The 72,089-nt window shown below is 36.2% G+C and overlaps 1 long non-coding RNA gene and 1 other non-coding gene across 2 annotated transcripts; one reads left to right on the forward strand and one right to left on the reverse strand.

The window, feature by feature from the left end:
• The first annotated feature begins 36,503 nt into the window (after nt 1–36,503).
• On the forward strand, nt 36,504–54,500 carry LOC143666172 (uncharacterized). Its single transcript, XR_013167442.1, has 3 exons — nt 36,504–36,646; nt 39,473–39,589; nt 54,419–54,500. It is a non-coding gene; the product is annotated as an uncharacterized LOC143666172 (long non-coding RNA).
• LOC143666399 (U6 spliceosomal RNA) lies at nt 52,926–53,032 on the reverse strand. The gene has a single exon (XR_013167600.1). It is a non-coding gene; the product is annotated as a U6 spliceosomal RNA (small nuclear RNA).
• Nucleotides 54,501–72,089: the final 17,589 nt, after the last annotated feature.

Raw genomic sequence — 72,089 nt, forward strand, 5'->3', positions numbered from 1 at the left:
GACTTCAGCCTGAACCCTCAGTCCCTTCTCTGTCATAAGGGGTGATTCTATCTTTAGAAGGAACAGTTGAACTAGCTTTAGCTCAATCCTGTTAGAATGAGTATAAAGCTCTGCTACTCATCTTCCTTGACACTTGCACCATCTCATGATTACAATGCTGCCTTGTCCTGGCTAACCAAATGACCTCATACTTTGTCTTCGTATGTGCATGAGCGCAGTCTTCATGCAACTGGAGCCTTGTCTAGTGCATGTTATACTCTTTTTTTATTCTTGACCGTATAGGCTGGGGATCTACTATTATTGGGTAGATTTTTCCAAATATCAGTAATCCATTTGCTTCACTTGAGGGTACTCTTTTATCCTGGATTCTGTATGCCAACTGCCCTTTGAAGACTGTTTTTTGCTTCCAGTTTTCAAGATACACAACCCAATCCCTCTCTTCTAGTGCTTACCTTTGCTATATTTAATGTACATCTAATTTTAGATCTGGCTCTGTAGAGAACTGGACCATGCATACTTGTGTCTACAAAGATGAGACAGAATGGGAGTCAAATCAAATTATGCACACCAAATATTCCCTTTTTTACTTGGATGGGCTATGACACCGGGAACTGGACCTGGGTCTCTGGCATGGCAGGTGAGAACTCTTCCACTGAGCCACCGTTGCACTACCCCAAATATTCCATTTTATATGTTGATGAATTGATTCAGCAAACATTTATTGTGTTTCTATTATGAAACAGGCACTGCTAGACAATATTTGGCACTAATTTCAATCCATCAGCCCCTTGTCATGGTTTGCCTGCCTGTCTTCCATCCTCCTCTCTTCCCTTCTTTCCAATAAAAATCTGTCTTGCCTCACTTCCATTGAGACAGTTTTTACAATGCAGTCTCTTTAATCAAGTCAGTATTTCTCTATCTTCACTATTTTCTTCCTTTAGAGTATAAAGAAACCCCTTATTTGAGATCTGATTAATAGACTCATCATAATGTTAACAAATATGACAGCCATTTTTCTCCTAAATTTATAAGTTAGCTTCTTGTTTTGAGTTTGAAGTACTTATCTAACATCTTGCTTTCTTATATTTGAATTATAACAAATTACCAGTACTTGGCAAAATATTAAGAGTTTGTAGATCTATCAGCTGCTATTAATCTTGCGTTTTCTTTGATTTCACCTAATCTTAATGGTTTCCATCAAAAAGCTCTGGCTAAGCAGCTGCAATCACTGCCTTTGAAGTACATCTTCAATTCTTCAAGATCTTCCCTCCCAAAAGCTCCTTAGGCTTCCTCGCACTCACTCTTCTTCTTTTTGTTCTGTCCTCTCCTTGCCAATGACTAAGTAGACAGACCTACAGACATGATTTCTTTCTTCAGCTCTTTTTTCTCGCCCCTCCTTCAGACGTTTCTTCCACTAGCGTGCTCCACTCCTTCATTTTTAGTCTGTAATTCGGCCCCTTGAAGGTCCTGATTACAAATGATGGCTGAGACTCACCAGACCCTTGGCAGACGCAGGGCGAACACATTTCGGGTTGGGTTTCTCTGAAATCCCGCAGGCCTGTTGCTCCAGCTGTTTCTTCTGCTCTCCCTGTCCCACAGCTCCCGCCTGCCTGGGGCCTCCGTGATCTCTTCCCACACACTGCCTCCTGGGCCTCGGAACTGCTGTGGGAGTCACTGCAGTGGCTCTGCAGCCCTTCAGTGTCATCCTCCTCAGAGGCGAAAGCTCTCCTGCCTCCATCCTTGGATATTCACAGGTGAAAATCCACTTGATTATGCAGGCATCTGATGTACAGATGACTGTTCTTCCAAGAGCTCTGTTTACAAAGATGAGGAAACTGGGGCATGGATAGATTAAGAGGCTTTGAAAAAGTCACAAGGCAGTAAAGTGATAGAAGTGAAAGTTGGGAGTAGGTCTCTTGACTTCTGGGTTAAAAAAAAAGTTTGAAACTAATTGGGGATTTAGGAAAATTCTTCCATTTAGCCACATTTTCTAGTTTATTCTCAAGCAAAACACTCAAGTTTCAACATGCCAATCTACTGTTACTAAACTGGGTTTACAATCTTCTTCGAGAAGGGGATTGCAATTTTAAATGAAAAGATTTCGATTTTCTTTTGAGTAGCCGATGCAAAAGTTCAGATTGTTAAGATCTTGGAATTTGTATCTTTATATATTTCCCTACTTGGATATGGACTTTGAGAAACCTCAAAGTTTAGTTTCACAGTCCTTGTGATTGCATGTTGCTTAAAAAGGGAGGTTCTCATCCCTCTTCATTGTTTCTTTTAACCTAAGAAAAGCGAATCCATACCATCAACTGCAAAATTATTTCAGTCATTATAAATGTATTACTAATTTAAAATATCCTTTACAAGCATATCTCTGAGCAGCTTCTGCGACTTTCTTTTAACCAGATTTTCAGTTCTGGTAAAGATATATTTGCATGGATCCTCTAAAATATGAAAGTTCAGAAAATAGTCCTGCTGTTTTAGAAATGAAAATCTTAGTTCTGAAGAACATTATTTACCCTGAACAACCCTCTTTGACATCTCCACTCAAAGTCAAACATCAATCTGAATACTAAGAGGTTGAATCCAAATGAAAATAGAACTTATGGTCCCTGAAAGAACCGAATGGCTTAAATTCGGTCTGTTTACTTAAATAAATTCTGATTATTATAATTAATAATATGTCAAAATTTTATAAAATAAGTTTTACACAAATATATATTTATTTTAGGTATTTTATATGGTATCATATATAAAACAACTAGCAGTGACATATGAGCTACATGCCAAATGAATAATACCTATGGAAAATAACATAGATTTTAGTCCTGGGCACCATGACTATCACAGATGTCCCTGATGACATTAGTTCTAGCCCATGAAGAATTTAAAACTTAACTTGGGAAATAAGATGAAAATAATAGAAAAAGGGATGTATAAATATAAAATATCACTGTTTTAATAGCTTTTCTACTATCTGACAATGCTCTTAAAGGGAGACATTTTAAAATTTTTAAATTCATATATTCATGCTGTCAAATATTTATGACTACTCTAGTTAAATGCTGTTTGTGGAGGCTCTATTAATGACACATGCCTCACCTTGTAGAAGAGGTGGGATTTTTTTCAGTATAGTTCTATTTAGTAACCGAGAAATGGTATTGGAATTTAGAAAAGCCATATAAAGTAGACCTATATGATGGACAGATTAACGAATCTTCAAAGAATGACTTCACTGGAATGAGTAAGTCCTATGTCATTTTTAATGAATTCATAATGCAAAATTTACTCTTAAAAATTGAAGAATATGTCATGTTTCTTTTCCAAAGCAGAAATCCCTAAAAGATTAAGGTCCTTTAGTTTAGTACAACTTTTTTTCCAAGTACAAATACTCTTGTGTTTTGTCTATTTACATGTGAGAGATTCTCTACAGTCTTTTAATGTGAAAAACCTTTTCTCTGAAGTTTTTCACAAAACTTTACAGCTTCTGCTCTGAAGCTTTTATTGCACTACAATTCACTTAGTTATCTGTTACTCTTGCAAAACATCACTGAGAAATAAATGATGTAATTTAATGACCTTTAGAATAGTAGACATACATGAAGGATAAATTGCTTAGATATGAGGAGAGAGGAATAATAAAAGGGAGGTATAAAGAGGAGTAGTGCTAATTCAGGATGACACACAAAGAGGAATACATTCAATGAACAGTTGTACCAGTCCATATGTCATTTTTTCAGAATCGAGAGAAATTTTCTGTAAGGCAGCTTTCTCTAACTGCTCATGTTATTATAATTTTTACTATATTTTTATATCCACTCTACTCTCTAGATAAAATGTTGATAAAAACAAAGCAGTTTGTCTTTCATTTTATAAATATGATATTTTGGGTGGGAGAACAACAATATGGAATACTGGATATGTGATCCAGCAGTCCCATTGCAAGGTATATATTCAAGACAACTGGGAGCAGGGGGCTAAAGCAAATATTTGCACAGCAACGTTCATGGCAGCATTATTCACAGTTGTCAAAAGATGGAAGCAACCCGGTGTTTATCACCTGATGAATGGATAAACAAATGTTGTATATTCATATGATGGATTATTATTCAGCTGTAAAAAGGAATGAAGTCCTCATGCATGTGACAATGAGGATGAACTTGGAGAACATTGTGCTGAGTGAAATAAGCCAGACACAAAAGGAAAAATACTGTATGATCTCACTGATATGAGCTCATTATAATAAGCAAACTCACAGAGTAAGAATCTGAAATATAGATTACCAGGAGATACATTGGGTTTACAGAATGGGGCATTGTGCTCAACTTGTACAGAATTTCTATTTAGGCTGATAATAAGTTTGAAAACAGATGGTGTTGATGGTGGCACATTACTGTGAGTGCAATCGACATCACTGAAACATATAGATGAATGTGGTTAAAGGGGAAGATTTAGTAACCTAGTACAGATTACTAGAATAAGAATTAAAAGGTAAAACATAAGACAGTACAACAGTGAACTGTACTGTAGATGCACTATAATTAATAGTAGAACTATAAGAATGCTCTTTCATGAATTATACCAAATGTACAATATAATACAAGTGGTAATAGTAGGGTGGTATATGAAAAAAATGCGCTTAATGTAAATAACGCACAATAGATAAAACCATTGTAATATTCTTTCATCAATTGTGACAAAGGTAACTACTGTTAAAAAATAATACAATTACAAAAAAAAGCACTATCATCAATTGTAAGAAGTGTCCCACACCGATTTAAGGTATTGATGGTGAGGTGATGCACAGGAATCCTGTAGTGTATGCATGATTCTTTTGTAAACTCACAACTTCTGTAATAAAAGAAAAAAAGAATGATCAAACAACAATATTAAGAAGATCATAAGTATTTTTTAAGAATTGTTTTTACATGCTGACTATGTGAAAGATATGCTTGCAATGCAGCAAAGTACATTGTGCTAAGAAAGAAAATTGGAGAAGGTTTTACAATACAGTGTCTGTTAACTTTGGGTACTTGAAGGCTGAGAGAAGACTCAACTACTGTTCTCCTTGCTATTTGTAACCGTCTTGTCCTATACTCAAAACCAACACAGGAACATTTTGGGGCCATAAATCTCCCACAAGCCATTAACCAATCAAATGTTGATGATTGAAAAATTTACAAGCTGTGAGAGTTTGAAAGTTGAATTTTCTGAGACGTGAGATTGAGAGGATTTCTAATGGAGTACAGGAAATTCATAGTTTACTGGTTTGAAATGAGAACTGGCCAATGACTTGATATTTGCATTCGTCTATAAAGTACATTTTGAATGAAATGATAACAAGGTGGAGGAAAGTGAAATTATGAACATTCAAGATCCATTACAAATATTATACCAAAGTTTTAAATTATTGCTTGTCATACAGTCAAGTTGATCTTCATAGGCAGTGAGACATGTTAATTTTGTGATGTGCACCTCCCCAGCCCATTAGCTCAAATAGCCTCCTATCCCTTAGCTACCTTCTGGGCTTTAGGACTCAGCTCAGTGACATCTCCTCCAGGAAGACTTTCCTAATTCCTAAGGTTCAGACCTCTGTGAATGCCTATTGTAATGCTTATCATGTTTTGTCAAAAGTGTCTGTTTCTGTATCATGTTAGATTATATGGTACTAAGGTGGTTAGGGAGGGGGTGAGGGATAAGGAAGGGAAAAAACACGTAATTAATACCTTCCTTATCTTGTTTTCTCCAAGATCCAACCCAGAATAGGTGTTCTATAAATGTTTCATATAATGATGAAGATTTTAGACAAGTTGGAATAGAAATGTTTTACTAGCCGTCACCAACTGACCTCCTTGCTCTTTTGTAAACTGTCTTTCAAATAGTCTGTATTGTGAAAACTAGTATTTTATCAAATGCTTAAATATTATTACTTTTGTCTGTTAAGTTTCTCTGATTTTTGTTGGTGACATTGCAGTGTCAATCTTCATATGTTCATTTACAAAACAGTGTGAGGACCTGTTAACTTAAAATTTACTTTCATAGTCAGACTATTTTCTGACCTTGGCAAACTATTTAACAAATGGGAGCCTTTGATGATTAAATTTGCAAAAAGAGTGTGGATTCTTCCACAACCTCATCATTACCTCCTCATTCTCTCCCTTGCACCTCCCAAAATATCTACATTCCTTAGTCTTTTCAGAATCTGGAAGACACCCTTCACATAAGTGTTTATTCATTCTGAGGTCCCTAATAACTTTGTCACAGTTTTGGAGTGTAAGTTATTAAACTGGAGCAATATTTGCATATTTTTTAAACCTCCAGGCAGTAAGCTTTTAAAATTGCTTGGAGAGTTGTGGAGAATGAGAAAATTGTCTCACTCCTCCCTTCCCAGCATGGGAGTTTAGAGCGGAGGGTGGTATATTGGGTTTTGTCAGGGAGAGAATGGGCCAAACAAGCCCATTGTTTGGCTCATGTTCTGTTTTGACAGTGTATATTTAGACTCAACCCCAGTAACATCTGGGAACATTGAGCATTATTGCAATCTGACACTAGACGAGGATATGTGTCCTCTAATGTCCAAAGAAAGCCTTTTTCATTTAGGGGAATCAAGAATCTATTGATGAAGAAGTCTAGAGCATCTTGGTTAAGGATGGCAGACATTCTCCTGCCTTCCTGATGCATTTGTTAGTAGGATCCTAGGTTTCCTGAGATGGAAATGCACTTGGTCTCTGAAATTTTCACCGTCTTAACAATTACTTGGTCATAGACAAATTGATTACTGTAGCTCAGTAGCTCTGTGGACAAAGTGATCCATCTGTTTTGATTCTCAATCCTCTCTCGCCATCTGCCATGAATCATACATTGTTTTTATCTGCACCATTACCCACAGTGACAGACCAGACAAGACTGTGTCATTGACTGCAGACTTCATTGCAGCCCCTCCAGAATTGAAAACATATTGCTGATTATTATGTTTAAAGTTCCTAACCTGCATGCAATCTATTTAGGGTAGGAAGATTTTGATGTTAGTTTTTCAGTTTCGTGAGCCATGACAAAACTTATTTCTCTCAGGCTACTCGCAAGAAAAACCAGATCTTGAGCATAGAAAGCTGAAAAAGTCAGGGAAAAAAGGAATATAAAGTAAAAAGTTCAAGGTGGACTCTACCCATGGAACAAGTCCACAGAATTGTCAAGAAAAATACAACTTTAAAATTAAACTTAGTTATTATCCTACCCCATTTCAGAAAGGATTGGAGTCACAGAACAAAAGCTATTATTTTTTCTGCTTTAAAAATAGAAGGTGAAAATATGAAGTAATGTAGATAACTGTTTGTTTTAAATACCATCATGCTGGAATGTTTTAATTCAAATGTGTTTTCTACTTCAAAGTGGATGTTTTAGGGTGCTATATGCTTACTTAATTATGCAGCTTTTGGTTTTTTTTTTGGATTGATGTTTAGATGCCACTTCTTATTTTTCATGACAATTTTATTGGTGGCATTTTGTGGATTAAAAAAAAATTTGGAATGGTTTAATGCCCTTTGAATACAGTTTTCATCAGAAGGGAGAATACACATGCTGGGTGACATATGCTTTTTATTTCAAAATGTCAAATAAAAAATAATACAATTGATTTTGAGCACGTGTTGCTGGTAAAAATCTTTTCTAAAGATGAGAGAATAAAAAGCTTCAATAATTCACTTGTATACGCCCTCTCTTGTGTCTTATATTTTGCTCTCAAACTCTGATTTAAAGACACTTAACATTTATTTAATAGATATATGAATGTATTGAAAAATGTAGTGATATAGAAGGTTGGATTCACCCCATTTCAGAATGTTCTTAACCTTAATATGCATTCCTGTGGGTGTGAACAATTGTAAATAGTACTTCATGAAGACGTTATTTTAAGTTCTGACCCGAGTGAATGAGGTTGGGTCTTCATCTGGATCGCTGGAAGTATTACACAAAGAAAGAAACAGGAATCTTCAGTCAGAGAAGGCTGTGCGGAGAACCTGGGAAAGAAAAGGGAGGACATTGCCATGTGACAAGCAGGACAGTAAACCCAGGGATGGTGGGCCAGCCAGAATGCTACCAATGGAGGAAAGAAGGAAACCTGCTAACTCTGAAACCATAAGCCAATAATTTGCTGTTGTTAAGCCAACCTACTTTGTGGTATTTGTCATAGCTGCCTTGAAATTGAAGACAATGCAATAAGCCCATTTCTCTCCTCTCTTCCCGCTTTATAGCCAAGAGCTCTTTTAGAGAGCTTATAGTACCTGAAAGTGAATTTCTAGCTCTTCTAATACTTTGCCTTTATTTGTATGGAAGAGAATGCCACTTATTTCAAAGTAGGACAACCACCTTTTTCTTACATTAAGCGTATTTGAAGAGAAATTTATTCTTCGTCTTCTAACCTCTAAGCTTTCATATAGTTTCAAATCTTTTGTTATTAATAATATTATTTTTCACTTCTCAATCTTGTGCTCTTCAAGTTTTGTCTTTGCTTTCTATATTATCAAGTTTTGCCTGCACACCTACATGGCTAATCCATTGCTTTTTGGAACTCAATGCTTTTTACTCATGTCCTTGCATTAATTCATATGCTACTTTGAAAATTCATTTCCTTAGTGGTTACATGTGTAGCTAGATTTTTACATTGCTTATGGATCTCAAATTTTTTAGTATGGTTAATAATGTATCCTGCACAGTGGGCACTACAAAAATGAATACATCTCAATATACAAAAAATTTTTTCTTATTCATTATATATGTAAAATGAATATATATCAAGAAAGGCAGTCCTGAAAGGACACCTGCTACCTGAAAGATGTTTTTCCAGATTCATTAGTGAACAATACTTTAGAGGTTTTAGGTGCAACCTCATCTAGAGACCCCCTGCCTTAACTCTGTTGACCTTTCCAACAATCTGCCATTCTCACCTTCCCGTGTGCATTGAAGGCATCAGTAGAAGGAAAGATGCTGAGAGTCAGTGCTAAACTACTCAAAAGTCTTCTAGAAATTTATCATCATATGTTTCAATAATATTGTGTGAAATGCTTGGTGAAGTTGCTGAGATTACTTGAAATAGGTTTTAGGTAGAAATGTCAGACATGATCTAAAATGGTTGGTAGGGAGAAATGCCACCCCACTGGCTTTGTAATTCTCCGCCATTATGGCTCCCAATTATACTTAATTAGATATGTTCAAACCGTAGAAGACAGTGTTGACTTTCCAGTGCAGCGATATATGGATTGATAAAGGGAAAAAAAGATCAGTTTCAAGCTGAAAGGGTCTTGATAAGAAAATGTAAAACTACACTCTGTTGCCCAAAGATAGATGCTATGATAACTAGAATTAGATATACCCTCACGGTACTACAATCCTATTTTTAGATCTGATAATTCTCTTTTCCCATGATAAACACCGCCTACACCACACCAAATCACTCCCAGATTGACTGTTTTGATAAAAGTAAATTCTTCAAGAATACTACCTTATTACATTAGCTTCCCCTCACCTAGCCTGGGTTTCATATTATTAATGTCAGTACAGAAAGAGTTACAGATTCATTCAGAGTCTGTGTTGTGAAAGTTTGTAGTGTTTTCCTAGTTTTGGAGTTGTTACCTTGCTGAATATCCTGGGATATAATCAGCATACTTGATTTATAAAATGTATCCAATACATTTTGTCTTGGGTGTCACTAATTTCAACTTAGCAGAAATATTTAAATACAACTCAAGCAGTTCTTATTTCTGTCCCTTAATTCTTTCCCCTGCTTAACAGACACATTACTATCAAAATTCCTATAGGAAAAAAAAGCTGAATCTGGAAGAAACTACTCTAGTGTAAAAAGATATAAAACTATGGAAAACGGGGATTTTATCTTCTTCTTGTACTGTTTCTATAAAATGGCTTATTTCACATATGAAATAAGGCTTTGTCAGCTGATGATATTTAAATGAGTCTTCCCAAAGGATGTTGGACTCTGAGAAATTCTTATAGGCTCTGCTGCCCAATTTTCATTATTTTGATCTATAAATAAACTTCAAAGTTACCCTTCAGGGGATAAAAATTGGAGAAAGCTTTAAACATAGCTTGTACTGTATTCCAAACTATATCAAAGAAAACTAGTTCATTAAGTTATTAATAGGTGTTAAACACATGAACTCTGTCATGGCCAAATACTGTATTTTTCCTATTTTTACAATTTTATAACACATCTATTAAAAAAATTTGGTGGGGAAAGGAAATGCAAAAGAGCACTACCATTTTAAATGTGCCTACCAGTTTTAAGTTCTTGTTTAATTTCAGATGGGTTAAACAAAGCAAGTTTAGGAAACTCTGCTTTATATATTCGTCTCTTGGAAATTCACAATGGGCACTTCTAGATTAAAAGCTCTAGGAAGTCCTGCAGTAAAGAAACCGTTCAAGCTAAAAGTATGTCCTACAGCAGGGGGCACTTTTATCCTGTGACATTATTAGCACTGTAAGTGACATTTTAAAGACTTTCTCCGTTGTAGTACTGCAAGTCTCACGCCAAGGAAATCCCTGAGCCCTGGGATTTCTAGAGAACAGTGCTTGGAAATTGCAATGCTAGAATAAAGGTACAAATGTTTTAGAAGGAGATACTTTAAAATCCATACCTTAACTCCTATTCTAATCTTGTCCAGCACATAGTCTCTAGTCTTTAGTCACAACAAAATACGCAACTGTCCTGACCAAGCCATTCGTTTTTTTACCTAAGTGCCTTTATATATTATTTTTCCTCTGCTCTTCGGGAAATGTCTAGTTTTCTTTTAGTATTGTACTCATAGGGGGCCCATAGTTTTCATTATCCAAATTGACAATGCTTTTCTCCTAACTCTTGCTATGCAGATAATAAATAGGCTCTAAACTCTACCGTTTTATTTCTTCCTCTCTGTCCAGTACTGGTTGGATTTTCCTCCTTAAAGTTTGATAAGAACAAAAATAACAATCTAATTCTCTTAAGTAGGGGCAGAATTATTGCTTTCAATAAAAATAAAACTTGTAAGACAGGAATATTGAGTGTCTAATGCAAGCAAACCCTGCTGCTAGTTAAGCATCAGCAACAAAAAGATAGCCAAGAAAAGGAAATTTATTCCATTCATGATTTAGTAAATAGATTTATTTCCTGACCTCAGTTTCTTTGTGTAGTGCATTTTATGCTTTGTTTTGTTCCAGAATTGATGGCTGCCACTAAAAAATGACCCACAGCCACTCACCTACTGTTTAGTTTGAGCATGTTTGCAATTTGCTCCACCCATTTGTTCTTAAGGTGGTGGTGGAGTCAGGTATTTGCTGCATCCCAGGCATCTGGAGAAGTGTAAGATTGACTTTCTCCATTTCAATTTTGGTTGATATGACAATGGGTGTGGAACACAGTGGCATCGAGGAGATTGCATGTATCACCCATCCAGAGAACAGAAGTGGAGACAAACAAAAAAACTTTTTCATTATCCTTAGATAGAAATAGCCATTTCCCTGGTTAAGGGAGTGCACTTACCAGAGGGTATAGGGCAGGGAAGATTTGCTCAATTGGATATTCTACATGGTCAAAGTTAAACTTTTATATGCATAGCTGAGACTTCAGATAGGTTTTGAGGAGTATTTCAAAGACTCTATTTCAACCTCATATCCTCTGGGAGACACGTGCTACCTTTCTTGAGGTTTCCTTCTGCTTCCTCCTCGTACGCATGTATCTTTTCCCTATTTATTATGCAGTACTTTTGCATCCTGTTATCTCTTGTTTCTTTCTCTTTCTAGATTGTGACTTCCTGCAGGATGAGGGCTATGGGTTATTCAATTTTGCATCTCTTTTACAAAGTACCCAGCACTAAATAAGTGTTTACGAAGGTTTCCAGAATGAATGGAATATATATATATATATTTGGAATATATATATTATGGAAAATATATATATTTGCATGAGAGAAGCAGGATAGCATTTGTGTGAGGATGGGGGCAGGACAAAACGTTGGTGAAGAATGAATGACTTTCCGAGTTAGTCAGATTCTTGAATCCTTCACTTACCAGGATTTTGACCTTGACGATATATCTAAACTTTTACAAACCTCAATTTCTTTATCTCTAAATCAAGAGACCTATCTACCTCATAATTTACTGTGTAAGTAAAGTCATGAGACTTTCCACTACCATCTGCTACCTGCACTTCAAATCCCTCAGCCTAGAGTTCACAAACTCCTGCCTTAAGCTTTTCTCCTGTCCTGCCCTTCTTGTCTTTATTTACTCTTCTTACTTTTACTGCAGAGGTTTACCTGAGGCATGGGAATTGGCATTATTGACCAATTTGATATAATTTAGAGATTGCTCTTTTCACATATCAATTATGACACTCTCAACATGTTAGATGCTTATAGAGACATGCTGACATAGAAATAAATAAGTAAACTCACTTTCCCTTATCCTTAGAATTGACCAATAGTTTTATTACTAGCTTGACATTGACTCCTTTCTAATTCAAATCTCTATTTTCTTTTGCCTGCCTTCATTAACTATAGAATTTTGTTTTTAAAGATTGAGCATGGCTTCCAGGCTGCACGCCATTCACAATGTGCTTAAATCATGGATTCTATGACAGTGGCAGCCTACTTATAGCACAATTCCATTTCACATATATGTGATTGGAAAGGTGTTCCTTGGATTGGGGCCTTTGGAGCTGATACTGAGGATCACTGGTGAGAAAACAAAGGCATACCAGCCTGTCAATTATTAGGTTTATAGGGTACCCATTCCTTTGGAAATGGAATGCAGGAAGAACGTCTCTTATTTCCAACTTAATTTAATAATTAAAATGTATTTTCCATAATTGGGACTTTATCAAGTAATTTTATAAATGGGATATTTCAATCTTATGGACTGTAAAGAATAAACATGAAATGACAGTTTTAGGGCCTCACTTTAGTCCTTAGAAATCTTGGCTAAATAATATGGTAATGCAAATAAAGCCCTCAGCCTATTTTTATCTTTAGACATACCTAGATGTATACAAAGATTACATAGATTTTAGTGACTACAGTAAATTAAAACCATTGAAAAGAAACTAATTAAGGTTTTTAAAATGGATTTCTTGTTTGAGGAGGGCAAAAGAACTTCAGTTCAAATCTTTTGCTTTATTTTAGGTTTTAAAAGAAGGTAGGATCTTAAATAAAGGATGAAAAGTTTATATTCAGTTTACTTGGAAGGATGAAGCATTGATCAGATAAAAATATATTGGGATTTTGAAGAAAAAGATAATTTATTATTTGGAATTTCCATTCCTGAATAAAGAATACTAGATATATTTCTTGAATTTATTATAGGCTGAATTATTAACAGTGCTGTCACTTTTCCCTCAATATTTATAAAATGACGGTGATCTCATATCAAGAAGGGCTCTTTTCTGTACAAGAATTGCAACTCTGTTCAAGGACACATTTGGTTGATTGCCCAAATTCTTAAGAAAGCTAATGGTAGTTGAGACAAGCCATCTCCCTAGGAAATGCCTGTGTTAACCCAGTTCTACCACTAGTCCCCACCAGTGTCACCATCTACACTAGTCCTTAGGATTAGAGGACTGAGAATTGAAGTAGTTATCTCTCTGCAGAGAAGGATGCTTAATGTGAGGGCTGATTCCCTCCTTTTCCAGTAGGGAGAAGAAGAGGGAGTTATTTGTTTTTCCATTGCTTGATGAAGCCTCTTGCAGAATCACTTTAAGGACTGAAGATGCCTCCAAAAAAGGTCAACTAATATTTTGTCCCCATCTGCCCTGTGCACTCTTACTGAACGTCAGAATCTGCAGGTCAAAACTCGCACTGTGCTTTCAAAGGGGGTAGGAAGAAAGAGCTTTTGCAAAAAATGTCCTGGGGTCCTGGGTGTGGCAACCTGTCTTATGTCCTGTGCCCTGAAGTTCGGGGGGCACATAACTGAAGGACCGGTTCTTGGATGGGGTCTAGAGAGTTCTACAGGAGGCCTATTACCGTTGCCCGTGAGCAGGGTTAAAGCAACACTGACATGGGGGTACCTGAGAGGAAAAGACCATCTTGCCTACAGCCCAGTCAGTTTTGTTGTTAGCTCAGAGGAGATAACTGAGTTAGAGGAGAACTCTGTATTTCTCAAGGCTCCATGTGAAAGAGCAGAAGTTGGTGTTGCTGAGGCCAGGGTCCTGTGTATGTATGATGAGAGGACTAAATGTGATGTGGTGGCATGTACAGGAAATGTCCTCAGTTACTGATGGGTGGAAAGGAATGCTGAGACTCTCCTATAAAAACAACACAGACCATCCCATCAGCAGGGATCTCTTGCAACAGAAGAAACCAGACTAAAAGGAATGACCTAATTTGCCTACAGAATTAGCAAAGTTTTGCTGTAGATGTAAAGAGCAAAACAATAATATTTGCTTGCATTTGCAAATTGCCTGATAAGTGCCTTCAATGAGCTTCTTTTTTACAAACCACAGGCAATAAAATTTTGAGATCATCGTTCTGTATTTTGTGGTCTGAGGGAGAAGTTGACCTTCGGTTCTATTTAATCGCTCTGGCCACGGTACATAAGACTGCTTTCTATTATACACTCTTTCCTTAAAAACTTTCCCTAGCCTAATCCAAAGTATTCTATCATATTGCTACTTAAACATACCTCCGAAAAACAGTTCTTAAACTTAATCCTTTCCTGAAGGTGTGAACCCATTGCAAGTAGGACTTTTTTTGGGGGGGGGGGGGTGCAAGGTCTGGGAATCAAGTCTGGGTCTCCCGCATAGAAGGTAGGCATCCTAACCACTGAATTACCCGTGCACCCTGCAAGTAGGACTTTTTAAGGAGGTTATTCAGTTAAAGTGTGACGCACCTCATCAGGATGGGTCTTACTCTTACTATTGGGGCCTTTTATAAGCAGAAAGAAATTCATACACAGAAAAAAAGCCATGGAAAGCAAGAAGCTGAAATTCAACAGAAGTCAGAAGAGAATGGAGAGGCCAGGAAAGGCTGCCATGTGCATTCCCATCTGACAGAGGAGCCAGGACAAAGGATTGCAGCGACCAGCACCAGAATGCCAGGCTTCAGGAAGAAAGCATTGCCTCAGTGACACCTTGATGTTGACTTTCTTTTAGCCTCAAAACCATGAGTTCATAAGTTCCCATTGTTTCAGCCAACCCATTGCATGGTATTTGCTTATGCAGCCAAAGAAACTAACACAGGAGGCATCAAATTTTAGTACTGGTTTTAAAGTCACTATTTTTCCCCATTAAATGTTCTTGTATTTCTTGTCAAAATTCAATTTTCCGTAGATGTATCAGTTTACTTCTGGACTTTAGATTATATTCCATTGTTTGTGTCTCTTTCCTTATATGAGTACCGCACTCTTTTGATTACAGTAGCTTTGTGATGAATTTTGAAATTGAGAAGTGTGAGTCCTCTAATTTTGTTTTCCTTTTTTAATAATTAATTTGGCTATTTGAGGCCCTTTGCAATTCCATATGAATAAGAAGTTTGCCTTTTCCGTATTTACAAAAAAGGTTGCTGCAAGTTTGATGGGAATTGCTTTGAATCTATAGATGACTGAGGATTTTTGCCCTCTTAACAGTATTGGATCCTCCAATCCATGAAGATGAGCCATCTTTTCACTTATTTAGGTCTTTTATTTCAGCAATGAGTTGTGGTTTTCAGTGTGCAAGCTTTCAACTTCTTGGTTAAATTTCTTCCTGAGTATTTCATTATGTTGGATGTTGTTATAAATGGAATTAAAAAAAAAATCCCCATTCTCATTGTTCATGCCGATAATGGAAACACAACTGACTTTTGTGTGTTGATTTTATGCGTGGCAATCTTGCCGAAGTTGTTTATTAGCTACAGTAGCTTCTATTTATTTATTTTTTTTGATTAATTCCTCCAGCCTCTGGCTAGAATTTCCAGTACAGTGTTGGAAGTAGTGGATATCACTGTCTGGCCCCTGACCTTAGGGGAATATCTTTCACCACCGACAATGATATTAGCTGTGGTATTTTATGTGTCCTTTATCATGTTGAGGAGCTTTCCTTCTACTCCTAGTTTTGAGTGTTATTTTCTTTTTCATGAAAGGATGCTGTATTTTGTCTAATATTGTTTTCTGTATTAATTGAAATGATCATGTGGTATTCCTCTTTTGGTCTATTAATGTGGCATATACATGTCCAATTTTCTTCTTTGGAACCACCTTTACACTCCTGGGATAAATCCCACTTGGTCATGCTACATAATCTTTTTAAGAAGCTGCTAGATTGGCTAACATTTTGTTGATGATTTTTGAAACTATAGTCATAACTAATATTGTCTGCATTTTCTTTTTTGATGATGTCTTTGTCTCACTTTAATATCAGGTTAATAATGGCCTTATAGAGTGAATTAGGATGCATTCCCTCCTCAACATTTTGCAAGAGGCTGAGAGGGATTGGTTTGAATTCTTCATGAAATATTTGGTAGTATTCTCCAATGAAGCTGTCAGGTCCTGGACTTTTCTTTCTGGAGAGGTTTCTATCACCAATTCAATTTCTTTCTTATAGGTCTCCTGAGATTTTCTGTTTCTCTTTGAGTCAGTTTAGGCAATTTATGTGTTTCTAGGTATTTGTCCATTTCATATAGATTATCTGATTCTTTGGCATATGAGTGTTTACAGTATACTCTTGCAAACTTTGTTTCTTTAAGATCAGTAGTAATACCGCACTTTCACTTCTGATTTTTGATTATTTCTTTTTCTCTATTTCCTTTGTTAGGCTGCTATAGGTTTGTCAGTTTATTTGATATTTTCAGAGTACCAATATTGGTTTCATTGATCCTCTCTAGTGTTTTTCTATTCTTTACTTCATTTACATCTGTTCTAGTCTTATTTTTTCCTTCCTTTCGCTCACTTTGGGTTTAGTTTGTTCTTCTTCTAGTTCCTTAAGGTGTAAAATTAGGTTATTGATTTAAGATCTTTTTTTTTCATTTAATCTGGACATTTGCAGCTATAAATATCTCTCTTAGTACTGCTTTTGTTGTATACCACAGTTTTAGTTTCATTTGTCTCTAAACATGTTCTAATCTCCCTTGCAATTTTTTCTTTGTTTGATTCATTGTTTAGGAGTGTACAGGTCATTTCTACATATTTGTGAAATATCCAGATCTACCTCTGTTATTGATTTCTGGCCCAATTCTATTGTGTTTTGAATATGTACATTGCATGATTTCAATCTTTTTAAATTTATTGAAACTTATTTTGTGGCCTAACAGATGATCTATCCTAGTGCATTTCAATGTGCATTTGAACAGACTGTGTATTCTGCTTTTGCTTGTTTGAACTTTCTATATTTTCTGATAGTAGTCACTGGTTTATAGTGCTGCTCAAGTCCTCTTTATTTTCTGTGTAGCTGCTCTATCCATTGTTAAAATAAGAGTAGTAATGTCTCCAACAATTTTTGTGAAACTGTCTATTTCTATCTATAATTCTGTCAATGTTTGTGTCATATATTTGGGGACCCCATTGTTTGGTGTGTACATGTTTATAATTGCTACTTTTTCTTGATTAATGGACCCTTTTATAAATATTTAATGATCTTCTTTGGCTCTTATCATAATTTTTGACTTCAAGGTCATTTTATCTAATATGTCGCCATCCCTGTTCTCTCTGTTACTATTTGGAAATTGCTCAATTTCTTTCCTTCATTTTCAACCTATTTTTGTCTTTGATCTAAATTGAATCTTTTATGAATAAAATATAGTCGGGTCTTTCTTTTTTTTTTCTTTCTGCTAGTCTCTGCTTTTTGATTGGAGAGTTTAACCCATTTACTTTTAAGTAGTTATTCATAAGCAAAACTTACTTCTGTTGTTTTGATATTTTTTTCCCTCTCTGCTGTATACCTTCTTGTTCCTCATTTCCTCCATTACTGCCTTATTTTGCGTTTGAGTGAGTTTTTTGTTCTTTGCATTTTCTTCTCATTCTTTTGCATGTTTATTTTTAGATTATTCTTAGTGGTGACTCTGTTGATTTTAATTAAGATCCCAATTTTATAACAATCTAGTTTGAATACACACCAACATCTTCCATAGCCTACAAAATCTCTGCTCCTATACAACTCAGCCCCAACACTTTATGCTGTTATTGTCAGAAATTACATCATTATACCTTTTGTACATTAGCATAAATTTATACAATTTTTATGAATTAAAAAATCATATAGATAAAAAAGGATTTGATAGAAATACAATGCTGCCTTTTATATTTACCTTTAGTGTAGTTATTTCTTTCTCTGACCTCAAGTTACTGTCCAGTGTCTTTCATTTCAATCTGAAGTACTACTCCCTTTAGCAATTTTTGTAATGCAGATCTACTAACAACAAATTCCCTTTGATTTTATCTGAGAATGTCATAGTTTCTTTGTAATTTTGGAAGGATAATCTTGCTGGCTCTAGAATTCTTGGCTGCAGGTGAGTTTTCTTTCAGCACTTAAAAAATGTCAGCCTGGGAATTGTGGGGGCCAAGATGGAAGCTTAGCAATGTGCGTGTTTTAGTTCATCCTCCAGAACAACTACTAAATAACCAGAAACAGTACAGAACAGCTCCTGGAGCCACAATAGTGACCGGACACACAGCATACCCCAATATGGACTGGCTGCGAGTCTCCGGAACCATGAGTTCCCCAAGCTGCGGCGGCCGGCGCCTGGCGCCCCTCCCCCACAGGCGGCTTCCCAGAGGGAAAGGAAAGAGACTCTAACAGTAGCAGGGATTGAGTACAACCAGACACCAATTGCGGCATTAATAAACAAATTATGACTACTAAAAATAGGCCCCCAGCTCAGGCAAAACTGGTCAAGGTGGAGGTCACCTATTGGGCTAACTGAAAAAGAGGAAAGGGGACGAAATGGAGGCTTTTGTGGCTGTTTTTATGGAGGCTTGGCTGCCTCTGGATTCAGCGGTAGGACTACACAGGCTGCAACTGCCCCAGGCATACACAGAAATGGACGGTTTTCAGGGCTGTCTCCCACCTGAGCCTTCCCCAGGGGAGGGGTGAAACGCAACTCAGGTGGAATCCCTCTCTCAAGGAATTCAGACCCCAGGGCTTGGCAATTTGAAGCCATTAAAACCAGCCTACAACCTCTCCTCTGTTTCTACCATGCCCCCAGCAGGGAGAGCCTTCCAAAGTTAAAGGAGCCACAACATATTTTGCTGGTGGGACCCGCAGACAGACAAGCACCACATACTGGGCAGGATAAGAAAAACAGAGCCCAGAGACTTCACAGGAAAGTCTTTCAACCTGCTGGGTCTCACACTCAGGGAAAACTGATGCAGGTGACTCCTTCCCCCGATAGGAGGCCAGTTTCATCCGGGAAAACCCGGCTGGAGTCTGTAATACCTATGTAGACCCTCCTAAGGGGGAGGGGGGAGGGAAAAAGCACCTTACAAGCAGGACAAGAAACAAGAAAACAAGAACTGAAAAATTACCCTCTGTTAAACAAAACTTAAGCTAAAGGCCCAGAAAAAGTTGAACTGAAGGTCAAAGAACAGATTGACAACAAACTCATCTAGCAAGAAAACCCTAGGTAAGATAAGTAAAAGCAATCTCCAGAATAAACTAATTAAGGTAATTAAATGTCTAGATGCCAGCAAAAATAATAAATCATACCAGGAAAATTGAAGATATGGCCCAGTCAAAGGAACAAACCAATAGGTCAAATGAGATACAGGAGCTGAAACAACTAATTCAGAATATACGAACAGAAATGAAAACCTCATCAAAAACCAAATCAGTGAATTGAGGGAGGACATGAAGAAGGCAATGAATGAACAAAAAGAAGAAATGGAAAGTCTGAAAAAACAAATCACAGAACTTATGGGAATGAAAGATACAGTAGAAGAGATGAAAAAAACAATGGAAACCTACAATGGTAGATTTCAAGAGACAGAGGTTAGGATTAGTGAACTGGAGGATGGAACATCTGAAATCCAAAAAGAAACAGAAACTATAGGGAAAAGAATGGAAAAATATGAGCAGGGACTCATGGAATTGAATGATAATATGAAGCACACAAATATATGTGTTGTGGGTGTCCTGGAAGGAGAAGAGAAGGGAAAAGGAGGAGAAAAACTAATGGAAGAAATTATCACTGAAAATTTCCCAACTCTTAGGAAAGACCTAAAATTAAGGATCCAAGAAGTGCAGAGCACCCCAAAGAGAATAGATCCAAATAGACGTTCTCCAAGACACTTACTAGTCAGAATGTCAGAGGTCAAAGAGAAAGAGAGGATCTTGAAAGCAGCAAGAGAAAAGCAATCCATCACATACAAGGGAAACCCAATAAGACTATGTGCAGATTTCTCAGCAGAAACCATGGAGGCAAGAAGACAGTGGGATGATAGATTTAAATTACTAAAAGAGAAAAACTGGCAACCAAGAATTCTATATCCAGCAAAATTGTCCTTCAAAAATGAGGGAGAAATTAAAACATTTTCAGACAAAAAGTCACTGAGAGAATCTGTGACCAAGAGACCAGCTCTGCAGGAAATACTAAAGGGAGCACTAGAAACAGATATGAAAAGACGGAAGAGAGAGGTATGGAGAATAGTGTAGAAAGAAGGAAAATTAGATATGATATATAATATACAAAAGGCAAAATGGTAGAGGAAAGTACTACCCAAACAGTAATAACACTAAATTTTAATGGATTGAACTCCCCAATCAAAAGACATAGACTGGCAGAATGGATTAAAAAACAGGATCCTTCCATATGCTGACTACAGGAAACACATCTTAGACCCAAAGATAAACATAGGTTGAAAGTGAAAGGTTGGGAAAAGATATTTCATGCAAATAACAACCAGAAAAGAGCAGGAGTAGCTATATTAATATCCAACAAATTAGACTTCAAATGTAAAACAGTTAAAAGAGACAAAGAAGGATAATATCTACTAATAAAAGGAACAATTCAACAAGAAGACATAATAATCATAAATATTTATGCACCAAACAAGAATGCCCCAAAATATGTGAGGCAAACACTGCAAATACTGAAAAGGGAAATAGACACATCTACCATAATAGTTGGAGACTTCAATTCCCCACTCTCATCAGCGGACAAAACATCTAGACAGAGTATCAATAAAGAAACAGAGAATTTGAATATTACAATAAATGAGCTAGACTTAACAGACATTTATAGGACATTACATCCCACAACAGCAGGATACACCTTTTTCTCAAGTGCTCATGGATCATTCTCAAAGATAGACCATATGCTGGGTCACAAAGCAAGTCTCAACAAATTTAAAAAGATTGAAATCATACACAACACTTTCTCGGATCATAAAGGAATGAAATTGGAAATCAATAATAGGCAGAGTGCCAGAAAATTCACAAATACATGGAGGCTCAACAACACATTCTTAAACAACCAGTGGGTCAAGGAAGAAATTACAAGAGAAATCAGTAAATATCTCGAGGCGAATGAAAATGAAAACACAACATATCAAAACTTATGGGACGCAGCAAAGGCAGTGCTAAGAGGGAAATTTATTGCCCTAAATGCCTATATCAGAAAAGAAGAAAGGGCAAAAATTAGGGAATTAACTGTCCACTTGGAAGAACTGGAGAAAGAACAGCAAACTAACCCCAAAGCAAGCAAAAGGAAAGAAATAACAAAGATTAGAGCAGAAATAAATGAAATTGAGAACATGAAAACAATTGAGAAAATCAATAAAACCGTAAGTTGGTTCTATGAGAAAATCAATAAGATTGATGGGCCCCTATCAAGATTGACAAAAAGAAGAAGAGAGAGGATGCAAATAAATAAGATCAGAAATGGAAGAGGAGACATAACCACTGACCCCACAGAAATAAAGGAGGTAATAACAGGATACTATGAACAACTTTATATTAATAAATACAACAATGTAGATGAAATGGACAAGTTCCTAGAAAGGCATGAACAACCAACTTTGACTCAAGAAGAAATAGATGACCTCAACAAACAAATCACAAGTAAAGAAATTGAATCAGTCATTAAAAAGCTTCCCAAAAAGAAAAGTCCAGGACCAGCCTGCTTCACATGTGAATTCTACCAAACATTGCAGAAAGAATTAGTACCAACCCTGCTCAAACTCTTCAAAAAAATTGAAGTGGAGGGAAAGCTACCTAATTCATTCTATGAAGCCAACATCACCCTCATACCAAAACCAGGCAAAGATATTACAAAAAAAGAAAACTACAGACCAATCTCTCTAATGAATATAGATGCAAAAGTCTGCAACAAAATTCTAGCAAATCGAATCCAGCAACACATTAAAAGAATTATACATCATGACCAAGTAGGATTCATCCCCGGTATGCAAGGATGTTTCAACATAAGAAAATCAATTAATGTAATGCACCATATCAACAAACCAAAGCAGAAAAATCACGTGATCATCTCAATCGATGCAGAGAAGGCATTTGACAAGATTCAACATCCTTTCCTGTTGAAAACACTTCAAAGGATAGGAATACAAGGGAACTTCCTTAAAATGATAAAGGGAATAGATGAAAAACCCACAGCTAATATCATCCTCAATGGGGAAAAATTGAAAACTTTCCCCCTAAGATCAGGAACAAGACAAGGATGTCCACTATCACCACTGTTATTCAACATCGTGTTGGAAATTCTAGCCAGAGCAATTAGGCAAGAAAAAGAAATACAAAGCATCAAAATTGGAAAGGAAGAAGTAAAACTATCACTGTTTACAGATGATATGATACTATACGTCAAATCCCTGAAAAATCCACAGCAAAACTACTAGAGCTAATAAACGAGTACAGCAAAGTGGCAGGTTACAAGATCAACATTCAAAAATCTGTAGTGTTTCTATACACTAGCAATGAACAAGCTGAGGGGGAAATCAAGAAACGAATTCCATTTACAATTGCAAGTAAAAGAATAAAATACTTGGGAATAAATTGAACTAAAGAGACAAAAGACGTATACAAAGAAAACTACAAGAAGCTGTTAAAAGAAATCATGGAAGACCTAAATAGATGGAAGGGCATACTGTGTTCATGGATTGGAAGACTAAATATAGTTAAGCTGTCAATTTTCCCTAAATTGATTTACAGCTTCAATGCAATACCAATCAAAATCCCAACAACTTATTTCTCAGAAATAGAAAAACCAATAAGCAAATTTATCTGGAAGGGCAGGGTGCCCTGAATTGCTGAAAGTATCTTGAGGAAAAAAAACGAAGCTGGAGGTCTCATGCTGCCGGACTTTAAGGCATATTATGAAGCCACAGTTGTCAAAACAGCATGGTACTGGCATAAAGATCGATATATCAACCAATGGAATCGAATAGAGTGCTCAGATATAGACCCTCTCATCTATGGACTTTTGATCTTTGATTAGGCAGTCAAGCCAACTCACCTGGGACAGAACAGTCATTTCAATAAATGGTGCCTAGAGAACTGGATATCTATATACAAAAGAATGAAAGAGGAACTGTATCTCACACCCTATACAAAAGTTAACTCAAAATGGATCAAAGATCTAAACATTAGGTCTAAGACCATAAAACATTTAGAGGAAAATGTAGGGAGATATCTTATGAATCTTATAACTGGAGGCGTTTTTATGGACCTTATACCTAAAGCAAGAGCACTGAAGAAAGAAATAAATAAATGGGAGCTCCTCAAAATTAAACACTTTTGTGCATCAAAGAACTTCATCAAGAAAGTAAAAAGACAGCCTACACATTAGGAGACAATATTTGGAAATGACATAGCAGATAAAGGTCTAGTATCCAGAATTTATAAAGAAATTGTTCAACTCAACAACAAAAAGACAGCCAATCCAATTACAAAATGGGAAAAAGACTTGAACAGACACTTCTCAGGAGAGGAAATACAAATGGCCAAAAGGCACATGAAGAGATGCTCAATGTCCCTGGCCATTAGAGAAATGCAAATCAAAACCACAATGAGATATCATCTCACACCCACCAGAATGGCCATTATCAACAAAACAGAAAATGACAAGTGCTGGAGAGGATGTGGAGAAAGAGGCACACTTATCCACTGTTGGTGGGAATGTCAAATGGTGCAACCACTGTGGAGGGCAGTTTGGCGGTTTTCTCAAAAAGCTGAATATAGAATTGTCATGTGACCCAGCAATACTATTGCTAGGTATCTACTCAGAGGACTTAAGGGCAAAGACACAAATGGACATTTGCACACCAATGTTTATAGCAGCATTATTTATAATTGCAAGGAGATGGAAACAGCCAGAATGTCCATCAACAGACAAGTGGCTAAACAAACTGTGGTATATACATACGATGGAATATTATGCAGCTCTAAGACAGAATAAACTTATGAATATGTAACAACATGGATGGACCTAGAGAACATTATGCTGAGTGAGACTAGTCAAAAACTAAAGGACGAATACTGTATGGTCTCACTGATATGAACCGACATTAGTGAATAAACTTGGAATATGTTGTTGGTAACAGAGACCATCAGGAGATAGAAATAGGGTAAGATAGTGGGTAACTGGAGCTGAAGGGATACAGACTGTGCAACAGGACTGGATACAAAAACTCAGAAATGGACAGCACAATACTACCTAACTGTAATGTAATTATGTTAAAACACTGAATGAAGCTGCATGTGAGAATGATAGAGGGAGGAGGGCTGGGGACATAAATGAAATCAGAAAGAAAGATAGATGTTAAAGATCGAGATGGTATAATCTAGGAATGCCTAGAGTGTATAATAATAGTGAAATGTACAATGTACAAATTTTAAAAATGTTTTTGCATGAGGAAGAACAAAGGAATGTCATTATTGCAGGGTGCTGAAAATAGATGATAATTAATGCTTTAAAATGTCACCTTATGTGTGAGACTAAAGCAAAAAATATTTATTTGTTACAAAATTTAGATTTTGACTAGAGCATTTCCTAATATAACTCATGTAGACAGTTTGATTGAATGTCATAAGTACTTGGAATCTCAGGTAGGACATGAGATTTCGTTGGTTTGTCCAGAGTGATCCCCCGATGAATCCCAGAATGATTTGATCAGTGACTGGAAAAGTATTTGCAAGCCCCCTTCGGGGAATGGTGAGAGTGGGGAGAAATTCAACTTCCCCAAGTCAAATTCTTGATATTCTCACAAGCAGTGTGGACAACCAAAGCTATAGGCTGAGCCCCCAGTCTTGGGGTTTGTTCACATGAAACTTAACCCCACAAAGGATAGGTCAATTCTACTTAAAATCTAGGCCTAAGAGTCACCCCCAAGAGAGCCTCTTTTGTTGCTCAGATGTGGCCTCTCTCTCCAGCCAACATGACCAGCAGTCTCACCACCCTTCCCCTCTCTGCGTGGGATATGACTCCCAGGCATGTGGACCTTCCTGGCAATGTGGGACAAAGTTCCTAGAATGACCTGAGACTCAGCATCAAAGGACTGAGAAAAACCCTAGAATGAGCTGAGAATTAACATCAAGGGATTGAGAGAACCTTCTCAACCAAAAGGGGGAAGAGTAAAATGAGACAAAGTGTCAATGGCTGAGAGATTCCAAACAGAGTTGAGAGGTTATCCTGGCGGTTATTGTTACACATTAAGTAGATATCACCTTGTTTTTCAAGATGTAGTGAAGAGGCTGGAGGGAATTGTCTGAAAATGTAGTGCTGTGTTCCAGTAGCCATGTTTCTTGATGATGATTGAACAATGATATAGCTTTCACAATGAGATTCTGTGAATGTGAAAACATTATGTCTGATGCTCCTTTTAGCTACTATATCAACAGAAGAGTAGAACATATGGAATAAAAATAAATAATAGGGGGAACAAATGTTAAAATAAATTCAGTTTGAAATAGTGGTAAATGAAAGCGAGGGGTAAGGGGTATGGTACGTATATATATTTTTTCTCTCTATTATCATTTTATTTCTTTTTCTGTTGCCCTTTTATTTCTTTTTCTAAATCGATGCAAATGTACTAAGAAATGATGAATATGCAACTATGTGATGATATTAAGAATTACTGATTGTATACGTAGAATGGAATGATATCTAAATGTTTTGGTTGTTAATTTTTTTTAATTAATAAAAGAAGTTAAAAAAAAAAAAGTCAGCCTACTCTTTTATGGCCTCCACAGTTTCTGATGGAAAGCCATCTATTAATCTTAATGTTTCTCTCTTCCTGCTTTCAAGATTCTCTTTTTATCTTTCAACAATTTAATCGCTGATGTCAATTTTTTAGCATTTATCCTTTTTTTTTCATGAGCTTCTTGAATGTATAAATTCATGTCATTTATCTAGTTTTGGGAATTTGGGGCCATTGTTTCTTCCAATATTCTTTCTGCCTCTTTTTCTCCACCCTTTCCTTCTGGGACTCCCATTATGAGTATGTTGTATGTTTGGTGGCATCCCACAAGTATCCTACAAATGTCCTATGTTCTGTCCATTTTTCTTCTTTCTTTTTTTCTATCTACCATCCTAGTAGATCATTTCAATTGACTTGGGTTCAAGTTCTCTGATTTTTTCATTCTGCTGGTTCAAATCTACTACTGAAGCTCTTGAATTTGTTGTGCTTTTCACCTACATAATTTCTGTTTGGTTCCCTTCAATAATTTCTATCTTCATAGTATAGTCTATATTTGTTTATACATCATCCTCCTGATTTCTTTTTAACTTTTTGAGCGTATTTAAGACAGTTGATTTGACATCTTTGTCTGCTAAGTGTGTTGTACCTCAGCCACAGTTTCTTTTAATTTCCTCTCTGAATGGGGCAATGCTTATCTGTTTGCATTCTTCATAAATTTTTTGTTGAAAACTTAACATTTTGCATATTATAATGTTATTACTTTGGAAATATAATTGTCCCACTCCTTCATAGTTTGTTTTCGTTGCTTGCTGTGGGAAGTATCTGGTCATTTAATGAATTTTCTCAACCGCTTTTGTAAAGTCTTCTATTTTTCATGCATCATCCCTGAAGTGTTTCTTCATTTAGCTGTGTTCAGCTAGTGTTTTGACGGCCAGGAGGCAAAAAGAAGCAGAAAAGAAAGAAAGAGAGAAGAAAAAAATAAAAGCTCTCTCAGTCATTACAGATTGGCTCTGTGCTGGAGTATATCAAATGCTAGCCAGGCCATGTATGACTTGCCCTTAGGCTTTCCTTCCTGTTTATAATCAGCCTCGAGTTCAGCCAGAGGTGAAAGCTGAGGGTCTTCTTTGGTATGTGCCAACATGTATAGGTTCTACTCTGCAGATGTATATGGATTTCTAAATTCCTCACTATACAGATGTTTTCGAGTGTCCTAATTTCCCAAAGAAACTCTCTCTCCAGCTTTTCCTCCAAAGATTTTAGCACTCTATTATCTGTCTCAACTGTAATCTTTTGCCTGAAGCAACTGTGGACTGTTTGTTTGTCTTATAATGTTTTCAAGGAATGCCTGCCACTTTTCTGCCTTGAGTGAGTTCTGAGTTCCATAAAACAGAATCAAGACCCTTATGTCAGCCCTTCTGGGAGACTTCAGACCAGTTAGAGAAGTCAAACACAATTCAGGGAGAAGAAGCTCTGCTCGTCTCCCTCTGGATACAGCATGTCTTCAAGGTCGCTAATGAGGTGGGAGGGGAGAGTCAGGCAAGGAAAACCACAAATGCCAAAAAGATCTATTACAATTTTAGTTGCTGTAAACTCTGTCTTCCAGTATTCACAAAAGTTGATTCTGACAGTTTCTGCCTGATTTTTCAGTGTGTGTGTAGAAGAACAGGTCGTTGGGACTAATTCCTGGGTCATTTTCATTGCTATCACATGTGCAATTAACCTTTCTAGCAGTTATATGATATATGATAATGTCATCAATCTGAAGCACACACAAAAACTTGAGAAAGTAATAATGCTATGTAAATTTACATTGCTGAATGCCTCCTTAATAAAAAATAAGAAGAGGAAACATGACATCGCTATTGTTCAACAATACACTAACTCACTAAATTAATGATTTGTGTGCAAACATAAGGACGGAGTATGCTTGTTTAAAGCTATTATATACCCCCAGAAGAGTCATGTGTTAATCCTGATCTATTCTTGTGGGATCAGCCTTTTTTTTTTAAATCCTGATTCAATGCTGTAAAGTGGTAACTTTTAATTAGATTATCTCCACTGAGAGGTGGCGTGACCAATTATGGGTGTGACATTTTGATTAGATAGAGGTGTGTCTCCGCCATGCAAGGTGGGTCTTGATTAGTTTATTGGAGTCCTGTAGAAGGGGAAACACTTTGAAGAAACCTCAGAGCAGATCCGAATGCTTAGAGAACAGTTGCTTCAGAGCTGACAGAGCCTACAAAGATGTTCGGAGATCAAGACAGAAATACCCAGGTGCTGAGTAAGGATTCACAGAAGTAGCCAGAACCTAAAAAGAAGAAATCTCTGGCCCTGGAAGATGCTAAAGCTAAGAGACAAAACCCAGAGTTTTGTTCCAAGAGAAGCTAAGCCCACAGACAGAACGGAAACCACTGGCATTAAAAGCTAGAAACAACTAAACTGGGAACAAGGACCAGCAGATGCCAGTCACATACCATCCCAGATTTTGAGCTAAATTATTTTTCTTTGGATGCCTTAATCTGGACATTTTCTCAGCACTAGAACTATAAAAAATTGTAAATTATTAAATTCCCTTTTAAAAGTCATTCCATTTCTGGTATATTGCATTCGGCAGCTTTAGAACTAATACACTGAGTTAATATCTTATCTATAGAATTTTACTTTTACTTTTATAATGGACAAATCTTTTAGGTGTGGCTGAACTTACTGTTTTGCTTGCATTCATCTGATATCAGCACCAACTAATCATGGGAGAAGATCTTTTATGTGACTATTTGATACAAAAAATTAGTGATACTGAAATATTAAAATACTTGATTTGTTGCTATTGCTTTGTTTTTTTAAACTCTGATCATATTTCCTGGAACAACTTGCACTGTTGCAAAAACAATGTGGGTAAAACTGCTGATGCCTTGGTATGAACCAAAATAGTGGCACCAAATTTTACTAGTTGTCATAGTGAGTGTGTGGCACAGTAAATATGAATGCCAGTCTCACTTAAGTCCTTGATAAAGAAGTAAAAATTATTAATCTTACTAAATTTTGACCCATAAGTCCACTTTTTTTAATATGTTGTGTGAGGAAATGGAAATGGCACGGAAATGCTACATAGTGAAGTGCAGTGATTATTTTGATGGAAAAATATTTCTGATACTGTTTGAGTTAAGAGCAAAACAGATCATGTTATTCATGAAACAAAATTTTTGTCACTAACAAATACTAATAAGGAAGCTATGGCCTTTCAAACTATGGCCTTCAAAATATTTGGCAGATATTTTCTCAAAAATTAGCATAAGCTTGCCAATTCAAGGAAAATAACTGACAGTATTTGTTGACAATGATAAAATTTGAACTTAAAAGAAAAATTATAATTTTGGAAAACTTTGCCACTGTGAGCTTGACAGTTTCCCAATATGTAAAAGACTTTTATTTGCAAGATGTAAAACAATGGTACTTAGGGCAGGCCACGCAGGAGACCCGGTGCCTGCCATGCAAAACAAACAATGCTACTTGCTTCATTTTTTTTGCCTTTTTCTCCCCATAAGAAAATGTGGTATTTATGATAGCATGTTATGGGTTTTATTAGTTTTATTTTAAAACAAAAAAATGAATAGTTTGATTTTTTAGATTTAATTTCTAATAGACTGTATATCCGCATATAGAACCTACATAAACGAAACTTCTTTGAGGTCTTCATTTTTTAATAAATTTTTTATTTTGGAATAATTTTAGATTTATAGATGTGTTGCATATATATAGAGAATGTCTCTATATCCTTCACTCAGTTTTACCTAATGTTTACATGTTATATAACTATGGAATATTTGTCAAAAGTAAGAGATAAACCTTGGCCATATACTGTTAACTAAACGACAAAATTTTATTCAGCTTTCATCAGTTTTCCCGCTATTGATTTTTTAACTCCAAGATCTAATCCAGGATATCACATTGTATTTAGTCATTTTCTTAGTGACAAGTACTTCCTTACTTGTTTCCCACCCTCCCTCTGACCTTGACAGTTTTGAAGACACTAATGTGTTTTTATTTTCACAAGGGCAGGCACCGGGAATCGAACCCGGGTTTCCGGCGTGGCAGGTGAGAATTCTGCCACTGAACCACCATCGCACTGCCCTAAACTGGCATATTGTAAAGTACTCTTGAGTTTAAATTTCTCTAATGCTTTTCTTCATGGTTATACAGGGTTATCAGACTTAGAGAAAAATAACACAGAAGTGAATTTCCCTTCTCATCGCATCATATCAGGAAGTCAGTACGACTTATCACTGATGATAACTTTGATCACTTGTTTAATATCTGTCTTTAACTTAAACTTTAGCTATACAGTTCCTTAGAAGTAAATCACTAAGAATAATTAAGTCCACATTCAAGGGAGGGGAGGTTAATCTCTACCTCCTGGGGGAAGGGAAGCATTATAAATGAATGACAGAATAAATATTTAAAAATATTTTAGTTCTAACTTGTAATGTTGTGTAGCTATATATAAAACATTATTTACAAAAGTTCTGTAGTGTCCTCAATAGTTTATTAGGATGTGAATGGAATTTTAAAATTAAAAACTTTGAGAGCCACGGTCTAACTATTGAACAGTTAATTTTGTTATCCAAATTTCTCTGAAATGACATATTTGGCACGATGGTACTTTACTGTTGTGTAGTTCCTTCTTTTAATTGCATCTCAATGTCTGTACCTCATTCAACTCTTCAATAGCTCGATTATTATTTTTCCTTTTGCTCCCCAATTTCAGACGGGAAAATACTCTGAGAACTGCTGACTGACTCACCTAATCTTAACTAGCCATGTGGTTGGATTGCTCCATGCTAACGTTCCTCATTATACTGTGTGCAATTATTCTTGTATCGACATTCATTTCAATGGACTAAAGATGTGCGTTTTAAAGTTTTGGTGTGAAACATACTGAAAGAGAACAGAATCATGTTAAATGGAAGCCAATTAAGATCATTAAGATGAAAAACTAAGTACGATCTCAAAAGAAAAGAGATCATCTTCAAACCACACAAAAAAGATCAACCCCTGACAACACTTAAGAGATCGCTTTAACCATGGGGATGCTAAAGCTTTTAAAAAGAGAGTGGTTCCCTCAAATAAATTAAACCAAACTTACAATTCATTTATGATCATCGTAATTAAAATGATTGGAACAATTCTGTCCTTGTCCAGCTTGAGAGTTAGAAACACAAGTATAACTTAAATTATAAATACTGTCTAATAAAGAACACTTGAAGAAGAAAACATGCCAATTTCTGTTTAAATACTGTTGAATTCTTTTACTAGTTTCTAAGCCAAAGTAATATACTCTTGCAGTGTCTAAATGAACTAAGGATAGAAATGCCCTATTAGGAACATTAACACCAGTGTTTCTCTGAGTGGTGTAACGATGGAGACATAGGCTTTTAGTGTGAACATATGCAGTTTCCATGCTCAGTTCACAACACTGATTGGCCTGTGTTCCACATTTGTCAGATCACCTAGTAGTGTTCTTAAAATATAATTCCTGGAGCCCCACCTCTACTCTACTGAATCAGATTCTCCATGGGTATGACTTTACAATCTGAAGTTTGAATACTCACAACAGATGATTCTTATTCATCCTAAGACATTAGCATCGCTACACTAGAAGAAACTGCATAGCTCTTGACTGCTTCAAGAAGTCATTTGGGCTTTGTAGAAATGTTCAAGTACTACGAGCTCTCACCAAAAATAATCTCGGATTTAGGGGCTCACTTAGCTTGGGTAAGACATGAAAACCTAGACTAGGATTGAATACAAGTATAACTCAAACAGCATTAGAGCAAATACTTGAAAAAGCAAGTCTTTGAAGAAGGCAGAAATTAAAATGGCTTAGATAAAATACTGGAGCACAGCACAGGTTGGCTCACCTCTGATGCATGTGAATTCCTGAGGGCAGCTGTACTCCTGAAAGCCGGGGGGTTTTGCTTCCACTAATGAGTCCCATTAATCTTGAATGTCGAGTCCTCTAACCCTTTTATTTGATGGGTATCTCCACAATTATAGAGGAAAAAATAGTTCTTTATGGTATTTAAGTGTATGTTTTAGGGACTCATAGGGCCCTAAGGAGAATAAGCTTAGCAAAAGACAGGGTAATTTTAGGAATGGTTATACAAAAGGTATTTTCTGTTATTGCTCAAGCCTAATACCAAAACTCATTGGTATTCAATAGTCAGTATTTTTTCCAGGAATATAAGAAAAAAACTGTATTTATGCACTGTGGAGCTGAAATACAGTTTAGATTAAATCCAGCTCTAATAAGTTTCCATTGCAAATTACCAACGGATTTTAAATTACACTGTTAATGTGCCTTTGCCTCTCTCCTTTCAGTGGTGAATGCCCTAGTGGGTTTTCCAGGGGCCTGTGATGGAGGGCATGTGTGGACGTGTTCTTTGTAGTGACTTTTCTCTGGGTTTAATTTGCACCACATACAATGAATACACTCTTACTATGTTTTTCCCTGGAGACCTGAAACTAAATTGTAGCAGTGTGTTTAGAGGAAAACACATTTAAGCTATCTGCATAAAGATAAACAATGATTTTGTGGCCAATCTTAAATACGAGCTATTATCCATTGACATAGGTGTTTTTTATTTATTTATGGTTAACTGAAGATTCTAGTTTTGAAAAATTTCATCCTGCATTTTTAATTTCTGATAGAAATCTGAAGTCTCTTCTGAGAATAGTGTTTTTAAGGTTCTCCTTTATCAATGGCATTCATATTAGCTGGTGATTAATTTCCTGGTTCTTTTTCACTAAGATTTTTTGATTATCAGAATACATTAGACTTTTGGCCTATGAGAATGCACCAAACCTGGTTTTTAAATAGCATTCACTCTATATTATCACTAACAATATAAGAAGTTATATAAAATTGATGTGTGAGTTAGAAAGGTGAATAAGATAAACTCCCCTGGTTTCGAGGAGTTAATGTTCCATGGACCTATGCACAAATCAATGTAAGGCAATTGGGTTTGTGAAAACCTTTCCTAAGCATAGTAGAGAAGGGATACTGTTGCTTCTCAAAGGGCAGAGCAGGGCTAGCTGTCAGGGAAGCCGTGATGATGCAGTGTCTTTGATTAAATTACAATGGTATGAAGGCTGCTGGAGGCCCTTTCTTCTTCGTTTTGCAAAGCTTATCGTTTAAACAAATGTTTGAGTGAAAATATTCAGAAACTAGAATTAGGAAGAAGGAAATAGTGATTCTTAACATATAGGTCATGGTAGAAGTGATTTGTTTCGAAAGATTGTACTCTCTCCACCAATTCTCTAATCTTGAAAAAACAGCACTTAGGAATCAATTTGGCATAGGCAGTACATCAGTCTTGATTTGGTTTTCAATTCAGAACTTTCAGAAACTATCTTGACTGCTTCACAGTAATTCCTAACAAAACTATAGAATTAAAAAAAAGAGTTAAAGTGTTAAGGTGCCCCTATCAACTTAATTATCATGCCAAAAAATTAGTTTTCTATTCTCCTCAATCATAGTGATGATTCGTTTGCATTAAAGATAGCATTTATTTAGGTATTTCACGTCCAACATAGTAGTGAAGGCATGATTTGAACAAAACCACAGTTATGAAAAATAATTTACTTGAGAAACAGAAGAATTAACCAAACGACTTTTCTTTTTCCATCGTTTATGAAGGAAAACACAGTAAAGAATGTTGTTCATCATGCATACATCTGTCACCAACACAGATAACTCCAAATCCCTGCTCTAGAGAGGATGTAACCGGTAAGAATGTGTCCAAGGATTCTTTTGAATATCATAGACAAGAATTCTTATGGAGAAAGAGAAGGGAGTGAGATTATGATTCTCTGTAGCCAAGACAACTCTCAGGGCCAAAAAAGAAGTAATCCCCGGATTCTTTTAGTTAGGAGGGTCAGAATCAATCTCAGAAAGTTAAAAAATCTGTATAAAAATAGCTTGTGACACAATATGATTTTGCTAGCCTGTGTTAGAAGTACCACCCACAGTGTCATAGTAAATCATGGTAAGTAGTGTTCTTATTTTTCATTACACAAAGCCAGTATATTTTTCTTCATCAAATATACCTCCAAATACAGCTGTAGCAGCCCTAAGAAGTTGAGAAAAATTTGCATGTAATGACTAGAAATTATTATAAAATTCCATATTAATAAATTCCAGAATAATATAGGGAGAAGAAAAGATGAATAGTATAACAAATTAAAAAGTGAACACTTGCTTTTCATATGTAATCAACGTCCTAATAATTATTTCTGGCACATGTATCAAAAAATTTGTTCAGAGCCACGAATCATTTGAACTTGAAAATTTTATTTCCTTTTAATACCATTGATTTAAATTAGCAGGGTTATTTACAGTGTCTGAAAAACATTTGTTACAGTTTTGAGAAAGGGAAACTAATCTATTTGCGCTCTTCTTACAGTGGGATCTTACTTTTTGTCAGTTGTATAAAAACACATTTGTGACTGTTTTCTCTTTTTCCTTACAGTGTTCTGAGAACCATGGCACAGATTTGAAGGATGATATAGGCTTTGCTACCTCATAACATTTTTACTTGTAAGAGCATTCAGTTAATATTTGCATTTTGGTTTAGATTCAGGTGCCAACTCTGTTAGTTTTATTACCTCAGAGCAAGCCTGAATTTATTCATTTCGGAGGAAGACAATGATTCCTGATTGCATCCTCAGTGAGCACTGGCCAAAAATCTTTGGAAAATCTCCTAAAATATTCAGTGGAAGAGATGTTATATTTTTAATTTTGTTATCTTTATTTTGATAATATCACAGTTGTAGAGATATGTACTATAAAAAATAGGAAAAATTGTTCTTTCCTAAATTTGTTCCTTTTTATCAAATTCATGAAGAACAAGGAGAGAAAGGGAAGGAGCTCCGAATGGCAGGGGAGTATTTTGCATGTGCTCAGAAGTTAAAATGTGGGATTGATGTTAACTAAAACAACTTGTGGAGAAGCATTCCCTTTTGTTTTCTCTCACACTGAAGAACTCCTCAGGATAATATATTTTGTCAGCAGTGTTGGGAGGTAAAGATTTTTCTAAAAATTATTACGAATGCTTCAAAGGAGTATATCTGTGTAGTCTGAGTGAGGAATGATTAAATGTAATCGTTCAGTCCCATTTGAGGTCAAAGATATTTGTATTTGTGCATGTTGCATGGCATTTAACTTTGATAAATGCACATATACGCATTGCTCAAATTAAAGCATAGGTGTTCTTAGCCATAACCAACCTAATAGTCTTGGGAATGAATGACTGTATTTTGTTATAATTAAGGAATATAATGGGGGAAAGCACATGGATGGTCAGTGCTCTGCTTGATCCGTGGCCAGCCAGGTTCTGACTTCATTGACACGTTTCATGAAAAGTGTGTTTTAATGAAGGATGGAATTGGAGATAATTTATCCCATGCCGTGAGTTTAACCACAAGCCTCTTAGAAATCACAGAACTTATTACTCCCACAGATGTGCTGGAACTGAAAGCAGAGATTGAAATTCTGCAAGCACTCTAATTTTTTCTGACTTGATTTTATTGTGAAACATACGGTGCTTTGGTTGCCAGAATGTGTATATATACATACACAGAGGGCCTATGTGTGTGTGTGTGTGTGTGTGAGAGAGAGAGAGAGAGAGAGAGAGAGAGAGAGAGAGAGAGAGAGAGAGAGAGAGAGAGAGAGAGAGAGAGAGAGAGAGAGAAAGAGAGAGAAAGAGAAGGGATCTATTCTGCTTTTTTGAGAACATTTCTTTTTCTTTTCATTGTTCACTGATAATGCAATTGAATGCATCTCAAAATGCTGGAAGTGTAAATGTGCCCAGCATTTGTGCTGCTTCCTTATATAATGTTGTCATGGAAAGTCATCCCTGTGTTACCATTTCTGTGTGTGCTATAGCAACTGATCCTCACCTCTTAGCTCGGCAAATGTGGAGCCACTGTTATCACATAAGTGAAGCAAGAGAACAGTTTTGAAATAATCAGTGTTTTTCCTCTTCCCTGCCCCTATTTCCTGCAATCCATGAGCATTCCATCCTTCAATACTGAGTGAAAATAGTAATTGTGTGAATAGCTGCTTGGCAGTTTTGGACCAGGGCCTGAGAATAGAGATATGTTAGAATTCATCATATAAGAAAGAGAAAGCCTTCTGTCTTCTTAATATCAAAACTTCAGCACCTGAGGAGAGCAGAATGGATCAGGAGTCACAGAGAAAACCATGTAAAGGCAGAGACTCCTTTTCCTTTATTGAATTTAGGTAGATTTCCTGGGAGTGGGGAAGGAGAGGCGTTGAGAGTAAAAGCAAATGCAGAGCATTTACTCTTGACCGCCCTCTCCCCCTGTTCCCCACCCAGGCATAGATCTGCGCTGCACCTTTGACAACTTCACTGTAACAGGGCAAGAGGAGACTGTGACCTGCATCAGGTAGCAATGCTGAAGGATTCTGTGGTTAGAAAAGAAGAGTGACTAAACCTGAGCTTTGGAGAATTATGACCAAGAAGTGGTGAGTAACTTCATGCCAGCATGGTTAGAGATGAATGACACATTGACACCAAGTCATCTCTTGAGCTTAAGTTTAAACCTAGGGAGCTGAAAAAGGGTCCCCTAATGGAGTGAGATTTAAATTCTGACATTCTAGAACAGGATCATGGAAATTGAGTTGAATTATAAAAATTTTTCAAACTAAGCTTTTCTTTTCGTACAAGAGCTTGTGGTGTGAAATTGTGAAGTGGTATTGAATAAACTACTAGATTAGAGCAAAGGTTCTGAATAAGACATTAACTACAAGTATCCCATAAATTATGGGTGGTGGGTGGTTAAGGGAAAGGGAAAGAGACTGGTATAAGTTATAGGCAAATTTCTGGTAGGAGGGTTAGAGAATAATATATCCACTTATTCATGATCTATTTATTCTATGAATCATCATTTTATATAAGAAATTATAAGTTATAGAAGATGGATTCAAATTTAAAAACAGGATTCTATTTCCTTCAGAAAAGGAAAATACACCAATACCCATATAACTCTTGTGGGTTACACTAAAACGTTCTTAACCTCATTTGCTGCACCTATCGCTCTTCATACTTTCCTATTTCAAGTGTCATGAATTCAACTATCATGAACATTTATCTCAAATGAGTCCTTCCTGCCTCCCAGAACTTATACTGTGTTTCTCCTAGACCTTTCCTTTCCTGGGTGACTTTTCTCATCACTTCTCTCCTTTGACCAAACTTTGGTGCCTCCTGACTTATTTTCAATTTCAGAAATAATAGAAGAAATCAGAGAAGAACTTCTACAATTTCCCACCACGTCTTAGTTTCCCATCATCCATGACCATACGCTCTGCTTCCCTGCCTGTAATTATGGATGCATTGTTGATATCCAGGTCAAGATTTGTACTTTGCCTCAAATTCTTTTCCCCTTGCAGCAAATTTTCCCATCTTCTATCTGCTTTGTTAATTTCCCTCTTAGTACTAGACTATTGCCACCAGCCTGCAAAAGGAGCTAAAATCCCTGCCAATTAAAAAAAGTATTTTGAAATGCCTCCTCTCCTTGATCTGCCCTTCTTACCCCCCCATTTTCCTCCACTGGACAATGCTCCTTTGCTCTACTGCTCTGGAGAACAGATTCATCGGAATGGCACTCTGCATTCATGGTAATTACTGTCATTCTCTTGTGGACTTACTGCAATCATGCTTTCCGCTCACCATCACACCCAACTTCACAAAAATTGCTCTTGTCAAACTCATCAATACTATTTGCTGAAAGGTGTAGTTGATTTTCAGTCTTCTTTGATGTCACTGCAGCAAGATACAGGTTAGCGCTTCTTACTCCTTGAACGGCTATTTTTACTTGGTATCCTACTAGACAGACTTTCTCAATTAAAATTTGGGGAGATAAAAATAAAAGCATTTCTGAGTCCCCCATATAGCACATCTTTAATCTTTTAATTAAGTGAAATAATTTTATTATTATTGAGATTCGATTGCAAATGTTTGCAATGAAAAGGCTAACTCAACTTTAATGTGTGTATTAAATTTTAGTTTCCCTTTGATCAACTTTAAAAGAGAAGGTGGTATTATTTTTCATCCTATTCATTTTCTGGTGGCTTTTTTTGAACACATTGAGTTTAAAAATTTTGTGAACTATTCCTTTTGGCAGTAATTCATGAAATTAATCCAGGTATTTTAAGTGAAGGTCAACTAAATATATGACATAGATGCTACTGGCATAATTATGAACAATTTAGGATATGGAAAATTATCGATTCATCTTGTACTAAATTGGAATTTTGATCATTTGTGAGAAAGAAAAGAGTTGGCCAAAATATTAAAGTGGAATAATCACTTAGCTTCAAGAATAAAATAGAACATTTTAAGAACTATTAAAATGATTTATTGACATTGGCAAATTCCTACACTTTCAAAAAAAAGAAAGAAAGAATTGTGATGATAAAAAAAATTATAATTATTCCTTCTAGCCTCCTCTATTCTGGAGTAGCTAGAAGGGAAAATCGGAAAAGATGGTATCGTAACCCATGACAAACTATGGGCTCTATCCTGTAACTACTTGTTGAAGGGTGCTTTGAAAACTATTGGTTTTATACTTTTTTCTTTGCTTTTTATATGTTATATTATACCATAAAACAAAAGTTAAGAAAAGAAGTATTGTAGCGTCCCTTGGCGGTCTGAAGGAAATAAAAAAGAACTATTAAATTTTCCCACCTGGAAAAGTTAAGAAAATTTTCACATAAGAAACTAGCCCAAGCTCTTGATTTTGAGGCTTGCTCTTGTGAAACTTATTTGTGTAGTAGAGAGGCTAAGACTACCTACAATGAGGCCTCGGTATATATATACATACCGAGCTCTGCAGGGAAAATCATGGCCCTCCTCACTAAGTGGGGCATGACATTCGGGGTGAAAGTCTCCTGGAAAACATGGGGCATGACTTCTGGGGAATGTGTCTGGCCTTGGCAATGTTGGATCAACAATGCCTTCCTGAACAAAGTGGGGAGAAAGTGTAATAAAATAAGGCATTGGTGGCTAGAAGAGATTAAATAGAGTCAAGAGGCTATTCTGGAGGCCACCCTTATGCAAATTTTAGTAAGATAGTGCTAATTGCCATCATTTGCTAAACTCCTATCAACATCATTCCTGTTAATTCTTAAGAGGCCTGGGGCTCAAGTTGAGACTCTCTAAAAGTTTAATGCACTAAATTTGCGTTTCTGGAATGTATAATTTCCAGAAGGTTTCTAGGCCAGATAAATCTTGAAACCCAGAGGGATCAGCTTTCTGAGATTATCAACTGATTACCTCCCCCTGTCTTTTAGTGTGGATACACCTTCTCAACATCAGAAAGTCAGAATGGGCATTGCCTAATGAACCCTATAGATTGGGAGAAGGATCAAAGAAGGAAGAGTTATAACAGAGAAAATAGGATTTAACAAGTGAGTATGAATAGTAAATCACTATATCAATATTTCTTCTAGCCTCCAGCACTTTGGAGCAGCTAGAAGGAAAAATCTGAAATAGTGGAATGGTAACACATAACTAACTCTGAAATATGTTCCTTAACTACTTGTTTAAGGTTACTTTGAAAATTATTGCTTTTTCTTTTCTTTTCTTTGCATGTATGTTATATTTCACAATTCTACAGACAGCAAAGGGGAATTAAAGATCTATGGGAAGCTAATCAACCAGAGAGAAAAAGGTCGAATAATGAAGCAGTGAACTAAGGGCATGAGAATATATAAGTACAGAGTACTGTCAGGTGATGTTGGTTAGGGAGCCCTAGGAATCAGTCCCTCCACCAAAACAATGATTCAACCAAAAGGAATTGTCTGAAATAACTATTTTGAAACTCTGGAATCTATAAGAACACTGTACAGCGCACAGGGGAGAGTGGGAGGAAGAGGCTAATAAGTTAGAGTAAAGAATTGTAAATTGCTCCCTCTGCATGGAGGCTATTCTTGCCCACTAGAGTCCATCCCCCATCCTTGAGGCATACTGCCTAGAGGTCCACCCCTGGCTAGCTTGCTGGTGCCAGAAAGGGACATAAAAATCCTATTCCCCAAGAACAGGAGTGGACACAACCTGATCACTGACCAGGTGTTTTGATCAGTGGCTTTGCATTGCTGGGTTTCAGCTCTGAGGGCTGCTATTGTTTCAACCTGCCACAAACAAAGGTGGTGGCAGCCATAGTTTCAACTTTGCCCCTGCAGGAGCTGCAGTGGGGGTGGAGACTTGAAGGCACTATGCCTCCCCAGGGCTTCAGATAACAGTTAGGTGAAGGGCTATATTTTCTGGGCAGACCAGGAAAGCTCAACTTTGAGGAGCCATCAGAGAAGCTCTTGGGACCCTTCTTGAGCCTGTCTGCAGGAATTCTGGAGTCAGCCTGTGCCACTTTTGTAGGTCCAAGGCACTGTTTCATCAGGAAGAGATGGACTTTGGAAACTTTTCTCTGGCATGCCCCTTCTTCCCAGGATTTTCCTTCCAGCCCAAAATCAGCATGGAACAACAAAAGTTGTTGGGACAAAGGTCTGAGCAGCTTCAAACACCAGAGAGAGGGATGACAGTCTCATTGGAAACAGAGATGACAACCAAATCCCTGTAAACAGGACAACTCCAAAACAGACAACAAGCAAACGTCCAGGACAAGACAAAGACCCAGAATGAGAAAACCCTGTCACTGCCTTCATTTTGGGAAGACATTCCTGATAAGATGGCCGAATGTAAGTGTACAGGAAAAGAGTACAAGACAAACAAATAAGTAGGAAATGATGGCCTGTCCAAGGAAAAAGGATAATAATCCAGTAACACCAACAAAGAAAACCATAATATAGGTATACTGAACAGACTTAAATAAAATCATCCTCTGTATTCTGTTGTATCGTTTGGCATATAACCCCACTTCTTACTTCCTACAGGTGCTAGGATGCAAATGCATACAAAATAATGATAAATCTATGCTTCCAGACATATATTGTACAAACATAGAAGTAGTGACAAGTTAAAAATGGTTGGAGGACAGAAGGCTTTAGGAAAAGTGTATGTGCATATTACTGAAATTAAGTTGGTATTAAAGCAAATATTATTGTTATATATTTAAGATGTTAAATTTTATCCCCATGGTAACCACTAAAATATAGATGAAAAATATGTCCTGATAGAAAGGAGAAGGCACTCAAAATGGTACAATACAAAGAATCAAATAAATATAAAAATACACATTAACAGAAGTTTAAAAAAGCAAAATGGCAGAAGAAAGACCGATATTATCAGTGGTGACTTTAAATGTAAAAGGATTAAACTCTCCAGTCTAAAGGCAGAGATTGACAGTTGGATTAAAAAGCATGACCCTACTGTATATTTTCTGCAAGAGACTCACCTTAAAGTCAAAGTTATAAGTAGGTTGAAGGTGAAAAGATGGGAAAAACACCCTGTGCACATAGTAACCAGAAAAAAGAGCTGGGATAGTGTGGTAGTTCAGTTCAGGTGTTAATTTGGCCAGGTGATGATGCCCCATTGTGCTGTTTTTGTGGACTTAAGGCACCAGTATGTGAAATTCATTTATGGCTGATTGCATTTGTGGTCAGCTAGGGGGAGTGCCTTCCACAGTGAGTGAGGTTTAATTTAATTAACTGGAGGCTTAATAGAGAGAGGTCAGAAGAGAGCTCAGCAGCTTAGCACACCTCATCTCAGCACTCACAGCTCAGCCCAGATGTTTGGACATGCAGAAAGGAATTGCCCTGAGGAAAGCCATTTGAACACAGAAGCCAGCAGAGAAGGTCAGTAGACATCACCATGCGCCTTCCATGTAACAGAGGGTCTCAGATGAAAGTTAGCTGCCTTCCCTCTGAAAGGCTATACATTTTTAACTACATAAATGCCCTTGGAAAGCTGATCCATCTATGGTGTGTTGCATTTTGACAGCTTTAGCAAATTAAAACAGTTAGCTATACAAGTACAGATAAAATAGATTTTAAATAAAAACAGTTATGAGGGGCAAAGATGGTTATTATATATTGATGTAGAGGACATTTCAACAAGGTGTAATAATTGTAAATATAAATGCACCTAAAAGCATAACCCCAAAACATTATGAAGGAAATACTGACAGAAGGGAGAAATTGATGGTTCTACAATAATACTTGGAGACTTTAATATACCACTCTTGATAATAAATAGAATAGCTAGGCAGAAGATCAATAAGGAAGTATTGTCTTGAAATGCATTCTAAACCAACTAGACCAGACAGATAAATATATATAGAACACTTCACACCCCCCCCCCCCAAAAAATGCATTCTTCTAAAGTGCACATGGATCCTTCCCCAGGATAGACCATCTGTGGGTCACAAAACAAATCTCAATAAATTCCACAATATTGAAAGCATACAATGTATATTCTCTGACCATAACAGAGTAGAGCTAGAAATCAATAACAGCAGGAGAAATGGAAAATATGTAGTATGTGGGAAATAAGCAATATACTTATAAACAGCTAATGTGTTAAAGAGAAAATCAGAAACAAAATTGAGATATGTCCTGATGCAAATAGAAATGAAAATACATCGTACCAAAACTAATAGGATACATCAGAGGCAGTGCTGAGAGTAAAATTTATAGCTTTAAATGCTTATATTAAAAAAAGGAAAGACTTCAAACCAGAGAACTAATGGCAAAGCTGAAAGAACTAGAAAAAGAAAAATAAACTGAATTTGAAATGAGAAGAAGGAGGGAAATAAAGTTTAGAGCAGAGATAGACAATCTCGACAAACCAATTACTAGTAAAGAGAGTGAATCAGTAATCAAAAACCTCCCAACAAAGAAAATCACAGGATCAGATGGCTCCACAGGGGAATTCTATCAAACATTCCAAGAATATTTAAAATCGATTCTGCTCAAACTCTTCAAAAAAATCCAAGAGGAGGGAACACTCCCTAATTCAATCTATGAGGCCAACATCGTCTTCCTATAAAAGCCAAATAAAGGTATCACAAGAAAAGAAAACTACAGACTAATAGCTCTTATAAATATAGATGCATAATCCTCAAAAAAATACTGACAAATCAAGCCAACGGTATATTAAAAGAGTTATACACTATGAGCAAGTGGAATTTATCCCTGGTATGTAAGGGTGGCTCAACATAAGGAAATCAATTAATGTAACACACCACATTAATGCAATGAAGGGAAACAAAAACACATGATTATCTCAATTGATGCAGAAAAGCCATGTGACAAAATCCAGCACCCTTCTTTTTAAATATAATTTAGTTGAGATACAGTCACACACAGCATAATCCATCCAAAGTATACAATAAATGGCTTACAGTGTCATCATATGATTGTGTATTCATTACCACAGTCAATTTTAGAACATTTTCATTACTCTAAGAAAAAAAATAAAAAGAAAAAAGAACACCCAAAACATCCCATACCCCATACCCCATATCCCATATATCCCCATATTATGTATTTATTCTTTGTCTTTATTTTATTACTCATCTGCCCATACACTGGATAATGGAGAGTCAGTCACAAGGCTGTCATAATCACACGGTCACACAATAAAAGCTACGTAGTCATACAATCATCATCAAGCATCCAGTTTGCTGGATTACAGTTCAGCATTATCAGTTATTTCCTTCTAGCTGTCTTAATACACTAGAAACTGAAAAGGGACATCTGTATAATGCATAAAAATAACCTCCAGAATGACCTGTTGACTCTATTTGAAATCTCTCAGCCACTGAAACTTTGTTTTGTTTCATTTCTTTTCCCCCTTTTGAGCAAAAAGTGATTCTTACTCACAGGATGCCCAGGCTTGGCTCACTCCTGGGAGTCATGTCCCACATTGCCAGGGAGACTTATACCCCTGTGAGTCATGTCCCATGTAGGGGGTGGGGAGATAGAGAGTTTATTTGCAGAGTTAGCTGAGAGAGAGAAGCCACATCTGAGCAACAAGAGGTTATCTAGGGGTAATACTTAGACATATTTATAAGTAGGCTTAGCTTCTCCTGTGCAGGAATACTTTTCATAAGGGCAGGCCCCAAGATCAGGGCTTGACTAATCAAATTGGGAGTCCCTAAGCCTTGTGAGGATATCAGGAATTCCCAAGGTGGGGAAGTTTAATATTTCCACCTTTTCCCCCAATCCATCAAGGGGCCTTTGCAAATACTTTTTAAAAAAAAAAAATTTTGCCCCAAATATGCTGGAATGTATTAGGATTTTACATTAACCTGTACGGCATAACAAGATTTCATTCCCTATTCTAGGTTGACCACACAGGATAAGTTAGGTAGTGCCAGCACCCCTTCTTGATAGAAACACTTAATATCAAGAATAGAAGGAAGCTTCCTCAACATGACAAAGGGCATATAGGAAAAGCCCACAGTCAACTTCCTACCTCACTGTAACCATCCTCTCTAAGATTAAGAACATGATAACATTGTCTGCTGTTATTACTGTTATTCAACATTGTACTGGAATTTCTTGCCAGAGCAATGAGGCAAAGACATAAAAGACATTCAAATTGGGAAGGAAGAAGCAAAACTTTCCCTATTTGAAGGTGATATCTTATACTCAGAAAATGCTGAAAAATCCACAGTAAAGCTCCTAGAATTAATAAATGAATGCAACAAAGTGGGGAGATAGGATAGTGTACAAGATCAACACCCCCAAATCAGTAGTGTTTCTATACACAAGCAATGAACAATTGGAAGAAGAAATAAAGTAAAAATTCCATTTACCATAGAAACTTAAAGAATCAAATATCTAAGAATCAATTCAACCATGGATGTAAAAGATGTGTACAGAGACCTACAAAACATTGCTAAAAGAAATCAAATAGAAGAGCATTTTGTGTTCATGTATTGGAAGAGTAGATATCATTAAGATGTCAATCCTCCCCAAAATAATTGTAGATTCACTGCAATCACAATCAAAATTACAACAACCATCTTTGCACAAATGGAAAAGCAGATCATCACATTTATAAGGAAGGGTAAGGAGCCCTGAATAGCTAAAGCCATCTTGAAAAAGAAGAATGAAGTTGGAAGGCTTCCTCTTGTTCTTAAAACTCTACTACATTACCGCAGTAATCAAAACAGCGTGATACTGGCACAAGGACAGATGCATAGATCGATGGAATGGAATTGAGAGCTCAGAAATCAGCTCTCATATTGAGTCCATTGCTGGGTCATGGGCACGTCTGGGTATTTTTGGTGAACCGGTGGGACAAGTCCAAAAGAAGCTCAGTTGTATTGGATTGAGGAGCCTCCTGGGAAATATCTTACACTTTAGCCAGAACCGGAAAGCAGAAAAAGTGACAGACAAGTAGTTGAGGAATCTCTCAGGTAAACAGCAACACAATGATGACAAGGGTGACAGCAAACTAATTGTAATGGAATAATTTGTCATGGGTGCTAGATGGAAAGAGTGGTAATTAATAGATTCTTTCCTTGGCTGTAGCTTATGTTTAGATATCAGAAAAAGAAGGGGTTGAAGCAAAACCCGAAAGATGCATTTCACTAAACTGAATAAACACAACACACACTAGCTCCGTTCTCCCAGCAGATATTCCTGCAGAAGCTTGCAGCTTTGAGCCTGCATCCTTCAGCACTCACAGATGATGCCAGCATCGGCCAGAGTTTTCTCTGATCCTTCCCTGTGGAGAAGTGGCAAAGGTGGCTGGTAAAGCGTCAGTGGGGCCGCCTGGAGAGAACATGAGCAGGAGTGTGTCTGGTATCTACCACGGAATGATCTCAAAAGTACTCCAGGTTGTTAAAGCTGAAACAATTCGACTTCTATCAGTTTTAAGAAAATGTTTTGAAGATTTTGCATGCGCCATCCTTCCTCTTCCTTCTTACAGAGTCACAGGGGCGGGACATGCCGATTGTTGTTTGGGCACAAAGCTAACATCCTATTTGGTAGAGTTTCGATAAATGGTAACTGGTATTACACTTTTAAGCAAAATCTGAGAAAATCAGCGAAGTCACGGGACCATAATAATTGCACATGTGCATACAACCAAAATGCTATAGCTAAAGAAAGAAACAAACTTGGTTTTGGATGTGCTTTCCAACAAGAACACATGGTTATTGTACTCACCCGAAGCTCGGTTATATGAACCTGTACCTGCAAGTGTGGGAGCACGTGTAATGGGTGGGGCAGGTACTGGGAAAATAGAGTAGAAAGGATGTGAACTCCCTTTATGTATCTGGTGTTCCTTTTAAGTTTGTTTAGCTATATATCATATGATATTTAATTATATGGTTTTAGATTCCCACTATGTGACCCACGTGAGTTAGTGGTAGATTTCGTCTATATTCTCCTCATAAGAAATTGTTTCTGCAACTCCACTGTCACAATAAGAAAGAAGTATGAGCCATGAGATTCCTAATTCTCTTTTTAGTTGCTTTGGTGATTGTCTTTGGTAAACATCCTTCATTGTTCTAAATTTGTTCCTGGGTGCCCTAGATATTGTTACAGGCTTTCGATAGTAGCTCTGTGTGTATTTAGGCACACATGCATTTACAAGCACATGTCTTTTCTTAATTTACCTTTTCCTGGAAAAGTATAATTATTTGGTTGCTCAGCTACAGTGTTATATAAACTCTCAGATCCAACGTTTTAAGGAATTTTCCTGATATTCATGTTTTATGCAACTCCAATTCAAGCTAAACACTGTATTAATTTTTCCACTGAATAGGAAATGATCCCAGCTAAAGAATACTTAACCTACTTTCTGGTTTGCTAATATGGTTTTATTAACATCTTTTTGGGCAATTAAACTCCTTTGCTGGGAATTCTCTTTCTGGATATACATTTTCTTTGCCCCTAAGAAGACTAAGACAGCTCCCTTTGGAGCACAGCTCTGGGCTTCGTCAACCCTTTGTAGACGGCCTTTCATTCCTGGGGGAGCTCCCTTTCAGCTTAAGAGTTCACTGCTTTGGGGATAAAACAACCTACCGAGAGTCTTGGGAAAGATGGACATGCACAGAGTCCCTGAGATGGGTGGTAGCACCTGTTACTCCCGGGTCCAAGGGGGATTGGTGGGGAATAGTGGAAGGACAAACTGGACTCTGTGCCATAATTTCATCCAAACTGAGCTCCATAAAAAGTTCAGTTTGCATAAAGGCAGCATTAGGTTTGAAAAGAATGCTTATGTCTTCTTCCTACACATAAGTCTGAAGAGGCTATCTTCTATCCTGATGGTTTTTCTAAGCTCTCGGTACATATTTCTCCTTCCGTAATGTATGTCTATCCTAGCCATTCTTTTATTTTTATTTTTTATTTATTTATTTATTTATTTATTTATTTTTTTATTAATTAAAAAAAGAATTAACAAAACAATTAGAAATCATTCCAATCTACATGTACAATCAGTAATTCTTAATAACATCACATAGTTGCATATTCATCATTTCTTAGTACATTTGCATCGATTTAGAAAAAGAAATAAAAAGACAACAGAATAAGAATTAAAACAATAATAGAAAGAAAAAAAACAAAAAAAACAAAAACAAAAAACCTATACCTCACATGCAGCTTCATTCAGTGTTTTAACATAATTGCATTACAATTGGGTAGTATTGTGCTGTCCATTTCTGAGTTTTTATATCCAGTCCCGTTGTACAGTCTGTATCCCTTCATCTCCAATTATCCCTTCTCTTTTTTTTTTTTTTTTAATTAACGGAAAAAAAGAAATTAACCCAACATTTAGAGATCATACCATTCTACACATGCAATCATTAATTCTTAACATCATCACATAGATGCATGATCATCATTTCTTAGTACATTTGCATTGGTTTAGAAGAACTAGCAACATAACCAAAAAAGATATAGAATGTTAATATAGAGAAAAAAATAAAAGTAATAATAGTAAAATCAAAACAAAACAACACAAAACAAAACAAAAACCTATAGCTCAGATGCAGCTTCATTCAGTGTTTTAACATGATTACTTTACAATTAGGTATTATTGTGCTGTCCATTTTTGAGTTTTTGTATCTAGTCCTGTTGCACAGTCTGTATCCCTTCAGCTTCAATTACCCATTGTCTTACCCTGTTTCTAACTCCTGCTGAACTCTGTTACCAATGACATATTTCAAGTTTATTCTCGAATGTCCGTTCACATCAGTGGGACCATACAGTATTTGTCCTTTAGTTTTTGGCTGGATTCACTCAGCATAATATTCTCTAGGTCCATCCATGTTATTACATGGTTCATAAGTTTATCTTGTCTTAAAGCTGCATAATATTCCATCGTATGTATATACCACAGTTTGTTTAGCCACTCTTCTGTTGATGGAGATTTTGGCTGTTTCCATCTCTTTGCAATTGTAAATAATGCTGCTATAAACATTGGTGTGCAAATGTCCGTTTGTGTCTTTGCCCTTAAGTCCTTTGAGTAGATACCTAGCAATGGTATTGCTGGGTCGTATGGCAGTTCTATATTCAGCTTTTTGAGGAACCGCCAAACTGCCTTCCACAGTGGTTGCACCCTTTGACATTCCCACCAACAGTGGATAAGTGTGCCTCTTTCTCCGCATCCTCTCCAGCACTTGTCATTTTCTGTTTTGTTGATAATGGCCATTCTGGTGGGTGTGAGATGATATCTCATTGTGGTTTTGATTTGCATTTCTCTAATGGCCAGGGACATTGAGCATCTCTTCATGTGCCTCTTGGCCATCTGTATTTCCTCTTCTGAGAGGTGTCTGTTCAAGTCTTTTTCCCATTTTGTAATTGGGTTGGCTGTCTTTTTGTTGTTGAGATGAACAATCTCTTTATAAATTCTGGATACTAGACCTTTATCTGATATATCATTTCCAAATATTGTCTCCCATTGTGAAGGCTGTCTTTCTACTTTCTTGATGAAGTTCTTTGATGCACAAAAGTGTTTAATTTTGAGGAGTTCCCATTTATTTATTTCCTTCTTCAGTGCTCTTGCTTTAGGTTTAAGGTCCATAAAACCGCCTCCAGTTGTAAGATCCATAAGATATCTCCCAACATTTTCCTCTAACTGTTTTATGGTCTTAGACCTAATGTTTAGATCTTTGATCCATTTTGAGTTAACTTTTGTATAGGGTGTGAGAGATGGGTCTTCTTTCATTCTTTTGCATATGGATATCCAGTTCTCTAGGCACCATTTATTGAAGAGACTGCTCTGTCCCAGGTGAGTTGGCTTGACTGCCTTATCAAAGATCAAATGTCCATAGATGAGAGGGTCTATATCTGAGCACTCTATTCGATTCCATTGGTCGATATATCTATCTTTATGCCAATACCATGCTGTTTTGACCACTGTGGCTTCATAATATGCCTTAAAGTCAGGCAGCGCGAGACCTCCAGCTTCGTTTTTTTTCCTCAAGATGTTTTTAGCAATTCGGGGCACCCTGCCCTTCCAGATAAATTTGCTTATTGGTTTTTCTATTTCTGAAAAATAAGTTGTTGGGATTTTGATTGGTATTGCATTGAATCTGTAAATCAATTTAGGTAGGACTGACATCTTAACTATATTTAGTCTTCCAATCCATGAACACGGTATGCCCTTCCATCTATTTAGGTCTTCTGTGATTTCTTTTAGCAGTTTTTTGTAGTTTTCTTTATATAGGTTTTTTGTCTCTTTAGTTAAATTTATTCCTAGGTATTTTATTCTTTTAGTTGCAATTGTAAATGGGATTCGTTTCTTGATTTCCCCCTCAGCTTGTTCATTACTAGTGTATAGAAATGCTACAGATTTTTGAATGTTGATCTTGTAACCTGCTACTTTGCTGTACTCATTTATTAGCTCTAGTAGTTTTGTTGTGGATTTTTCGGGTTTTCGACGTATAGTATCATATCGTCTGCAAACAGTGATAGTTTTACTTCTTCCTTTCCAATTTTGATGCCTTGTATTTCTTTTTCTTGTCTAATTGCTCTGGCTAGAACCTCCAACACAATGTTGAATAATAGTGGTGATAGTGGACATCCTTGTCTTGTTCCTGATCTTAGGGGGAAAGTTTTCAATTTTTCCCCATTGAGGATGATATTAGCTGTGGGTTTTTCATATATTCCCTCTATCATTTTAAGGAAGTTCCCTTGTATTCCTATCTTTTGAAGTGTTTTCAACAGGAAAGGATGTTGAATCTTGTCAAATGCCTTCTCTGCATCAATTGAGATGATCATGTGATTTTTCTGCTTTGATTTGTTGATATGGTGTATTACATTAATTGATTTTCTTATGTTGAACCATCCTTGCATACCTGGGATGAATCCTACTTGGTCATGATGTATAATTCTTTTAATGTGCTGTTGGATACAATTTGCTAGAATTTTATTGAGGATTTTTGCATCTGTATTCATTAGAGAGATTGGTCTGTAGTTTTCTTTTTTTGTAATATCTTTGCCTGGTTTTGGTATGAGGGTGATGTTGGCTTCATAGAATGAATTAGGTAGTTTTCCCTCCACTTCGATTTTTTTTGAAGAGTTTGAAGAGAATTGGTACTAATTCTTTCTGGAACGTTTGGTAGAATTCACATGTGAAGCCATCTGGTCCTGGACTTTTCTTTTTAGGAAGCTTTTGAATGACTAATTCAATTTCTTTACTTGTGATTGGTTTGTTGAGGTCATCTATGTCTTCTTGAGTCAAAGTTGGTTGTTCATGTCTTTCCAGGAACCCGTCCATTTCCTCTAAATTGTTGTATTTATTAGCGTAAAGTTGTTCATAGTATCCTGTTATTACCTCCTTTATTTCTGTGAGGTCAGTAGTTATGTCTCCTCTTCCATTTCTGATCTTATTTATTTGCATCCTCTCTCTTCTTCTTTTTGTCAATCTTGCTAAGGGCCCATCAATCTTATTGATTTTCTCATAGAACCAACTTCTGGCCTTATTGATATTCTCTATTGTTTTCATGTTTTCAATTTCATTTATTTGTGCTCTAATCTTTGTTATTTCTTTCCTTTTGCTTGCTTTGGGGTTAGCTTGCTGTTCTTTCTCCAGTTCTTCCAAATGGATAGTTAATTCCTGAATTTTTGCCTTTTCTTCTTTTCTGATATAGGCATTTAGAGCAATAAATTTCCCTCTTAGCACTGCCTTTGCTGCATCCCATAAGTTTTGATATGTTGTGTTTTCATTTTCATTCGCCTTGAGGTATTTGCTAATTTCCCTTGCAATTTCTTCTTTGACCCAGTCGTTGTTTAGGAGTGTGTTGTTGAGCCTCCACGTATTTGTGAATTTTCTGGCACTCTGCCTATTATTGATTTCCAACATCATTCCTTTATGGTCCGAGAAAGTGTTGTGTAAGATTTCAATCTTTTTAAATTTGTTAAGACTTGCTTTGTGACCCAGCATATGGTCTATCTTTGAGAATGATCCATGAGCACTTGAGAAAAAGGTGTATCCTGCTGTTGTGGGATGTAATGTCCTATAAATGTCTATTAAGTCTAGTTCATTTATAGTAATATTCAGATTCTCTATTTCTTTGTTGATCCTCTGTCTAGATGTTCTGTCCCTTGATGAGAGTGGTGAGTTGAAGTCTCCAACTATTATGGTATATGAGTCTATTTCCCTTTTCAATGTTTGCAGTATATTCCTCACGTATTTTGGGGCATTCTGATTCGGTGTGTAAATATTTATGATTGTTATGTCTTCTTGTTTAATTGTTCCTTTTATTAGTATATAGTGTCCTTCTTTGTCTCTTTTAACTGTTTTACATTTGAAGTCTAATTTGTTGGATATTAGTATAGCCACTCCTGCTCTTTTCTGGTTGTTATTTGCATGAAATATCTTTTCCCAACCTTTCACTTTCAACCTATGTTTATCTTTGGGTCTAAGATGTGTTTCCTGTAGACAGCATATAGAAGGATCCTGTTTTTTAATCCATTCTGCCAATCTATGTCTTTTGATTGGGGAATTCAGTCCATTGACATTTAGTGTTATTACTGTTTGGATAATATTTTCCTCTAACATTTTGCCTTTTGTATTATATATATCATATCTGATTTTCCTTCTTTCTACACTCTTTTCCATATCTCTCTCTTCTGTCTTTTTGTATCTGACTCTAGTGCTCCCTTTAGTATTTCTTGCAGAGCTGGTCTCTTGGTCACAAATTCTTTCAGTGACTTTTTGTCTGAGAATGTTTTAATTTCTCCCTCATTTTTGAAGGATAATTTTGCTGGATATAGGAGTCTTGGTTGGCAGTTTTTCTCTTTTAGTATTTTAAATATATCATCCCACTGTCTTCTAGCTTCCATGGTTTCTGCTGAGAAATCTACACAAAATCTTATTGGGTTTCCCTTGTATGTAATGGATTGTTTTTCTCTTGCTGCTTTCAAGATCTTCTCTTTCTCTTTGACCTCTGACATTCTAACTAGTAAGTGTCTTGGAGAACGCCTGTTTGGGTCTAATCTCTTTGGGGTGCGCTGTACTTCTTGGATCTGTAATTTTAGGTCTTTCATAAGAGTTGGGAAATTTTCAGTGATAATTTCTTCCATTAGTTTTTCTCCTCCTTTTCCGTTCTCTTCTCCTTCTGGGACACCCACAACACGTATATTTGTGCGGTTCATATTGTCCTTGAGTTCCCTGATACCCTGTTCAAATTTTTCCATTCTTTTCCCTATAGTTTCTGTTTCTTTTTGGAATTCAGATGTTCCATCCTCCAAATCACTAATTCTATCTTCTGTCTCTTTAAATCTATCATTGTAGCTATCCATTATTTTTTCTATGTTTGCTACTTTATCCTTCACTTCCATAAGTTCTGCGATTTGTTTTTTCTGTTTTTCTATTTCTTCTTTAAAAAATATGGAACGCTTCACGAATTTGCGTGTCATCCTTGCGCAGGGGCCATGCTAATGTTCTCTGTATTGTTCCAATTTTAGTATATGTGCTGCCGAAGCGAGCACCTAGCCATTCTTTAAACTCTGCATATGATAATAATGGCAGCGGGAAAAATGATAACATGTTCATGTTAAGTTCATAATTCAAAAAAAACTTAGATAGATCATCTTATTTGATCTTTAAAACAACTGCATGAATAAAAGGGGAACACATAGTTAATCCAGGCTAGCAGGCCAGCATACTGTTCCAGAAAGTTTAATGATTTGGGTATTACCATTCAAGTGTGCATTATCAAGCCATAGGAAGAATGAACTGGAGCCCAGGTGTGGCACTATGAGACTCAAGACTATTTCCACTGCCCTGTGCTCCATGGTCCTCCCTTACTGTTTTTTCTCTTCCTATTTTGTTCCTGACATTGTCCCCATTTATTCCAGAATACTCAGTTGCCTAAGTATTTGCCCTATGTATGATAACTTGCTAATCACTGAGTTTTAGAAATTCTTCATGCACAACTTTTTCACCATCCCTTCACAGAATTATAAAATCATGTCTTTAGTATCAGAAGGCATCTACTTTAGGCCAACTGCCCACAAAGGTTTTAATTCTTTTCACGAAATCCTAGACATTCATTCTCCTACCTTTCCTAGAACAAATTTCTGATCTTAGTTTTGTTAATGGGAGTGATGTACTGCCTATTCTTCTACTACTCAGAAACAGATTTCGTGTTCCTCCTAAGACTTATCTTTTCTGGGTTAAATAATCTTAGTTTTATTAATTGCTCTTCTTAGAGTGTTAAATCTGTTAGTACTCTTTGGGATTCAAATGACAAAAAAGCAAAGCAAATTTAGATGTTTAAGAGGATCTATAGCCTTGCATAATTGAAAAATCTGGAAAGAGTTCCGGCTGCAGGACTGGCTCAGTGTGGGGCTTCAAGGCCACACCCAAGTTGATCGTAAAAGGGCAGCACAAAGGAATATGGTGTATTTTGTATCACGACGGGGGTAGAGGAGACCCACCTCTATGCATTTTTCAACATCCATAGAGCCGTACACTGTAAAGGCTTTATTTGACAGATAAACATTTTAAAAATCAGTCATGAGGTGGGGGGAACCCAAGATAAAATGCATTTCTTAAACCAACTATACCAAGGAAGAAAAACTGTCTCTGTATTACACTCACTAATAGTGGAATAATATTACACACGACAAGGAGTAGATTTTTTTTTTTCTGATGTAGCAGGAATTTTATGGTGTTGGGTATGGAAGAGAAAGGAGAAATAAAGCCCTTTTCTTGATATTAATATACTATATAACATTCAAAGAATGATGTATGTGATGGAGAAAAAGTAATTGTGATTTATTGCTTTGGGTTTACTAGGTTCAATATGTTCAAATTGAGGAATTATATTTATATATAGTGGAGTAATTAAAATTTATTTTCATGTATTTCAGCAAAAGAAGAAATAACCATTCTTTCCATATTTGATGCTTCTCTTGAGGTGAACTCAATTATTTATGTCCAAATTTGAACCCAAGTAAATTCCAATATATTATTCTACATCAGTGGAAAGTTTTCCAAAATTAACTAGGTCAACTGCCTGGTTATAGGAGAGTAAATTAAATAATTTCTCAAGATCCTTACATCCTGATTATTTGATTATACTCACTGGCTGGCTTTATCTAATTTACCTGTTAGTGTATATATTTGTTTTTCCTCCCGTCAAGGAAAATAAAATGTCAAAGCAGGGTAGTATTTATTGGCAAGATGAAGACAGTATTCTATTCATGGGAGCCATAAACAAACCATGTGAAAAATACTACTACACTGTAGCCAGTACAAAATGAAAGCTTTTAGTATGTGTTAACTCTTTTTTAAAAGTCACTTTATATCCGAGTGTTTGCAGTGGCATGCTGTCATCAAAATTGTGTCTTACTTTAAATGCTTTGAGTATTTTAAAATAAGACATTCATTCTCTAAAATAGTTTACCAATGCTTTTGCAGATCAAAGTTATATTTATTTTTAATTCATCTAGTAAGCTATGGAAATCTTTAAGACTTTATTCTTGCCATTACACTTAAAACGTGACAACCAGTGCACAGATCTTGTGAAGATGAGGACACCTCAGATTCATTGAGTATGTGATATTCTTTATTCTCATTAAGTCAAAGAAACTCTTCTTTTACATGTAGGATTTAAAGACGCACCCAAATAGCCTATTCAACTTGATTTTGTTTTTCATCTTCATTTCTGCTTCATTTCAATTTCTCTTTCTCATGCCTTTGTCTTTCAAAAGTTGTTCATTGAACATTCTGGAGTAGTTTTATATTATATTTTAAGTAACTTTTTCCATATGCTTGTTTTTGCCTCTATGAGCTCTCTTTCTTTCGACTTTCTTCACTCCCCACTCCCAAATTAAAAAATTTCTTAAGCTTTCCTTGTTGTCTTTGGCTATGATATGTAAGAATCAGTCATACCCAGTTCTCTCCTATAGTTTATAATTTCTAATTAGCTTCCATAAAATTTCTCTTTTGACTCCATTGCCCAGTTAAAATAAGATCCAACTTCCTCAACTCCCATGAAGTGGGATGTGCAGGAAGACAGTGATTAAAGGATTAAAAGGAAACCTCTGGAAATCCCAACTCTCCCTTGAAGAAAATTAAGGCAGGTTTTGCCATGTTTTCTGGTTGGCTTCATAGTTCATGGCTGGCCATCAATATTTGATGATTTTAAATGGGTTTTTGGCTCTCCCTTTATGAAAACAAAATTAGTTACGTATGTCATATACACTTCTCCATTTGTGGTAGCGCACACTAGAATTAAGGTTGTGGCTCTCTTTTTCCATGACTGTATCCATCTTGCTCAGAGCTGTATCAAGGAGGTTCTGCTTGGATTGGAAATATGACTGCTTGGTCACAGATGTTGCCCGATGTTCATCTGAACATTTTGAAATCTTGAAAGATACAATCAAAATAAATATTGGAGTGTGACAGAGACAAGGAGGTTAATCTCCTTAAATAAAAACTAAATTGACAGAATCTATACAGTCGAGGAAGAATAGGATGTCACTGAAAGATAAAGTCATTCCAGCTTTCCAAATTCACCATTGTCCTATTAGAAGCAGAAATTAGGAAAAATATGTGGTCAGCGTGGTGGATAATATTTTGAGAATATAATTTACCTGTTCTTTTTTTCCTTTCTATTTTTTTGGTATGTTCTGGAAATAAATTCAAAATCAATATGAATCATATTTAAGTATGTATTTTATTTGATTGTAGAAGTATTAATCATATCTTATTATAGAATGCAAATTTTAATTACCCAATAAATTTATTGAGCTGTTTCAGAATTGGAAGCCATTTAGTGGCTATTCAGTCCACATTTGTACCCCAGGAATGACTCTCAAACCTCGATCCTAAGCTCCTATTTAAAAACTTCCGTCGGCATGCGGGCCAATGGTTAGCTCAGGAGGTAGCTGACTTCCTCTTTTAAAATATATTTTTGTATGATTTTTGGGTAAATTTAAAATGGATTTTTTTTTACTTAGTAAGTTCTACCTCCCTGAAACCTGATTTAGTATTATCCTTTGGAGTCAGAAAGAATAAGATGAATCCTTTCTTCCTCATATGACACCCATTAAATTCCAGGGTACATAGCATCTGTATCTTTTCTGCCTTCTGTATTCCCTGCTTCAGCCATTCCTCACAGGCCTTCATTTCCATATACTTCACCCATCATTTGTGTGTCTCTTCTCTGCATGTATTATCTTATAGCTTTGTAAGATAATTTTTTAAATGAAAGTATGTGAAACCAAACATAAAACTCAAGATATCTTATGGCAGGAAATAGAGCTGCTATAGAATCTTTTATTTTGGAAAGGTTACATTTAGTCACACAACCTAAAAATGTAATTAGATCTTTTGAGATTCTCTTTATACTGTTAGCTAATAGAATATGTACTGATATAATACACACTGATTGGAAATCCCTAAATCACTCCCACAGCCTTCCTCTTGTCCAGTACTACTCCCGTGAAACTTTACAAATGAACCATAGGATCTCAGATCCATCAGTATGTTAAATATCACCTTGTTAGTTTCTGCTGATTATTTTTGTATGTCTCATATTTTGGTATCTTTGAATTTAATACATATTGCTGCCTCCCTGTGCATTGTTGATAAAACAAAGTGGTAAGGAGCGAACAGTACTGCACAGGGTAAGTCTGAAGGTGGATTGCAGGGCACAGACCTATGGAGTTCCGAGTTGTTATCCCTCCATCAGACGTCTATGTATGATATGATCATCATGTGAATTACTAATCAGCCCAATTTCACATATTTTCCCGTGATGTCCAAAAGGACATTATGAAACTTTCAAAATAATTTTTATAATTACAAGACATTATGTTTTTGACAGTGTTTCAGCCTAATAGATTTTGAAGTAAAACTGTATGATTTTAGTCATGCATAAGTAGTTCCTAAACTCATGGACTTTAGTTATGACCTTTCCTTAGAGAAATTGCAAAAGCGCAGTTGGATATTGTTTTAGACTCTGGCGAGTAGTGGCTGCGGCGTGGGGTGTCACGCGCTGCACGCTGTGGGTCTCCCCTTCTCCCCGATGCTCCTGCCTCCAGCAGTTACCATGAATGCCTTCCCTCCTGCTCATTTTCCTCACCCTGATTCTCTTCGCCCTGATCTTGAGAAGACCATGGATAGGAATCCAGAGATGCGCCTTTAATATCCTCAGGTTCTTGGCTAATCGGTATTATCCTGGAGCTGGCAGATTCCGGCTTAGACCAGTCTGTCAATTTTTCAGGAATCTGTGACTTGGTTGCTATATACTGCCAGAGTAGATAATTAAATATACAGACTCAAATAAATTAAAATTCACTGTATTTAACAAAACCTGTTTTTCCATTAGGAAAAACGCACGACATTAAATTGCACGACATTTTAATGTATCTATGCTCTTGAGGTTGTTTCTATCTATGTATCTGTCAGGGGGAAATAGTGCACGATGTCGTGACTGTGAGCCTCTTTCTAACTGCGCATTCATGGATTTCATGTTGGCAACTTGAAATCGGTCATGATGGAAGTATATAAAGGGGAAATCTGCAAATACTATCAACCAGGAATACCTTCAAACCTTACTCTTCAGAGAGGCAGTTGTTAAACTTTTCCTAGCTCAATACTGAATGCAGCATGCCTAAAAATGAATTTAGAACTCATTGAGAATCTTGAAATTGCTTCATTTGAGTCTCCTCATTTATCATGCACTTTGTCATACTTCTGAGGTTATTCTTGCTTTTTTCAGAAAGAAAAGAAAAAGCTAAACAAAAATTGAATAAGCCTGTGTTTTTCCTAGGTCTATCATTATTATAATAACTGCCTTTAAATCTGCCTAGAAGATCGGGAAGAATGAACTAGTGTACTCGGAATGTAATTAAGGAAGAAATTTTTTATTTATTATAAAATCAGGAAGCCATTTCAACTCTCTGGGAAAAGCTAGAAGATAGAAGTCTTGGAATAATTTAATAACCAGGGTTCTCCAGGGAAACAGGATAAACGTATATATATGTATATGTGTATAAGTGTGTATATATGATTTATTATCAGGAGTTGGCTCGTATAGCCATAGGAGCGGGCAAGGCTGAATTCTGTGGGACAGGCCACAAGTGAAAACTCCAATAATGGTGTTGCTGAAGTCTTACTCTGAAATTTCCAGAAGAAGCTTTTGAGCAACAACAGAAGTTAATGCTGAAGTTCAGGCAGAAATTCTGTTTACTGAAATCCTCAGTTCTGGATTGGAAGCCTTGTAATCAACTGGATATGGAGACTCCCCACATGCTGAGGGCAATCTCCTTCATAGACATAATTAATTGTAGATGCAATCAACTGATTATAGATGCAGGACCCATCTACAAGATACTCTTATAGTAATAAAAAGGCCAGAGTTTGAACAAAGAACTGGATACCCCAAGTTAGCTATGGTGACATATGAAATTAGCCATCTCAAATTGGGAAAAATAAAATTAGACTCCAAACACAAAAATTATGAATAGTCCTGTCCTCATTTTACTCTACTAATAAGCTATCAAATTAGTGTGTTACAGTTATGTGGTTGGTGGTAGAAGACATGAGATTTTTCTTACTCATTACATATCAGTATTTAGAGCTTCATAATTTGTGTACCAGTTCTCTGAGGCCCAATTCCCAGAGGTTTTCACAAAGAGGGTAGAGGACACTTGCCACACAGGCTTCGGCATTACAGAGAGTAATCCTGCTGTTAGGGTTCTCAATTCTCATATATGGACAACAGGCATGCTTGCCCTTTGCTCTGGCATTGTATTCATATTCGAAGGCTACAGCCATACTAAACCTGAAAAGATAGCCTGGCAAAAGAGGGAGTCATCACCCTTCTTGCAAAACATGCAGATGTGAAAGACCCTTGGAGAAATGCTGTCCAATGCCTGCCCCAAATCGTTCACCAACTCTCCCCCAAATCATAAATAAACAACATTCAAACTCTGAAGAAGTTAAAGATATAAATGTATAAATAAATACATAAACACATACATAGAAAAATGAGTTAACTAAATAACATGAGTGATTTAAGAAAATAAAGTAGGAAATATTTTCACTTTGTGATAAAGCAGGACTTAATCAAGTGACATGGATTCTTAAAAAATGGAAATATTCCTAAGTGTAATTACCAAACCATGTTAGAATTTTAAGACAAAATGCACTCCAAATAAATAAAAATAAACAAGCAAAAAAGAAATTATGTACATATTAATTCCTGGCAAAGATCGTCATCCAGAATACACACAAATTTCTTCCAAATGAACACTTTAAAAAAGCAAGCTAAGGATTTGAACAGACAAATCATGGAAGAAGCATAAAACGCTAGTAACAAAATGAAAGATGCACCATCTCATTGGAAATTAAGATCATGTTTTGTCATTTTAATCCTTTGGTTTAGAAAGTAAACAAATATGAGGCATTATGAGAGCATAGAGAAGCAGGCAATTCCGTACGCTGTTGGATGCGTGTAATTTGATACACCCACTCCAGAGTGCAATGTGCGTAATACCAAAAGATCCAGTAGTGTCCTACATATCTACTGTTAGAAACATTCCAGTATCTCCATTGAGTCATATACTACAAAATTTATTAAAATACTATTTCTCATAGGGTGAAATAGGAATAATAAAAATAGTAAACAGACTATTAGCCGTTAAAGATATTCAAGACATATTATGTAGTGAAATTGGAAATTGTAGGTAATATCCCGAGCATGATTTCCTATATACAATTAAGAATAAATAGGAAAAAGAAAAGGGAGAAAACACACATATGTGTATAAATGATCCAGAGGTATACATAGTAGTTTACTATACAGTAAATGCCGTATAAGTATTACATGCACAGTTTATACAGTGTTATAAACTGATAATCATAGTTATTCGGGGAGAAAAAATTGAATTGGTGGTTGTTAGTCAAGGAGGACTTCTGTGAGGTCTAATTTACATTTATTTTGTATTTTCATGAATTAACTGAGTAATGAAATTTAGTGAAGTGTTTAAAAGATAATTAATTACTTTATGGCAAGACTACATTGTATCATACAGAGAGATTATATATCTGTGTATTTTGTTTTTTGGCTTTAACTGAATTTTGGTCAGTATGTAGTTCAGTTCAGGTTTTCAAAGAATAGAATTCTTTGTAATCTCACAGGTAGCTAGTTTACTTTCTAATGGATTGCATCATATTCTTTATCATATAATATATGCATCTTTAGATGTAATATTACATCTTTACATTAACATCTTGTATTCCTTGCTAGACTGTGAAATTTTTTAGATTTCACAAAAAGGGAATACCATTATTCTATGTTATTGTGATGAAAAACAGCATATTTGGTCTATAGGAAACAACAAATAATTTCCAAAGTGAGTGAGCAAAGAAATGACTTTGCCCAAGTGAAATAGCAATTTCAGAAATGTATCAGGAGTGAGGTTGTGGGAATATGGCAGAGAAGGGAGTTCAGGACACAGTCCTCCCACCAAAGCAACTAATAAACAGCAGTTGCTATTTGAAACAACAATGTTGAAACTCAGGAAGCTGGAAGAACACTCTGAAGTATCCAGGGAAGATCAGGAGGAAGTGGCTGATAAATTGTGGTAACGAGCAGTAAATGTTCCCTCTGTGCAGCAGCTAATGGCACCCATCTCTCACTGTCATGGCAGGCCTCTGTGGGGACCAGCCTCAAGCTAGCTTGTTGATGACAGGAAGGCAACTAAAAATCCTATCCTGTAAGACAAGGGATGGACAGGGCCAGTCACTGGCTATGGTTATGGATGAACACATTTGGATTGTGAGGAGACTGGTGCTAATGGCAAGCACTATTTCAACCCAACTTGGACAATGGCAGTGATATCCATTGTTTCAACCTACCCCACACAAGGGTGATGGCAGTGGAGACTTAAGGATGTTTTACTTCCTAATGAGTGTGTGAGCCTGAACTTGCTGGGCAGGCCAGAAAAGCTCAGCTTTGGGGAACCATAAGCAAAGCTATTGGTGCCTTTTCTGATCCCCTCCCTGGGGCATTTTGGAGCTAATCTGATATCCCTTTGTGGGCACCTGGCTCTGTTTCAGCAGGGAAAGACTGACTTGGAAAAGTCCTCTCCAGCATGTCCCTCCTCCAGAATTTTCTCTCTAAGCAAAAGCAGCTTGAGACAATGAAAGAAATGGAAGAAACTTACAGACAGTCTGGGGCAAAATGTTGCTGACTTCAAATACCCAGGAGAGGAAGATGTGTCTCCTGGGAAAAAGAGGGGGCAATTAAACCCCTATAAATAAGGGTACTTTTAAACAACTAACAAGCAAAAGTCCAACCCAGGACAGAGGCCAAAGAAGATAGGGCAAACTCTGACACTGCATTTATCTGATGCAAACTTCCTGATGTGGGGCTGAATATACAGTGTACAAAGAAAGAGTACGAGAGTAACAAAGACATAGGAAATGATGGTCCATTCAAAGGAAGAGGATAATATTCCAGAAAACACCATGTAGAAGACCAGAATTGGATATACTGAACAAAAATGGTTTTAAAAAATTATCTTAAAAATGCTCAAGGAGATGAAGGAAAGTACAAAGAAAATGCTGAAAGATGTCAGGAAAACAATGAATGAGCTATATGAGAGTCTTAGTAAAGAGACAGAAATCTTAGTAAGGAATATATACAGAATTACTAGAGCTGAAGGCCACAATAACGGAAATGAAAAATTCCCAGGAGAGTTTCAAGAGCGAATTGGAGCTGGCACAAGAAAAAAATTAGTAAATTAGAAGATAAGACACTTGAAATGAGTCAGGCTGATGAGCAGAGAGAAAAAAGAATTGTTAAAAGTGAAACCAGTGGGGCACCATCGAGCATACCAATATGTGCATTATGGGATGCCTAGAAGGAGATGAAAGAAAGAATGGGGCAGAAAGAATATTCAAAGAAATAAAAACAGAGAAATTCCCAACTTAGCAGAAGACGTGAATATGCACATCCAAGAAGTCCACAGAGCACCAAACAGGACAAAGGGGAAGAAAAACATACCAATATATTGATCACATTTTTGAATGCAAAAGACAAGGAGAAAGTGCTGAACACTGCAAGAGGAAAGCAATGCACAACATACAAGGGAGTCACAATCAGATGGAGTACTGACTTCTTATTAGAAACCATGGAGGCAGGAAGGCAAGGGGTTGAAATATTTAAAGTGTTGAAAGAAACAACTGTCAGCCAAGATTTGATGTCCAGAAGACTTTCTTTAACAGATAAGGGAGAGATTAAAACATTCTCAGATAAACAAAAGAAGAGGGAGTTCATAAGCACTAGGCCTGCTATACAAAAAATGTGAAAGGACACTCAGCTGTGGTTCAAAGTGGCATGAAGAAATAAAGACCTGTGGAGAAATGCTGTCCAAATAGGTGAAAAATATATCCAGATAGAAATGGAAGGACACTCACTATGGTACAACACAAAAACTCAAGTGAAAAAAAGCGATACTTAACAGAAGTGAGGGGCAAAAAATTATAAGACCTACAACGGCAAAATAGCAAAATGACAGAAAAAAGACCTATATAAATAGTAGTGACTTTAAATGTAAATGGATTAAGCTCTCTAGTAAAAGGCAGAGATTTTTAGAGGGGATTAATAAAAGCAAGACCCAACTGTATGTTTTCTGCAAGAGACTCACCTTGAGGTCAAAGATAAAAGTAGAAAAGTGAAAGTGTAGAAAAATTATATCATGCACACGATCACCAAAACAGAGCTGGGATAGCTATACATTTTAAAATGGACTTAAATGAAGGTCAAAGACAGTAATTATATACAGATGAAGAGAACAGTTCAACAAGAAAATGGAATAATTTTAAATATATATTCACCTAACAGCATAACCCCCGAATATATGAAGCAAATATTGACAAATTTGAAGAGATAATTGGACAATTCTAGATTAATAGTAGAGGATTTTAATACACCACATTCAATAATGGGTCAAACATTTATTCTGAAGTTCAATAAGTAAATACAAGACTTAAATTATAATGTAAAACAACTAATCCTAACAAACATATATACAGAGCATTTTACCCAGCAAAACAGAATGCATTTTCTTCTTAAGTGCACATGGGTAATTTTCCAGGATTGACCATATGTTAGGTAGCAAAACAACTCTCAATAAATTAAAAAATATGGAAATCAAGCAATTATAGTCTATTACCACAACAAAGTGAAGCTAGAAATACTAACAGAGAGAGAAAGGCAAAATAAATGGATATGTGGAAATTAAACAACATACTGCTAAATAACCAATAGGCAAAAATGAAATCAGGAGCAAAATTCAGCTTATGGGATGCAGCATGGCAGTGCTGAGAGTGAAATGTAAATGTTTACATTAAAAGAGGAAGACATTAAAAAAAAAAAAGTGCGGGCCACGATGGCTCAGCAGGCGGAATTCTCGCCTGCCATGCCAGAGACCGGGTTTGATTCCCGGTGCTTGCCCATGCTTAAAAAAAAAAAGACATTGAATCAGAGACCTAATGATAACGCTAGAAGAACTAGGAAAAGAAGAGCAAACTAAGCCTAAAGTGATCAGAAAAGGGAAATAACAAAGATTAGAACAGAGATAAATGAAATAGAAACTAAAAATAATAAAGAATTAACAAAACCAAAAGCTCATTCTCTGAAAAAAATCAATAAAATTGACAAACTTTTAGCTAGACTGACAAATTAAAAAAGAAGTAGGATACAAATAAAACCAGAAATAAAAAGGGGTACATTACTACCAACCTCCCAGAAATAAAAAGGAGTATAAGAGGATATGATGAACAATTGTACACCAATAAACTAGAAAACCGAGATTAAATGATCAAATTCTTAGAAACACACAAACTATCTACATTGACTTAAGAAGAAATAGAAGAACTCAACAAATCTATTACTAGGAAAGAGATTGAATCAGTAGGCCAAAACCACTCGAGAAGCAAAAGCCCAGGACCAGAAGGCTTCAGGGGAATTCTACCAAATACTGCAAGAAGATTTAACTCCAATTTTCCTCAAACTCTTCCAAAATTTGAAGATGAAGGAATACACTCTAATTCATTCTATGAGGCCAACATCACCTTCATACCAAAGCTAACTAAAGATACCTCAAGAAAAGGAAACTACAGACCAGTATCTTTTATGAATGTAGGATGCAAAAATGCTCAGCAAAATACTAGCAAACTAAATCTGACAGCACAGTAAAAGAATTGCACGCCATGATGAAATGGTAATTATCCCTGGTATGCAAGTTTAATTCAATATAAGAAAATTGATGAATGTAACACACCACAGTAACACAATGAAGGAGAAAAACCACATGATCACCTAATTTGACTCAGAAAAACTTTTGACAAAATCCAGTTGATAAAACACAACACTAGGAATAGAAAGAAACATTCTCAAGATGATAAAAGGTATATGAGAAGCCTACAAGTTAACAGCTAACATCCTACCTAATGGTGAAAGACCAAAAGTTTTCCTTCTGAGATCAGGAGAAACACAACGATGCCTCCATCACCACAGTTAGTAAACATTACACAGGAAATTCTTGCCAGAGCAGTTAGGCAAGAAAAAGAAACAGAATGCATCCAAATTGGAACCAAATAATTAAAACCTTCCCTATTTACAGATGATCTGATTCTATATACAGGAAATCCTGAAAAATCCACAATTAAGCTGCTAGAGCTGATAAATGATTTAAGCAAGGTAGTGGGGTATATGATCAGCACCTCCAAATCAGAATGAACAATTAAAAGAAATCAAGAAAATATTCCATCCACTATGACACCTAAAACAATGAAAAATGTAGGAATAAATCTGACCAAGGAGCTGTAAACAGAAATCCACAAAATATTGTTAAAAGATATCAGATTGGAAGGACAAACCATGTTCATGTATTGGAAGGCTAAATATCATTAAGATGCCAATCCTCCCCAAAACAATTTATAGATTCAATGCAATCCCAATAAAAATACTAACAGTCTTCTTTGCAGAAATGAAAGTTAAACCATGGGCAATAGTTAATAGTACAATTATAAAAATATGCTATCATCAAATATGACAAATGTTCCACACCAATACAAAGTATTAATAATAGGTTGGTATTTTGGTTCACTAAAGCTGACGGAATGAAATGGAACAACTTTTAAAAGAATTTATTAAGTTACAAATTTATAGTTCTAAGGTCATAAAAATGTCCAAATTAAAGCACCAATAAGAGGTGACCTTCATTCAAGAAAGGCTGATGCTGTTCAGAGCACTGCTGTCAGCTGAGAAAGCACATGGTGATGTCTACTAGCTTTCTCTCCTGGCTTTTCATATCATAAGGATTCCCCAGGGGTGTTCTCCTTCTGCATCTCCAAAGGTCTCTGTCTGTGTGGGCTCTCTCTGCTCTAAGGCTTTTTCCAAAATGTTTCCCTCTTAAAGGACTCCTGTAAGCAACCCCACCTTGAATGGGTAGAGACACACCTCCATGGAAACCGTGTACTCAAAAGTTACCACCCACAATTTGGTGGGTCACATCTCCATGGAAAAATAGGGAGAGAGAGAGAGAGAGAGAGAGAGAGAGAAATAAAGAAAAGTCCCACTAGGAATATTGAATGAGGATTAGAGAATATGGGTTTTCAGGGGTAAAATGACAATTTCAAATAGGCACAGTTGGTCTGTGGGAATCTTGTATTTTATGCATGATTGTTCTATAAATACACAACTTTTATGATAAAAAAAATTGGAGTTTATTGTCTGTACCCTAAAGTGCACAAAACTGTAATGTCCGGCTTGGTGATTTTTTTTTTTTTTTGCATATATATTCACTCATGGAACCACCATCTACTTCAAGATACAGAATATAACATAGCTAATTTATAGTCAGGCATATAAAAATTTTATTCTTCCTTTTAGTTCATGTAAAAAAGGGAAGATGAAGGAAGATGGAGACAAGGAATGACATAAATATCACACCAATTATATTGATCTTAACAGATAAGGGCAGGTAATTGCTAATTACCTCTAGATGGTAGAATAGCAAGATGAGAAGAAATAGGACATTATTTTTCAAAAAACAATATCATTTAATGATATTATCCCCAGTGACTTCCTTGATTTCATAGTACATTTGATTTTCATATAACGCCAGTATGCAGGATGATGGTAATTCTGGGATTTACCCGTTTTTTTTTTTTATGATACTCTTTCACCTCCATGAGGACAACTTGAGTCAGTAGGATGAACTGATAAAGAAACTGCTTTTGCTTTATAAGCAATTGGAAGGCATTGTTTAATTTATTGGTCATAGAAGGCATGGCTGTTCTTTCCTGTAGGTCATAATTACTCTAGGGTTAATCACTGCCTTAGTGATATTAAGAGAGTGGAATGAAAAACAGTTATCTTGAACTTTTAGATGGTCAAAACCTTTATATGGTGTAACGCTGGGCCTTGGGAAAAGTAGTCCTTACATTTTATTCTCAATATTAGTGGTGATTTCTTTGTGAGACTGATAAAACAGAAATGCAGGCTCTCACACACTAGAAAATAATGGCTCATTCAGCTCACTTTATTCCTGATGGGAACCCGACAGACCTTAAATCTGAAACTCAGTTTTTTTTTTTTTATTAATTAAAAAAAATTAACTAACACAACATTTAGAAATCATTCCATTCTACATATGCAATCAGTAATTCTTAATATCATCACATAGATGTATGATCATCATTTCTTAGTACATATGCATCGATTTAGAAAAAGAAATAGCAAGACAACAGAAAAAGAAATAAAATGATAATATAGAGAAAAAATAAAAATAAAAATAAAAAATACAAAAATATATAAGAAAAAAACAACTATAGCTCAGATGCAGCTTCATTCAGTGTTTTAACATAATTACATTACAATTAGGTAGTATTGTGCTGTCCAGTTTTTTTTTTTTTTTAGAAATCATACCATTCTACATATGCAATCAGTAATTCTTAACTGAAACTCAGTTTTTGCTATTCTTTCTAAATGCAAAAAAACCAAGCAAATAAAAAATGTATAAAGAATAATGCAATGAGTATCCATACGCCCACTATATAGGTTGGTGACACCTGAATATTTGGCAATATTTCTTTTGTTAAGGAATGAGCAATTTTATGGTTAAAACCACTTTTGTGCTTCTCTCTATTCAACTTTTCATCCTGTCAGACGAAAAATCAAGAAACACTATCCTGATTTTGGCATATATCTTCCCATGTTTCATACTTGTACATGTGTATATTCACAAAGAATTTACCCACATAATATATATTCACTATAATCTCCTCTCTCTATATACATATATAGATAAACAGATAGACAGATGTTGCCTTGTAAATTTTATAACATCACATGAGTTTTATCCTCTATGTACCCTTTTAATATTTGTTTATTTCTATTTATCCAATATTGCTTTTGAAATTTAGCCAAATTGAAAAAATCACCTCTGTTAGCTTCAGCTGTTCTTTGGCGAATAAAATAAATTACAAATAAAGTGGAAACCTTTGTATTCCCACCTTTCATCTTTGGGAGCTTTGTCAAAAAAAAATGCCCTGGTGGTGAACACCAGGTTTATGTGATGATATTGTGAGCCATTGATTGTACACTATGTACGGAGTGTTTGTATATTAAGAATGTTTGTGTTTGTATGTTGTTTTATCAATAAAAATATTTTTAAAAAGAAAATAGGTAAAGAATAAAACAAATCAAATGACCATAGATCTGAGTCTCTATTTCTGAACTCTCAATTTGATCCCACTGATCAGTGTGTCTGTCTTTGTGCCAGTACCGTGCTATTCTGACCTTTGTGGTTTTATAATAAGCTTTCAGGTCAGGAAATGTAACTCCTCCCACTTCAGTCTTGTTTTTCAGAATATTTTTAGCTGTTCACAATCCTTTTCCCTTCCAAATAAATTTCATAACTAACTTTTCCAATTCTACTAAATAGATTGTTGGAATTTTTCTTGGTCCTGCATTGAATCTGTAGATCTATCTGGGTAGAATTGGCATCTTAACAGCATTTAGCCTTCCAAATCATGTTGAACATAGAATTTCTTTCTACCTATTTAGGTTTTCTATGATTTCTTTAAGCAGTGTCTTGTAGTTTTCTGAGTATGGGTCCTTTACATCCTTTGTTACATTTATTCCTAGGAATGTGACTCTTTTACTTGCTATTGTGAATGTATTTTATTCCTTAATTGCCTCCTCAGTTACATTGTTTCTAGTTTATAGAAACACTACTGATTTTTGTACATTTGTCTTGTATCCTGCCACTTTTCTGAATTTGTTCCTGGCTCAAGTAGCTTTGCTGTATGTGGAGAGCCGCCTCCCGGGTCAGGCCTAGTGGACACGCTGCAGCCTGCTCTAGAGTTCCCCCCGCCCATCGAGTGAGCCAAAATGGTGCCCACATCCTGCTTCCGCATATGACACATACACCCGCCAACCCAGTCTACCAATCACCCTTGTAGACGTGGCAATAACCTATCGGGCTTGAATTATGTATATAAGGTATTACCCGGACGGGGCGGGAGGAGACGACCCACAGGGAGCCGTACCTGACGGCCGCATAGAGGTGGTCCCCCCGCGGGATGTTTTTCCCCGCGCGGAATCCGACAGAGAATATGCAAGCTTGACTCCAGTAAAAGCCTGTGCTTACAACCGCCGCGTGTCTCGAATCCGTGATTGCCGATTGAGTCATTTTGTCTGTGCCCGTCTCTCTCCCCCTGTCTCCCTTGCCGGCCGGGGACCTGACACTGAGCGAGACGGCTGACGACAGCTGTAGATTTCTCAGAATTTTTCAAATATAGTATCATGTCATCTGCAAATAATGAGAATTTTACTTCTTCCTTTACAATTTGGATGCCTTTTATTTCTTTTTCTTGCCTAGTTGCCCCAGCTAGAACCTCAGGCACAAGGTTAATATAGTGGTTAGAGCGGGCATCCTTGTCTTGCTCCCAAGCTCAAAGGGTAGGCCTTCAGTCTCTTTGCATTGAGTATGATATTGGCTATGGGTTTTTCATATATGCCCTTTATCATATAGAGGAAGTTTCCTCTGATTCTTACCTTTTGAGGTGTTTTTATCAAGATAGGATGCTGAATCATGTTGAATGTCTCTTCAGCATCAATTGAGATCATCACATGATTTTTCCCTTTTGATTTGCTAATGTGGGGTATTACATTAATTGATTTTCTTGTGTTGAATCATCCTTGCATGCCTGGAATAAACCCCACTTGGTCATGGTGTATCTTTTGATATGCTGTTGGATTCTATTTGCAAGTATTTTGTAGACTATTTTTGCATTTATATTCATTGGGATATTGGCATGTAGTTTTCCTCTCTTGCAATATCTTTATTAGGTTTTGTTATAAGAGTGATATTAGCTTCATAGAATGAGTCATGTAATGTTCTCTTTTCTTAAATTTTTTGGAAGAGATTGTGCATAAATGGTGTTAATTCTTTTTGGAATGCTTGATAAAATCCCCCTGTGAAGCAATCTGGCCCTGGGCTTCTCTTTGTAGGTAGGTTTTTGATGACTGATTGAATCTGTTGTGATTGGTTTGTTGAGGTCTTCTATTTCTTTTTGAGTGAGTATAGGATGTTTGTTTGTTTCTAAGAAATTGTCCATTTCATCCAAGTTGTCTAGTTTTTGGCATACAGTTATATGTAGTATTCTCTTATAATATTTATTTCTTTGGGTTTTGTGATAATATGTCTCCTCTCCTTTCTGATTTTATTTGCATCTTCTCTCTTTTCGACTTCTCAGTCTAGCTAAGGTATGTCAATCTTTGATATTTTCAAAGAACCAACTTTGAGTTTTAATTTTTTTTTGGTTGTTGTTGTTCTCACTTCATTTATTTCTGCTTTAATCTTTGTTATTTCTTTTCTTCTACTTTCCTAGTTTCCTCAGTTGGTCACTTAGGCCTTTGGTTTTAGCTCTTCTTTCCTTTTTAATGCAAACATTTAGAGCTATAAATTTTCCCCTCAGCACCACCTTTGAGTTGTGATATGTTCTATTATCATTTTCATTCATTTACAAATGCTCGCTGAATTTCATTGCAATTTGTTCTTTAACTCACTGATTGTTTGAGGATTGTTTAACCTCCATATGTTTGCAAAAGTTCCAGTTTTTCGGTGGTTATTGATTTCCAAATTTATTTCACTGTGTTTGGAGAATGTACTTTGAATAAATTCCATCTTTTAAAAATTTTTAAGATCTGTTTTGTGCCAACATATGATCTATCCCGGAGAATGTTCCATGAGCACTTGAGAAGAAAGTATATTCTGCTGTTCTGGGATACAATGATCTATATATGACTATTAGGTCTAATTCATTTATCATATTATTTAGGTTCAGTATTTCCTATTGATCCTCTGCCTAGTTGTTCTATCTATTGAAGAAAGTGTTGCGTTGGAGTCCCCTGTTAATAATATGGAAATGTCTATTGCTTCCTTCAATTTTGTCAGTATTTGCGTCATGTACTTTGGAACAAATTGGATGCATAAACATTTATGATTGTTCTTTTTTCTTGGTGGATTATCCCTTTTATTAATATATTGTGTCCTTCCTTGTCTCTCTTAACATCTTTGCATTTATGCTCTATTTTATCTGAAATTATTATAGCTACTCTGATTTTTTTTTTATTATTATTGCTTGCATGGATTATCTTTTTCCATCCATTCACTTTCAGCCTATTTGTATCTTTGGGTCTAAAGTGTGTCTTTTATAAACAGCGTATAGATGGATCATGTATTATTTTATCCATTCTGTCAATCTGTGTCTTTTATTGGGGAGTTCAATACATTAAAATTCAATGTTATTACTATAATACTTGCCTTTGCTTCATCCATTTTAACCCTTGGCTCTTATTAGTCAGATCTTGTATTTTTATTTTTTTCCTTTTAGTTACCCTTACTGATAATTATCATTTCTATATTATTCTCCAAGTCTCTCTCTCTTGTCTTTGTTTTTTTTCAGCTGACACTATTCTCTTCAGTATTTCTTACAGGGCAGTTCTCTTGTTAACAGATTCTCTCAGAATTTGTTTATCTGTGAAAAATTTAAACTCCTCCTCACTTTTAAAGGACAGTTTTGCTGGATAAAGAATTCTTGACTGACAACTTTTCTCTTTTAGATTTTAAATATGTCACACCACGTCTTCTTATCTCTAGGTGCCCTATGAGTAGTCAGCACTTAGTCTTGTGTGGCTTCTTTTCTATGTGGAGAATCATTTTTCTCTTGCTGCTCTCAGCACTCGCTCCTATTCAGCATTAGATAGTCTAATTACAATAAGTCTTGGAGTGGGTGTATTTGTATTTATTCTACTTTGGGGTTTGCTGGGCTTCTTTGATTTGCCTATTTATATCATTACTATGGATGGGGAGATGTTCCCCAATTAGCTCCTCAATTCATCTTCTCCTTCTGGGACACGCGTGATTCTTATATTTGTGTGCTTCATGTTATCCGTTATTTCTCTGAGATCCAATTCCAATTTTTCCCATCTTTTTCACTATTTGT

This window comes from Tamandua tetradactyla, chromosome 22 (genome assembly GCF_023851605.1).
Source record: "Tamandua tetradactyla isolate mTamTet1 chromosome 22, mTamTet1.pri, whole genome shotgun sequence".
Classification (NCBI taxonomy): domain Eukaryota; kingdom Metazoa; phylum Chordata; class Mammalia; order Pilosa; family Myrmecophagidae; genus Tamandua; species Tamandua tetradactyla.